Raw genomic sequence first — 72,089 nt, forward strand, 5'->3', positions numbered from 1 at the left:
AATAGCACCAACCAATAGGGTCTCGTTGACATGTATAGAACACTTCACCTAACAATAATAGCAGAATTCACATTATGTTCAAGTGATCATGGGATATATAATAAGTTAGAGCATATCCTGAGTCATAACACAAATTGCAACAAGTATAAAAAAGGTAAAATCTTGTAGAATGTGTTCTCTAACAACAATGGAATCAAATTAGAATTAAATCATAGAAATATAATGGGAAAATCTACAAAAACTTGGAAAGTAAACAACCCCCTTCTAAATGAAACACAGGTCAAAGCTGACTTCTCATAGGCAATCAAAAGGACACTAAATGAATGAAAATCAAAATACAGCACCCCAAATTTGGAGGACACATCTAAAACAGTATTGAGAGGGAAATGTATAGCACTAAACACATACCTTGGAAAGGATCAAGCATCATAAATCAATTTTCTAAATTTCTACCTCAAGAACTGAGAAAAAGAAGAGGAAAACAAACCCCAAACAAAAAGATGAAAATTATTAAGATTAGAACAGAAATTAATGAAACTGAAGATAGAAAAACAATAGAGTACTTGAAATGGTTGCTTCTTTGAAAGCACCCATAAAATGGAGACCTCTAGAAAGACTGCCAAACCATAAATGTAAAAAATATAAATTACAATAACAGGAATGAAATAGAGAATATCCCTACAGTTCATATAAATACAAAAAGGATAATAAGGGAATATTATGGAAAATATAACATAATGTTGATGTAAATTAACAACTTAGAAAAAATTAACCACTTTCTTAAAAATAACAAATAACCACAACATATCAAGGATTAAACAGATAATAATTTAAATGGATTTATATCAATGAATACAAGTTTAATTTTTAATGTAAAAAATTCTAAAAAGGAAATCTTAAGGGCTATATTATTTCAGTGGAGAATTCTACCAAATGTTTAAACAAGAGTTAACACTGGTTCTACACATTCTCTTATATAGAAAAGGGAATTTTTCTCATTCATTTTATAATATTTGAATCACCTTGATACCAAAACCAGACACAGATAGTAAAAGGAAAGAAAACCACAGACCAGTATCCTTCACAAATATAGATGCATAAAATCCATAATAAAATGTTCATACATAGAATTCAGCAATATATAAAAATAATCATACACCATGATCAAGTGGGATTTATTCTATAAATGTAAGCTTGGTTCAGTAATTAAAAATTAATCCATGTAATCCACCATATTAATAGACTGAAGGGGAAAAATCATATTATTATATCAATCAATGCAGAAATATATTTGACAAAATTCAACATCCATTCCTGATAAACACTCTCAGAATAAATAATAATAATAGATAGGAACTTCCTCATTTGATAAAGAACACCTGTAATAACCCTACAACTAACATTATACTTTATGATGGAAGACTTAATGGCTTAATACTAATAGAGGGAACAATACCAGGACGTATTCTCTCAAGACTTATTCAGTATCGTGCTGAAAGGTTTTTATTTTTTATGCTTATTTATTTTCAAAGAGAGAAAGCCCACATAAGTGGGGGAGGGGCAGAGAGAGAATTCTAGGTAGGCTCTGCTCTGTCAACACTGGAGCCCAACTCAGAACTCAAACTCACTAACCTGTGAGATCATGACCTGAGCCGACATCAAGAGTACAATGCTCGGGGCGCCTGGGTGGCGCAGTCCGTTAAGCGTCCAACTTCAGCCAGGTCACGATCTCGCGGTCCGTGAGTTCGAGCCCCGCGTCAGGCTCTGGGCTGATGGCTCGGAGCCTGGAGCCTGTTTCCGATTCTGTGTCTCCCTCTCTCTCTGCCCCTCCCCCGTTCATGCTCTGTCTCTCTCTGTCCCAAAAATAAATAAACGTTGAAAAAAAAAAAAAAAAAAAAAGAGTACAATGCTCAACCAACTGAGCCACCCAGGCACCTCTCAGTATGGTGCTGTGGAAGTTCTAACCAAATCAGTAAGGCACTAAAAGAAAATAGGCATATATAAAAAAAAGAATAAATAAAACATTTCCTATTTTTGTCTTATTAGGAAATCCTAAGAAATACACACCCATAGAACTAATACTTGATTTTGAGTTTATTTAAATATAGAAATTTAAACTTTATTAACATATACTTTGTTCTAATGGTTACTTGTATGTCATGAGATTTATAAATATATGTCTCAATAACTGTCATATAGCTATGTACTTCCATTCTAAGAATAATGTTAGCTTTTGCTTATTTACATCTGGTGGCTATCCATTAAATCTATTTTTTTGGTATGAGCTGAGTAGAGACATTGCTATTTAAATCGTTTACTCAAATTACAATTACAAAACACCAGCAGATCCTTGCTATCTTCTTTTTCTTAAAAAGTATTTAATTTATTTAAATGACAGCAACAACAATACAGTTCAGGTATCTACCTTCACCTTTTACCACCATCAATCTGTTCTCTGTATTTATGAGCTTGTATGGTTGGTTGTTTGTTTTTTGGATTCTACACTTAAGAGTGATCAGATGGTATGTATCTTTCTCTGCCTGACTTATTTCAGTAAGCATAATGTCCTCGAGGTCTCCATTCATTTTTCTCAAATGGTAAGATTTCATTATTTTCTATGGGTGAATAATTTTCCTTTATACTATTGTTGTTTCCATATCTTTGCTGTTATAAATAATGCTGCAGTGAACATGGGGATACATGTATCATTTTAAGTTAGTGTTTTTTTTCTTCTTTTTAATTTTTTTAAGTTTATTTATATAGAGAGAGATAGAGACAGTGTGAGCAGAGGAGGGACAGAGAGAAAGAATCCCAAGCAGGCTCAGCACCATCAGTACAGAGCTCGATGTGTGGCTTGAACTCATGAAACTATGAAATCATGATCTGAGCCGAAACTGAGAGTCAGACACTTAACTGACTGAACCACCCAGATGCCTCAAAATTAGTGTTTTTATCCACTTTCTTTGGATAAATACTCAGAAGTGGAAGTATTGCTGCATCCTATTGTATGAATAGCTAATATAGTTTTGAAAAAAGGAAAAAAGTAGAAGGAATCTGTCTACTAAATTTTAAGACTTATCATATAGCTATAGAAAATAAGACTCTGTAGTACTGGTGGAAGAATAGACATACGGTGCAATGGAACACAATTGAAAATATAAAAATAGACCAACAAAATATGCAATTGATTTTTGACAAATAAGTAAAAGTAAATCAATGCAGCTTCCTTTTCAACAAATGATGCTGAAGCAATTGGATATTGATAGTAACAATCAAAGAAATGAAACAAACAAAAACCTTGACCTAAACTTTAAACTTTCTCACATAATAAGTCAAAATGGATCATAAATTTAGAGCCTGGGTGGCTCAGTCATTTGAGCATCCAACTCTTGACTTTGGTTCAGTTGATAATCCCAAGGTCGTGGAATCGAGCCCCAAGTCAAGCCTTGAGTGAGGCTATGTGCTGGGCTTGGAGTCTGCTTAAGATTCTTTCTGCCCCTCTCCTGCTCAAGCATGTGCTCCTGCTCTCTCTCTCTCTCTCTCTCTCTCTCAAAAAAAAAAAAAAAAACCCAGAATCTAGAGCTTGTTGAAAAGGTCTTAGGTCTTACAACTAAAGTGGAGTAGATAAAAGAAAAATTGATAAATTGCACTTCAAAATTGAATGATTACTCTACAAAAGATTCTGGTAAAAGTTTGAAAAGACAAGATACAGACTGGGAGAAAATAATTGCAAACGATATATTCAATAAAGAACTGATATACTAAATATTTAAAATATTCTTTAATAAAGAATATATCAATATTCTTTATATATTGAATATGACTGAACATTTGAATATATTGAATATATATTCTTGAATTTAAAAGTTATTGAATATATAAAGAACTTTCAATGTTACTGTAAAATATTTTAACTAGAGAATGTAAACAAATAAAAAAGATCCCCAAACTCTAAACAAACAAAAACAAAAACAAAAATACTCCTAATGTTTAACACTAAACAAACAATCCAGTTAGAAAATGGACAAAAAAACATGAGGAGAAAAATTCACTGAAAAGAGCTACAGATGTCAAATAAACACACGAAAAGATGTTTAATTTCATTAATTATTAAAGAAATACAAAATAAAACCTGAATGAGATAATATTACACAGCTACCATAATGCCTACAATACAAAATAGTGACAACACCAAAATAGTAACATAGAATACTTACAAACTAGATCACCTATGAACTGCTGGTAGGATTGTAAAATGGTACATTTTAGAGAGCCATTCTCTCTAAAATGGTACAGTTTGTCAGTTTCTTAAGAAACTGTGCAGTTTGACATACAGCTCAGCATTTATCCAAGAGAAATGAAAATCTTTATATGAATGTTCAGAGCTGCTTCATTCATAATAGACAAAAACTAGAAATAGCTTATATATTCTAACACCAATTAATGGTAAGCAAATCTGTGATATATCTATACTAATAAATACTATTCATCAATAAAAAGACACAAATTATTGATACATGCAAAAACTTTGATAAATTTCCAGAGAATCATGCCAAGTTATGAAGGTGAATTCCAAAGATTACATACTGTATGGTTTCATTTATATAACATTCATAAAATGGAAACTTTATGCAATGAAAAACAGATGAGTGATTGCCCAGGGTTTAGAAGCATATGGAGTATGAAGGATGTGGGAGTGGCTACAAGGGCAACATCAGGGATCTTTGTTTTGATGGAAATATTCTGTATCTTGACTGTACCAATGTATCCTGGTTGTGATATGACATGATAGTTTTGCACAGTTGCCATGAAAAGTAACTGGGTAGAGGGCACATTGGGTTTCTATTAATTTTTATGGTTATATGTAAATTTAATCATCTCAAAATTAAAAAAAGATTATGAATAGTTAATGGATGTGCACATACATACTATGCTAACACTAACCAAAAGTGAAATTCAATATTATATTAACTTCAGAAATTTGATTTTAGGGCAAAGTCTCTTACCAAGAATAAAGAATGTGATTTCATACTCATTAAGAGACCCAGTCATTCTGGGGGCATACACTCTGTACACTTATACTTAATAACAGAGGTTTAATATGTATGAATCAAAAACTGTTAGAATTGAATAGAGAAATAAACACTATAAATTATAGTCAGAGATTTCAGCAATCTTTTCTCAATAATTGATAGAACATGTAGACAGAAAATCTGTACCCATGCAGAGGTTTAATCAACACTATCAAACAACATGCCTAATTGATATCTGTAACACCTCATCCAACAAGAGTATAATACAGTTCCCTTTCACACTCTTTCAAGTGCATCCAGAACATTTTTTAAGACAGAACATCTTTTTATATATAAAACAAGTCTGGATAAATTTTAAAGCATTCAGGTGATATTTAATAATTAGAAATCAATAATGGAAAGATTTCTGGAATCTCCAAATATTTAGAAACTTAATAGCAAATTTTTTAATATCTCATGGGTCAATGACAAAATCAAATATAAAATAATAGTACTTAGTAATTAGTAATAATATGAAAATACAACATGCCAACATATGTGGAATGTTACTGAATTGATACTTATGGGTATATCTATAGTAGTAAATACTAATTGTAAAGAAAAAGAAAGGTCTTATATCAGCATGGTATTGGCATAAAGATAGACAAGTAGATCAATGGAACAGAAAAAAAAGAAGTACTGAAATATATCCAAATGTATATGGACAATGATATATAACACGGATAGAAAAGCAATTCAGTGGATACTGGATTCTGTTTTTGACAAATGATGCCACATCAATCTTATATCTAAAGCCTAAAAATAAGGATACTTGGCACAATTAATCAAAATTAACTCAAAATAGAACATAGAACTAAATTTAAAACCTAAAATTACAAAACATCTAGAAGAAAACATAGGAAAACACCCTCTATGGACTTAAAATAGGAAAGATTTGTTGATACCATGCTATAAATAGGATTCATAATGGAGTTGGTTGATAAATTTTTCTTCATAAAAATTAAAGACTCATTTTCTCTGAAAGAGTTAAGAGAATAGATGGCAAGCCACAGAAATTATATCTAGTGTGTATGTCTAGTAGAGGGATAATATCTAGAATATATATGGAACTCTAAAAAATGATATATAAATGGCTAAAAAATTTGAAGAGACATATTACTAGAGAAAATGTACAAATAGCAAATAAGCACATGAAAAGATTTCCAGCATCACTAATTGTTAGGACAAGGCAAAAGACAACTACCATGATATACCACTGTAGTGACTACACATAGATTAAATAGCTACAATTAAATAGACTTGCTGTATCAACTGTTGACAAGAATGTGGAACATTAAAATACACACTGATTGAAGGACTATAAAATGAAACAATCAGTTTGGAAAGCAGTTTCTTAAAAAATGAAACATACGTCTTCCATATGATCTAGCCATTCCATATATAGATACTTATTCAAGAGAAATATTTTTTACAAAAATGTGTTTGCAAATGTTTACAATGGCTTTATTCATAATTAATTTGGAAATAACTCAAATGTCTATTCACAACTGAAATAGTATGTCCACAAAATGGAACAATACTCAGCAAAAAATGAATGAAATATTGATACAAGCTACAATATGAATGCAGATGAAAATAATTACACTGAATTTAAAAAACCATACAAAAGAGTACATATTGTATGATTTCATTTATGTAATATTCTAGTAAAGACAAACATTTATAAAAAAAAGCAGACCAGTGGTTGCAACAGAATGAAGGTAGGTTCAGGAAAAGATGTGAAGTTGTCATTAAGAAGAGGCAAGAGGACTGGGTGCCTAGGTGGCTCAGTTGGTCAAGCGTCTGACTTTGGCTCAGGTCACGATGTTGCAGTTCATGGGTTTGAGCCCTGCATAGGGCTCTTTGCCTGCAGGTCATAGCCTGGAGCCTGCTTTGGAATCTGTGTCTCTCTCTCTTCTCTGCCCCTTCCCTGATCACTCTCTCTCTCAAAAATAAATAAACATTAAAAAGTTTTTTTTTTTTTAAAAAAAGGAAGAGGCAAGAGGAAAATTGTTCCCCGTCTTTACAGTCTGATTGTTTCATCCATGTTACATATTCCAAAACTTATAAATGGTACACTGTAAACAGTTGCAGTTTGTTCTATATTAATTATATATTAATAAAGCACTTAAAATTACATGCTATTGGTCCAATTTTGTAATTTATTTTTTTAATTTAAATTCAAGTTACTTAACTTACAGTGTATTCTTGGCTTCAGCAGTAGAACCCAGTGATTTATCTCTTACATATGACATCCAATACTCATCCCCAAAAGTGCCCTCCTTAATGCCCATCACCCATTTAACCCATCCCCCCACCAATCTCCCCTCCAGCAACCCTCAGATATCATATGATTTCACTCGTATGTGGAATTTGAGAAACACAACAGGTGAACATAGGGGAAGGGAAGGAAAAATAAGATAAAAACAGATAAGGAGGCAAACCATAAGAGATTCTTAAATACAGAGATCCAATTTTATAAGTTTTCTAAAAATAAAATAAACATCTTGTATTTAGATTTTCTTTTGTCTTCATTGTGCTGTATTGAGAGATATAAAGCATAAACTGTGAAAAGCATGCTTGAAAGCCATCTCAGATATTTTTCCTTCCTTCCAGGAGCTTGAATGTCCAAACTATCCGGAGCAGATGACATGATGTTCTCGAAATGAGATCTCCAGAACAGAGGCTTCTCAATATCTTTCTCCAAAGGTCAGTAATGCTTACTTACATCTTTTTCTTTTTGATCTAAGCTCATTTCTAATGTCTTAGTTCTCATTTTGATACATACTTTACCTATTCTTAAATTTGGGGTGATTATAATTAAGTCAGTATTTACTGTTCTTTACTTCAGGCTTGATTAGCCTCAGTCATGTTCAGTTTTGCACAAGTCGTGAAGTCAATCATGTAACATAAAAGTTTCAATATAGTAATGCATAAAAGTGGAAATGTGGGAAAGTATTAGCTCTTCAACTTGTCAGAAGTCCTGTTTTTCTTTAATTTTGTATCCATTTAATTTTATAGCTTGAATAAAATGTCAGTACTTTAGTTAAAATGAACACATTATTTCCCTGTATCATATATAATTCCTTTAATTAAGTATTTGCCAGTCCTATATTATAGGCATTAAGAACTCTGAAAATTAATTTTTGCAGTAGTTTGCACAGTAGCATATATAAATAATTATTTTTGTACCATAATAAATATAACAAAATATTGATAAAGGTCAGAGAAAATAAGCAGTGAAGATTAATTGTAACCTTACGAATAAGATGATACTTGATCTTCTTTGAAATTGTGTCAATGCAGTTCTAAAGTAATACCAATGGTAATATTCCAATGGAATAGATTTATAAGAAATAACTATATATTGTTAATTGTATGGAACCAAGTATCTAAAATAATATCACAGGGATGCCTATGTGGCTCAATTGAGTGTCCTACTCTTGATTTCAGCTCAGGTCATGATTTCATGGTTTGTGGGTTCAAACCCCATGTTGGGCTCTACACTGATGGAGCAACACTCCATGTTGGACCCTGCTTGGGATTCTCTCTCCCTTTTTCTCTGTCCTTCCCTCTCTTGCGCACTCTCTCTTTCAAAAATAAATGAATAAACATTAAAAAAAAATAATAATGTCACAGGGGTGCCTGGGTGGTTCAGTTAGTTGAGCGTCTGACTCTTGATTTTGGCTTAGGTCATAATCTCACAGTTCTTGAGATCCGGCCCAGTATCAGGCTCTGCACTGATTTCATGGAGCCTACTTGGGATTCTATCTCTCCCTCTCTCTCTGCCCCTCTGCTGCTCACATTCTCTTTCTCTGAAAATAAATAAATATTAATAAAATAAAATAATATCATATTCCTGGAGTTTATGGAATATTGTAGTTTTTACTTTTGGCTTTATTTATAAATGATTCACTTCAGTAATGTTGTTTTCTGTTATCAACTAACTTCTTACTTCTACTTACCTAGATCAATATATATTCATTAGATGGGCAAAAGCATCAATTTCAGTTTTTATCATAAACTTGTAAGTCACCCAAATAAGCTATTTCTCAAGTAAATGAATAAACAAATAAATAGATGGCTAGATAAATGAATGCTAAGATAATATCAGTTAGAATGCAAGAAAACAAGTGTGGATATGAAGCAACTGAAATACTCATAAACTGCTGGTGGGAATTCAAAAATGGTCCAGCCATTTTGGAAAAAGTTTTAGACTTTCTTAGGACATTAAACATTATATCTACCATATAATCCTGTAAATCAGTACTAGGTACTTACTGTAGATAAGTGAAACTTATGCCCACATAAAACTTGAAAAAAAGAAAAAAGATTGTAGTTCTAATCTTAATTGTTAAAAACTGGGAGTAACCCAGATATCTTTCAACAGATGAATGTAAAACAAGTAATGGTACTTCCCGCAGTGGATGGGATGCTAGTCAATAATAAACAGGAGCAAACTGGTAGTAGACAGACTAACAAGAATTAATCTCAGAAACATCATGCTAAATGAAAAAAGTCAGACTCCAAGGCTACATTCCCTATGAAATTCTGGAAAATAGAAAACTATAGAGCTAGATGACAGGTAAGTAATTTCTAGGTCTAGGGTTGGAGAAGGGATTGCTTAAAAAGATATATGAGAGGACTTGGGGGAGTCATGGAAATGGTCTACCTCTTATCTGTAACAGCAGTTACACAAAAAAATGTTTGCCAAAACTCATAGAACTATATACCAAAAAGGATAAATTTCATTATACATAAATTACATTTAAATAAAAGGAATCATTTACTGCATCTGGATTTTGTCTGAAAATTACAGTTTTATTTTTTTCCTTATTTACAAATGATATACTTCAACAATGATCATTTTCAGATTTTGAGTAGCTTCAATCTGTACTTCTCTAAATAAATATAAATTCATTTGAAGAGCAACTAAAAGTCTCATCTCGTATTCCAAGCTAAATAAGTTTCCAAATCACTCTAACATATCATTTCTCAAATAAATGCTAAAATGAATAAATACCGAGAAGATGCTAGTAAAAAAGCTAACACTCAGACCCTGTTAGTGATTTCCTGAAATTCATATTTTGCATGATCACTTGTTTCTCTGTCATAAAAATTTGTGATATTGTTCACTTTATTATCACTGAAATCACCAAATAATCTTGAATAATTATGAGGCAGAGTTTGAAAATCTGGGCAGTCTTTCACTTGTTCAGTTTCAGTGAGTGGAAGGATGCCTTTGATAGCTAAGGGTGTGTAAAGGAGCTGAGGCTTCACAAACAATGCGTTTTTCTCAGTTTACTCATATTCACCCCTAAAGAGGCAAAACAACATTGCTATTTTGTTTGTTTATAGGAGTAATGAAACCAAACAAATAATTTGTGGTGGGGAGCATCATCAGTGTTTAAAATCTTAAAAGTAAATGTCAGATACTATTGCAACTTTAACCAATTATTTATATTCTGTACTTTTGATTAATATCTCTAAATCTTTGGATATCGAAAAAATACTGAGATGATCCATATAATAATTCTGAAACACTTGATAAAAAGGATTAAAAAACTGGGTACAAATGAATAAACAAAAGAACAAATAAAAAGCAGAAACAGACCTATAAAAACAGAAGAAATTGATGGCTACCAGAGAAGAGTGGTGGGGGAATGGATAAAATGAGTGAAAGGGAGTGGGAGATATGGAGATATGGGCTTTCAGCTGTGGAATGAAAAGGCATGGGAATAAAAGATACAACATAGGGAATATAGTCAGTGGTATTTTAATAGCATGGTATGGTGACAGATGGGAGCTATACTTCTGGTGAGCATAGCATAATGTAGAGAGTTGTTGAATCACTATGTTGTATACCTGAAACTAATGTAACATTGTGTGCCAACTATACTGCAATGAAAACGAAACAAAACAAACAAACAAAAAACAAAGAAAGAAGAAAAAAAGAAAAGAAAAAAGACAAAAGATATGACAGTGTACTACTAGATTAGATAAATCAGTCACTCTGGGCTCCAAGTATCTTACCCAACCCTTCTTTGATCTGCTGGTGGTCAGGTTTAGTCCCTAGCCTATCACATAGAGAAAATTGGCCTAGTGGGCTTCCAGGCATACCTTCTTGAAGGTGGGAGGTGAGCCAGAAATTCCCAAGTGAAGGATGTGGTATGAATAGGAAGGGAGCATGTATTAAAAACATCCATTGTGTGGATTAGGGATCTTCAAAGTTAGATTTCTTTCTTTTTTGAATGGTTAATTATGCTTCTCATTATAAAAATCATGATTGAAAGCATTGCTAACATCTATTGAATACCTATTTTGTAAAATGTTTCATTTTAAGAGGCTTTCATGTAATAACTTATTTTATCCTGAAAACAATATTATAATAAGTGGGGCACCTGGGTGGCTCAGTTGGTTAAGCTTCTGACTTCACCTCAGGTCATGATCTCATGGTTCCTGAGTTTGAGCCCCGTGTTGAGCTCTGTGCTGACATCTTAGAGCCTGGAGCCTGCTTTGGATTCTGTGTCTTCCTCTCTCTCCGTTCCTCCCCAATTCATGCTCTTTCTCTCTCTCAAAAATAAATAAACATAAAAAAAAAATTTAAAAATTTAAAGATAAGAAAAAAACTAATAAATGAATTTCAAATTACAAATCAGGAACTTGAACACTTTGGTTTTAAAGCCAGTCATATTTTGCACCATGTACTTTTTTTTTTTTTTTTTTTTTTTTTTTTTTTTTTTTTGAGAGAGAGAGAGGGAGCATAAGCAGGAGAGGGCAGAGGGAAAGAGAACATCTTAAGCAGGCTTCATGCCGAGTGCACAGTGCCCAGTGTGGAGCTTAATCTCACAACTGTGAGATCATGACCCGAGCTGAAATCAAGAATTAGACACCCAACCAACTGAGCCACCTAGGTGCCCCTGGACTATGTACTATTAAGTAGCACCTTTTTCACTGTGAATGTCCTGTGCATTTTGTCATTATTAAGACAAGAATATTACCAAAAATTCTTCTGATATCCAAATAATTTATAGAGATAATTATATTTTATGGCAACTTTTAAATCTGTATACATTTACAATTCCAGATACAGGCATATTAAGATAAATTAAGTTTCTGCATTGTTATAATTTCAGTGAAATACTCTGATGATTTTGTGAGAATATCTATATTGTATATGCTGTAATATTTTGGGGGTTCTTTGAGACAGGATGAATGCTATTTTTTTTCTTATTATTCCAGAAATAAAGGGCTAAGGAGTTTTCCTTTATAGTGTTACCATTAAAAAGGTCTCCTTGGGGTGCCTGGGTGGCGCAGTCAGTTAAGCGTCCGACTTCAGCCAGGTCACGATCTCGCGGTCCGTGAGTTCGAGCCCCGCGTCGGGCTCTGGGCTGATGGCTCAGAGCCTGGAGCCTGTTTCCGGTTCTGTGTCTCCCTCTCTCTCTGCCCCTCCCCCATTCGTGCTCTGTCTCTCTCTGTCCCAAAAATAAATAAACGTTGAAAAAAAAAAATTAAAAAAAAAAAAAAAAAAAAGGTCTCCTAGAGGGCACTTGTCCTGATGAGAACTGGTTGTTATATGTAAATGATGAATCATTAGATTCTATGCCTGTAACTAATATTATACTATATGTTAACTAATTAGAATTTAAATAAAAACTTGAAATATTAAAAAAATTAAAAAATAAACATGTGGGGGGAAAACAGTTACTTAGATGTCAGAATCCTTAAAGCAAAATGTATGTCCCAGGCATATTCATTCATTCATTCAACAAATATTTGCCGATAGTGCCTACTATGTTCTATTGTTGTAGGAACACATTGATGAATAAAGCTATTAAACTACCTTCCTAGAAGAAACTATAACATCTAATAAAAATCTTAAGCGTTACAGTAATCTTTATGTAACCTCTGCTTTTCCTGAGAAAGCTCAAAATTTTTCTCGTAAGAAAAGATGGAGGAAACCAAGAAAATGGCACATTTATGAAACATTCAGATACTATCTATTCTTAATACAGCTATTTCCAAAAACAACTTTTTTTCATCAGTACCAGCTTATAAGTGAAGATTCACTAAAGAAAGATTAAGTAGCTTATCCAAGGTCACACATTTATTCAATGCCCAGGGCAACTAAAAAGACTCGTCTCCCGATTCCAAGATCAGTTCTCTTTTTGCTACACTAGCCTATGGCTTAATGAAACTGAAACTTAAAAAATATGAAATGATTTTTTAAAACACTTAAAAAAATTTTTAACATTTATTTATTATTGAGAGACAGAGAGACACAGAGTGTGAGAAGGGGAGGGGCAGAGAGAGGGGGAGACACAGAATCTGAAGCAGGCTCCAGGCTCTGAACTGTCAGCACAGAGCCTGACGCAGGGCTGGAACTTACAAACCATGACATCATGACCTGAACCAAAGTTGGATGGTTAAACGACTGAACCACCCAGGTGCCCCAAATATTGTTGTTGTTGTTTTTAATTTTTGTCCAATAAGCTTGAAGCATAGTGGCATTCATTTATACTTTATGCTTCCAGGAACAGCTTTTGGAAATGATTCTTGAACGAGTCATCACATTCATCCCAAAGATGGGTGCCCAAAGTTAGAAATTCTCTGAAAATGCAGGAGAAGAAATTATGCTCACTCTTTCTATGATCACAATATCATACCTAGTTTCTTAGTATTAAGGGTCATGAGAGTCACTAGCCTACTTATTTAATACTAATAAATAATACTAACAATTATAAATATTATTATTCTTTTCTAAAGCAATTTCACATTTCCAGGATCCAAAGGAAGCAACCAGAGTATTTAGATTGAAGTATGACCAATTGCCCAAACTATAGAATTGATCAAAGTTAATGGAATAGAAATTTTCCCATCAGTATCTTTTCTTCCTGGCTCTAGAGCACATAATTGTTCCAGGAACCAGAATTAAGATAAACTAGGGAAGTTGGGATGAGATAAGGTCTTGGCGTGTTAAAAGGTACTAGAAAGTGAAATAATGCATTTGGACTGAGTGAGATGGACCCATGCCAGTTCTGAGGCTTCCCTGGACTGTGAGGGGGTGGTCTTCAAGACAAATAGCTTGTCAGTCTCAGACACCCCAATCTCTTTCACCACCCTCTCTTTCCCATGGTGTCCATTTAACCATATGAAGTCATTTCCTATCAAACTGCTTGTCACCAGTTTAGCCCCTTCCCAAAGGCTAGCATCTATATTTTATACTTTAATGCACTGTGAAGATTGGTGAAGGGAAACAAAATTTTAGAAAGCCAAGGTATTAGATGTATGAAAGGGCATTTTACCTATGATTCAAAGAAATTAGATTCTGGAATTTGTGTGCATGTATGTCTGATAATGTCAACCTCTATGGCAAAATTCAGTGTGACTTCAAAATGCATTTAAAGGAAAACAAAAGGTCATAGTCTCTTCATGTTTGCTTTTGTTCTTTTAGTCTATATCATACATGGATAATAAGCACTGGTTAATTTCTGTTCATAGTTAATTTTTAAACACACATTTTAATATTCTTCCACTGGTTATTCACCCAGGATTGTTTTAAGCACTGATACAATTCATGGCTTTCTTTTATCCCAGACTCCCCATTTTTCCAGTTTTAATTAATAGTTCTTCATTTGGAAAACAAGACTTTCTTGCATTTGGATTTTTGCTGTATTTTGAGTCTGGAATTTGTAAGATATGACTTAATTTTTATTAAAAACTTACATTTATTTCTAAAATAAATTAAGAGTTCTCATCATAGTCAACTGACATTTTGGGGGATTGTTTAGTTTGATGACAGAGGGAGAATCCTAAAATTCACTGAAGTTTATTACCTATTTGTTTTTGTCAAATCATGTTAAGTGTCTCTGGATATATGAAAACTATAGAAAAAATTAAAACTAATAGTGCTCTATGGTTAGATTTTCACACTAACATCAAAAACAACAAAATAAATTGGTGAATTTTTACACATATTAAAAGGGAGATTATTTACATTTTTATTATTTCTTATTTATTTTCTAATTTTGAGGGGAGACCGAAGAATGAAAACAGGCAAGGTAGAAAAGAAAAAAGGGAGGAAGAGATACAAAAGGATAAATACAAATGTCAAAAGCAATGGAAACAAAAATTGAGAAGAGGAAACATTATTCATTGCATCAAGATAAGATGAAACAGTTGAGACTCAAAGAAAAGAAAAGACAGGGGCTCCAAAGGCCTAGTTGCCTACCCTTCAAGTCTAATGAAAAAGTTCAAGCATTAGAAACCACTGAATGAATGTGTCTGTAGAAAATAGATAAAATCTACACCTTCTACTTCTGATTTCCAATGTGGCTAACAGTCTCTTCAACACCTCTATCCCACTGGCATCACCTGGTGGCAAAGTGGAAAGTGTTGGTCGCACCTCCACTTCTTGTTTTCAAGAGGAATGAGGAAAAGCAAAGGAGGACCTAGGGCTAGAATATTAAGTCACCACTAAATGAAGTCAGTGTTAAGAGATTTCTCCTGGTTCCAACTCTTACAGACAAGTCAGTCTAGTCTACCCTTCACCCCTACTCCTCTAGAATTCAAGATCTAGAAAATAAATTTACAGAGGAGGTTGAATTGAAAAATAGAATGCCAACAAGTTCACTAAATTTAAAACTTTTGCTTCCTAAGAGACACAGATGGCAAGTCTGTTATAGTTAGCTCATCACAGGAGGTTTTTAAATAGCCCTGGTTAAGAATTAACTTATGAACATGTAGCCATTAAAATTCAATAAATCTAGTCAGCACAAAAATATGCAGTGGGCAAGAACAATAGTATATGCCTTCCCACTCATTTTTTAATAGTAGGCTCAAATAGGTTTGATGATTTAAGAATTTTAGGGAATTGTGTGTTTGTATGTGTATATTCTGATGGAAAAAAAAATAAGCAGAAATCATGAAATAAACAAAGGCTTTCCTCCTTACGATCCTGCTCAATTTATTGTTCAGAATGTTAGAAATATGTTCAATGCAACACCAGTTTTAGATTCCCTTATAAGAAATCAACTTAATGGAAAGATATTTAAGCTAACATATGTATAAGATGAAATAATATCCACTGTATATTTTTTGTATATTTTCTTAGCCAATAAGAGTCATTACCTAGAAAGCCTTTTTATAACAACAATGAAAAAAATGTTTTTTGAGGAGATTACAAATGATCTAATGCTAAGAATTCAGTATCAATGTGTTATTATTCCTCTGTTCTCTGAAGAGAGTGTGGCTTTTTGGGAAGGAACTTTCTTTGAAGGCTTTGGTCAGAAAATGCTGAAATGGCACATCACAGCCTGACACCCCCTGGGTGAGTCATCTGTACCTGGTGCTAGAGCAGCTTTCTGAAAGCCCAACTGGTGCACTTCTCTCCCGTTGGCATAACTATATTTAGAATCCATAGTTAGAGAGCTCAGGGCTTCTCGGGATGGTATTTTTAAATGTGTCATCACTCTAGACATGCTCTCCCTCCCTCTCCAACTGCTTCAGCCTCCCTCATAGTTTCACACATCCACATGGAAAAGAATCAAGAAAAATCACATTCTAAAAGAACCTGTGACACTAGTCTCATCTGGAATGTTAAGCTCTGGGATTAGACGCATGCTAATAGCTCCCTGGGCTCTTGTGCTTAGCAAGGTTTGAGTTGTTCAGGCAGCTCAGCAGTGTGCTGTACAGCACAGTACTGGGCTCATTGTTCAATGTAAGCCTAAGGGAAGAATATAGTAAAATCCAGTGGGTTTCTTTCTCTTTCATTTATTAGAACAAGCTTTACAAAGGTTTGCATGCTGGAATAGGTAATTCTGGCAATTGCTAGCTATGACTATGTTAAGTATGTGATATGTTAAGTAATGATGGAGCATCATGGGGAAACCTAGTGCTTTGTTCTAGCTCTGAAGGGATCTTTAGTGAAGTCACTAGAGACAGGAAATAGAAAGAAATCCACACACTGTACATAGAATATACACATGAGTAAAGCATTATAGCACGTCTTTGGAATGAAGTATCTTCTGTAGATAATTTGATTCATATCCCAGGAATCTGCATCAAAAACCAATCCTGTTTTACATGCTTTTGGATTAATATAGTCCTGGGCCAAAAAATGGATTCAATGTTAAAGGAATTATTCAATTAGTAGTTTTGTTAATTTATTTAATATAAACTTACTTATCATGTGCCTGCTTTGCAAATTTGTGCACAGTATATTACTATATGTACTAGATTAGAAAAAAAAAGATGATATTAGTTTCTTAGTATCTAGCTAGAGAAACTAGGATATCTATGGCAAGTAAACTTCCAAAACAAAATATTATGATTATTAACCTGTCATAACCAAGAATTGCATAATTAATTCCTGGATGATGGGTATGGAACAGCTAGATCAACACAGGCTATCATGATACAAACAATTTTAAGAGTAGATAATCTACGCTGGTGGAAATAGCTCAGCAAACAAAAGGATAATAGAAGGAAAAGGTGCTCACAGCATAGGCAATATAGAGCAACGAAGCAAATTGAAGATCCTTGAAGGAGAGTGGGGCACCCAAAGCTGTTATGAAGCCATGGGAATGATCTTGAAGGATGAGTGTCTAAAAAAGGAAGCTGATGTTTTCCTGAGGGTGGGATACTGCCATTATGCACTGTATTATAGAATACAGTGGTGGTATTTTAGAAATGGATTTTGGGCAGATGAATATGATAGAATAAATAGAAATTTTAAATTTAATTTTTTATTTTTTAAATTTTTTTAACGTTTATTTATTTTTGAGACAGAGACAGAGCATGAATGGGGGAGGGTCAGAGAGAGAGAGGAAGACACAGAATCTGAAACAGGCTCCAGGCTCTGTGCTCTCAGCACAGAGCCTGATGTGGGGCTCGAACTCATGGACCGCGAGATCATGCCCTGAGCCGAAATCGGACGCTTAACCGACTGAGGCACCCAGGCGCCCCTAAATAGAAATTTTTTTTAAAAAACCTAGAAGCAAGGATATTAGCTAGGAAGTGCTTTCTCTAATTCAGGATGAGACCAAGGAGGGCTTCAACTTAATCATGGAAGATCAAATGGGAAGGGACTGTTTTGTGAAATATTTTTGTGAATAAAATGAAGCCAAAAGTAGTGGGGACAGTATCCTTTACGTACTGTGGCATCCTTAAGATATCTGAATGAGCGAAAGGCAGAGAAAAGGCCCAAAGACATGAAGTATGACTATAATTATGATCCAAACAACAGTGATAATATTTATTGAGTTATTAAGAAATGGAACTCAATGTGCTACAAACTTTATATACATGTTCTTATCTAACCTCCAATACTCTAGAAGGAAAGTAATATTTTTTATAATTCAGAAATGAGTCAAAGAAGTGTAAAATGGTTAGGTAAAATTGCCAAGATTTTCCCAGCCAGGTTTTAAAATCATGACTGATTCCCCCACAGAGCTAAGGAATTTTTTTTTTTTTCCTCCATTCAGGAACCAATGCTTTATTTTTTTTTTGTCTCATATTTTATTTATTTATTTATTTATTTATTTTATTTTTTTTATATATGAAATTTATTGACAAATTGGTTTCCATACAACACCCAGTGCTCATCCCAAAAGGTGAGGAATTTCTAATTATATATTCTCTTCTATAGACCCTTATCCATACCACTGGTATAAACACAAGTTGAGAGCATAGACCTGTGACATGTAAGTGGGAGATATTGATCCTTTAATTAACACTTTCTAGCACACATTTTCAAAATAGTTATGATTTTATTTACCTTATATACCATTCTCCATTTGACTCATTGAATACCAAGAGAAGTTTTTGTCAAAACCTGATTCAAATCCATATGATATTATATCTGGAAAAATCAGAATAATATTATATATTATTATTTTTTTTATTTTTTTATTTTTTTTATTTTTAAGGTTGCAGTTTATTTTTTTTTATTTTTTATTTTTTTTTTTATATATGAAATTTATTGACAAATTGGTTTCCATACAACACCCAGTGCTCATCCCAAAAGGTGCCCTCCTCAATACCCATCACCCACCCTCCCCTCCCTCCCACCCCCCATCAACCCTCAGTTTGTTCTCAGTTTTTAACAGTCTCTTATGCTTTGGCTCTCTCCCACTCTAACCTCTTTTTTTTTTTTTTCCCTTCCCCTCCCCCATGGGTTCCTGTTAAGTTTCTCAGGATCCACATAAGAGTGAAACCATATGGTATCTGTCTTTCTCTGTATGGCTTATTTCACTTAGCATTACACTCTCCAGTTCCATCCACGTTGCTACAAAAGGCCATATTTCATTTTTTCTCATTGCCACGTAGTATTCCATTGTGTATATATACCACAATTTCTTTATCCATTCATCAGTTGATGGACATTTAGGCTCTTTCCATAATTTGGCTATTGTTGAGAGTGCTGCTATGAACATTGGGGTACAAGTGCCCCTATGCATCAGTACTCCTGTATCCCTTGGGTAAATTCCTAGCAGTGCTATTGCTGGGTCATAGGGTAGGTCTATTTTTAATTTTCTGAGGAACCTCCACACTGCTTTCCAGAGCGGCTGCACCAATTTGCATTCCCACCAACAGTGCAAGAGGGTTCCCGTTTCTCCACATCCTCTCCAGCATCTATAGTCTCCTGATTTGTTCATTTTGGCCACTCTGACTGGCGTGAGGTGATACCTGAGTGTGGTTTTGATTTGTATTTCCCTGATAAGGAGCGACGCTGAACATCTTTTCATGTGCCTGTTGGCCATCTGGATGTCTTCTTTAGAGAAGTGTCTATTCATGTTTTCTGCCCATTTCTTCACTGGGTTATTTGTTTTTCGGGTGTGGAGTTTGGTGAGCTCTTTATAGATTTTAGATACTAGCCCTTTGTCCGATATGTCATTTGCAAATATCTTTTCCCATTCTGTTGGTTGCCTTTTAGTTTTGTTGGTTGTTTCCTTTGCTGTGCAGAAGCTTTTTATCTTCATAAGGTCCCAGTAATTCACTTTTGCTTTTAATTCCCTTGCCTTTGGGGAGGTGTCGAGTAAGAGATTGCTACGGCTGAGGTCAGAGAGGTCTTTTCCTGCTTTCTCCTCTAAGGTTTTAATGGTTTCCTGTCTCACATTTAGGTCCTTTATCCATTTTGAGTTTATTTTTGTAAATGGTGTGAGAAAGTGGTCTAGTTTCAACCTTCTGCATGTTGCTGTCCAGTTCTCCCAGCACCATTTGTTAAAGAGGCTGTCTTTTTTCCATTGGATGTTCTTTCCTGCTTTGTCAAAGATGAGTTGGCCATACGTTTGTGGGTCCAGTTCTGGGGTTTCTATTCTATTCCATTGGTCTGTGTGTCTGTTTTTGTGCCAATACCATGCTGTCTTGATGATGACAGCTTTGTAGTAGAGGCTAAAGTCTGGGATTGTGATGCCTCCTGCTTTGGTCTTCTTCTTCAAAATTCCTTTGGCTATTCGGGGCCTTTTGTGGTTCCATATGAATTTTAGGATTGCTTGTTCTAGTTTCGAGAAGAATGCTGGTGCAATTTTGATTGGGATTGCATTGAATGTGTAGATAGCTTTGGGTAGTATTGACATTTTGACAATATTTATTTTTCCAATCCATGAGCAGGGAATGTCTTTCCATTTCTTTAAATCTTCTTCAATTACCTTCATAAGCTTTCTATAGTTTTCAGCATACAGATCCTTTACATCTTTGGTTAGATTTATTCCTAGGTATTTTATGCTTCTTGGTGGAATTGTGAATGGGATCATTTTCTTTATTTGTCTTTCTGTGGCTTCATTGTTAGTGTATAAGAATGCAACTGATTTCTGTACATTGATTTTGTATCCTGCAACTTTGCTGAATTTATGTATCAGTTCTAGCAGACTTTTGGTGGAGTCTATCGGATTTTCCATGTATAATATCATGTCATCTGCAAAAAAGCGAAAGGTTGACTTCATCTTTGCCAATTTTGATGCCTTTGATTTCCTTTTGTTGTCTGATTGCTGATGCTAGAACTTCCAGCACTATGTTAAACAACAGCGGTGAGAGTGGGCATCCCTGTCATGTTCCTGATCTCAGGGAAAAAGCTCTCAGTTTTTCCCCGTTGAGGATGATGTTAGCTGTGGGCTTTTCATAAATGGCTTTTATGATCTTTAAGTATGTTCCTTCTATCCCGACTTTCTCAAGGGTTTTTATTAAGAAAGGGTGCTGGATTTTGTCAAAGGCCTTTTCTGCATCGATTGACAGGATCATATGGTTCTTCTCTTTTTTTTTGTTAATGTGATGTATCACGTTGATTGATTTGCGAATGTTGAACCAGCCCTGCATCCCAGGAATGAATCCCACTTGATCATGGTGAATAATTCTTTTTATATGCTGTTGAATTCGATTTGCTAGTATCTTATTGAGAATTTTTGCATCCATATTCATCAGGGATATTGGCCTGGAGTTCTCTTTTTTTACTGGGTCTCTGTCTGGTTTAGGAATCAAAGTAATACTGGCTTCATAGAATGAGTCTGGAAGTTTTCCTTCCCTTTCTATTTCTTGGAATAGCTTGAGAAGGATAGGTATTATCTCTGCTTTAAATGTCTGGTAGAACTCCGCTGGGAAGCCATCTGGTCCTGGACTCTTCTTTGTTGGGAGATTTTTGATAACCGATTCAATTTCTTCGCTGGTTATGGGTCTGTTCAAGCTTTCTATTTCCTCCTGATTGAGTTTTGGAAGAGTGTGGGTGTTCAGGAATGTGTCCATTTCTTCCAGGTTGTCCAATTTGTTGGCATATAATTTTTCATAGTATTCCCTGATAATTGTTTGTATCTCTGAGGGATTGGTTGTAATAAATCCATTTTCATTCATGATTTTATCTATTTGGGTCATCTCCCTTTTCTTTTTGAGAAGCCTGGCTAGAGGTTTGTCAATTTTGTTTATTTTTTCAAAAAACCAACTCTTGGTTTCGTTGATCTGCTCTACAGTTTTTTTAGATTCTATATTGTTTATTTCTGCTCTGATCTTTATTATTTCTCTTCTTCTGCTGGGTTTAGGCTGCCTTTGCTGTTCTGCTTCTATTTCCTTTAGGTGTGCTGTTAGATTTTGTATTTGGGATTTTTCTTGTTTCTTGAGATAGGCCTGGATTGCAATGTATTTTCCTCTCAGGACTGCCTTCGCTGCATCCCAAAGCGTTTGGATTGTTGTATTTTCATTTTCGTTTGTTTCCATATATTTTTTGATTCCTTCTCTAATTGCCTGGTTGACCCACTCATTCGTTAGTAGGGTGTTCTTTAACCTCCATGCTTTTGGAGGTTTTCCAGACTTTTTCCTGTGGTTGATTTCAAGCTTCATAGCATTGTGGTCTGAAAGTATGCATGGTATAATTTCAATTCTGGTAAACTTATGAAGGGCTGTTTTGTGACCCAGTATATGATCTATCTTGGAGAATGTTCCATGTGCACTCGAGAAGAAAGTATATTCTGTTGCTTTGGGATGCAGAGTTCTAAATATATCTGTCAAGTCCATCTGATCCAATGTCTCATTCAGGGCCCTTGTTTCTTTATTGACCGTGTGTCTAGATGATCTATCCATTTCTGTAAGTGGGGTGTTAAAGTCCCCAGCAATTACCACATTCTTATCAATGAGGTTGCTTCTGTTTATGAGTAATTGTTTTATATATTTGGGGGCTCCGGTATTCGGCGCATAGACATTTATAATTGTTAGCTCTTCCTGATGGATAGACCCTGTAACTATTATATAATGTCCTTCTTCATCTCTTGTTACGGCCTTTAATTTAAAGTCTAGTTTGTCTGATATAAGTATGGCTACTCCAGCTTTCTTTTGGCTTCCAGTAGCATGATAAATAGTTCTCCATCCCCTCACTCTGAATCTAAAGGTGTCCTCAGGTCTAAAATGAGTCTCTTGTAGACAGCAAATAGATGGGTCTTGTTTTTTTATCCATTCTGATACCCTATGTCTTTTGGTTGGCGCATTTAATCCATTTACATTCAGTGTTATTATAGAAAGGTACGGGTTTAGAGTCATTGTGATGTCTGTATGTTTTATGCTTGTAGTGATGTCTCTGGTACTTTGTCTCACAGGGTCCCCCTTAGGATCTCTTGTAGGGCTGGTTTAGTGGTGACAAATTCCTTCAGTTTTTGTTTGTTTGGGAAGACCTTTATCTCTCCTTCTATTCTAAATGACAGACTTGCTGGATAAAGGATTCTTGGCTGCATATTTTTGCTGTCTAGCACACTGAAAATCTCGTGCCAATTCTTTCTGGCCTGCCAAGTTTCAAAAGAGACATCAGTCACGAGTCTTATAGGTCTCCCTTTATATGTGAGGGCACGTTTACCCCTTGCTGCTTTCAGAATTTTCTCTTTATCCTTGTATTTTGCCAGTTTCACTATGATATGTTGTGCAGAAGATTGATTCAAGTTACGTCTGAAGGGAGTTCTCTGTGCCTCTTGGATTTCAATGCCTTTTTCCTTCCCCAGTTCAGGGAAGTTCTCAGCTATTATTTCTTCAAGTACCCCTTCAGCACCTTTCCCTCTCTCTTCCTCCTCTGGGATACCAATTATGTGTATATTATTTCTTTTTAGTGTATCACTTAGTTCTCTAATTTTCCCCTCATACTCCTGGATTTTTTTATCTCTCTTTTTCTCAGCTTCCTCTTTTTCCATAACTTTATCTTCTAGTTCACCTATTCTCTCCTCTGCCTCTTCCATCCGAGCCGTGGTGGTTTCCATTTTGTTTTGCATTTCATTTAAAGCGTTTTTCAGCTCCTCGTGACTGTTCCTTAGTCCCTTGATCTCTGTAGCAAGAGATTCTCTGCTGTCCTGTATACTGTTTTCCAGCCCAGCGATTAATTTTATGACTATTATTCTAAATTCACTTTCTGTTATATTATTTAAATCCTTTTTGATCAGCTCATTAGCTGTTGTTATTTCCTGGAGATTCTTCTGAGGGGAATTCTTCCGCTTGGTCATTTTGGATAGTCCCTGGTGTGGTGAGGACCTGCAGGGCACTTCCCCTGTGCTGTGGTGTATAACTGGAGTTGGTGGGCGGGGCCGCAGTCAGTCCTGATGTCTGTCCCCAGCCCACCGCTGGGGCCACAGTCAGACTGGTGTGTGCCTTCTCTTCCCCTCTCCTAGGGGCGGGATTCACTGTGGGGTGGTGTGGCCCGTCTGGGCTACTTGCACACTGCCAGGCTTGTGATGCTGGGGATCTGGCGTATTAGCTGGGGTGGGAAGGCAAGGTGCACGGCGGCAGGGGGGGCAGGCTTAGCTCGCTTCTCCTTAGGTGATCCACTTCAGGAGGGGCCCTGTGGCAGCCGGAGGGAGTCAGATCCGCTGCCGGAGGTTTGGCTCCGCAGAAGCACAGAGTTGGGTGTTTGCGCGGAGTGAGCAATTTCCCTGGCCGGAACCGGTTCCCTTTGGGATTTTGGCTGGGGGATGGGCGGGGGAGATGGCGCTGGCGAGCGCCTTTGTTCCCCGCCAAACTGAGCTCTGTCGTCCGGGGGCTCCGCAGCTCACCCTCCCTTTGTCCTTCAGCCTTCCCGCTTTCCGAGCAGAGCTGTTAACCTATGACCTCCCAGACGCTAAGTCGCGCTTGCTGTCGGAACACAGTCCGTCAGGCCCCTCCGCTTTTGCAAGCCGGACTCGGGGGCTCTGCTTGGCTGGCGAGCCGCCCCTCCGCCCTGGCTCCCTCCCGCCAGTCCGTGGAGCGCGCACCGCCTCGCCGCCCTTCCTACCCTCTTCCGTGGGCCTCTCGTCTGCACTTGGGTCCGGTGACTCCGTTCTGCTAATCCTCTGGCGGTTTTCTGGGTTATTTAGGCAGGTGTAGGTGGAATCTAAGTGATCAGCAGGACGCACGGTGAGCCCAGCGTCCTCCTACGCCGCCATCTTCCTGTACTACCAATATTATATATTATTAATTATAATATTAATTACATTATATATATGTATATATATATATATATGACATTTGCTGGTATCCTTTGCTTTTAATGGATCCCTAACTTTTCTAAATGCTTGATGTATTTTTTCTAAACAGCTTTTATAAAATATTAGCATATAACTCCATAGCCTAAATGTTACAATTCTGTTGTGATTTTTAAAACTTCATTTGAGAAGAATTCACACTTATATTTGCTTCTCTCCAGATTGTGGCAACCTCTCCCTATTTCATCAAAGATTATTAAAGTTGAGCTTCCTCATCTGCAAGTTTCCTGCTTTGGGGGGATATAATTTATCTGGGCTAGGAAAAGTAAATCTAGTTAATTTATGCAGAGAACTTTTAAAAATCCCTAAATAGTATTTCAGTTAAAATACTTTTTTATCATTATTTGTCATACCCTTTACAGTCCCAAATCCTTCTTAATAAAATAGAGGAACCCAAAGAGAACTGAAGAAAATACTGTTTTCTTTTAGCTTTTAACTGCAATAGTCTTGTTATTATTATTCATACTCCAAATAGAACTCAAAATTCCTGCTTGGATTTGTCCACACTGGGAAGAGACAAAGTCATCTAGGGCACATAATGATGGTGTTAACTTGAATTGCTTTTGCCTGCAGCAATAATGGACTGCCCAGCTCCTTTTTCTCCATTGTCAGAGAACCTTCTTTTGACAAATCACATTATAATGAGATTGTTTAAAATGGTTAGATGTGTTGTTTTGCCAGTAAAGCAGAATTTGTGTGTGCGTGCGTGTGTGTGTGTGTGTGTGTGTGTGTGTGTGTGTTTTCTTTGTCTATTTTAATGCAATTTATCCTTACTGAATTAAAACTATGACCCTGGAGTCATTAACACTAGGGTCTAATCACCTGAACTAATTGTGCAAGGATGAGCAGAGCTGGGAGTACCATGTTTACAAACTGTGCACAAGGCTATTTTCAGCCTTTCTGTGAGAGGGTGAAGGACTGCAAATATGAGTGATACTACCTTGAAGACAAAATTATAAATTGCCCCTTCTAATTTACCAGTGAGAATCCTCAGCTCTGTCACCATGTAGAAAAGAAGAGTAACTACTTAGGTTCACGGTGAGCCTGCTCAGTGCCAGATATTTTTCATACACTGTTCATTTGAGTCCTAAAATCGGCCTATGCATGATTATTATCATCCCTGTTTTATGAAACAGAACACCAAGGGTTCAAGGAGTTTATGTTATTTACCAAATAAGGAGAGAACTTTCAAATATGTTTTAATTAACTTCTTGGGTGGATGAAGATAATCACCCTAGGAAATTGTTGTAGGGAGACTTCTTATCTCACACACACACAAAAATGGAGCTGCTGAATGTCTTTTAAAATCTCCAACATTTATTTTTTGTGGATATTTCCACTTCACTGGAGCTTAATATAAATCCTCCATATCCTAGCATCACTACTGAGCTATAATTTTCTAGGATTCTGACTGCACTTTTATCATCCATGCTCCTTTCTCTAGATTTACTCAGGTAGAGCCAATGAATGAAGGTTGCTTCTGAAAGGCAATCTGTTCTACTAGTGTCAAAGAACATCTAGGACATGTATTGTCATGTACTTTCAACATTGTTGTGCAATGTGATGTGGAGACAGTAAGGCCTAGTGTGTGTACGTCTTCCACGCCATGCAGCTTCCCTCAGTCAGCCTTTAGCTGTCATCTGTTCCTTCACCCTGCCCACTCTTGGGCCTGTGTATTCAAAGCACAGCAATGTCTTGATAGTGATAATAATAATAATAATAATAACAAAAACTTTGTGGATATCAGGTGTAAAGAGATTAGTGCAAAGCCAGCACAGGTGTTTCAGATTCTCAGGGATGTTTTTGCAGTAAAATTTCTCTCACAGGGCTATATTCTAAGGAATTGATTGACTCTCAACCAAGATATTTGGCACAACAATGAGATGTAGCAGAATTTATTATAGCTACTAGTGGTATGACTACAATTTAAACTACAGTGACAAGTCCTGCTGCTACTATTTCAATTACCTTGGCTGCCAACAAGCATTTATAGGGCATTTAATATCTTCCATAAACTGTGCCAAGAAATTATATCTTTAGCCTTTGAAAAAACACATTGGAGAAAGTGCTATTATTATCCCTTTTAAGAGGGGGAAAGACTTAGAAATTTTAAGTAAATTTCTCATACGTAACTGGCAGCTGGTAAAGTGGATACACATCCTAACAGTCTTTTTCTCTCTTCTGGCTTCGTCTATGTCTTGCTGCTTCTGGTAGTAGCACAGCAAGCAAAAAGTCACATCTGTCTAATCAAAAAACTCTGATCTGAACCACTACATTATATTGCTGTTCAATAAAGGATACTAATAATTAAATTTTAAGTATTACATATTGTCTTTAACAATGCATGTAATGAAAGAAAGAAAGAGAAAGAAAGAAAGAAAGAAAGAAAGAAAGAAAGAAAGAAAGAAACTTCGCAGCCAACTTACTTCTCATAGAATGAGGTATGACAATGACAATTATTCACTTGTGGAAGAATCTTCAAAGAAAAAAATACAATTGAATACAAAACTGTGTGCTAAATTTTAGAATATAACACAAATGAAGTAAAAATTGCATTATACATATAGAGAGACAGAGAGAGAATTAGGGAGGATTAAGATTCTTCCTATAATGTTTTCAATATCAGTTTTATTGACTGATTTATTGAGAATAGAGAATGACATAGAGTTGCATTCACTGTTCTGAGTATTGTAAGTGAGAACCTGTGACAGGCATGATGTAATGGAAACAAGATTTGAAAATCACACTTCTGGAGAATCAAGGTTACCAGAAACATTGGCTACCATAAGGCTAAACAAATGACATTGTAAACAAATAACAGAAAATGCTTATTCCCTCTGTCCCCTTTCTGCACTCTTGCTTTCATTTTCTCTTTCTTTCTCTCTGTATGTGTATATGCAAGCTCTAATGTGCTGGAAGAGCTATAGAACTTGGGAATTTTCTAAAATCAGATTATAGAATGATAACAATTGATGGCTTTATAATTCTCCTAGATGAAAGAAATCAAAATGTAAATTCAAGTTATTTATATATTTATTTAATTCATTTAGATTATAATTTATATCTGTCCTTATCATTTACAGCTGTATAATTGTATGGTTATGAAAGTTGAAAGTGAATCTTAGTCTTATGGGAAATCCTTTTACTGACAAAGACTTTGTCTATGACCAAATTTGAGTCAGGCTCCTTTGATTCCTCTTTTAGAGTAGGTCTGAAGCTGGACTCTGTCCTTAGCCATATTAGTCCAGTTTTAGCAAAAGTCCTGTTGAGTCAGTTTAACGAATATGCCTAACCCTCAATATCTGGTCAAATTTCTCATCTCCCTGTCATATCACCCTGGCCTGCTTTCAGCAAGAATTCTGTTGCGTTGGTCTACCAAGAATCCCTCCAGCTTTGATGTTTCTTCTTCCCAATTTGCTGCTTGACTGTAAATTTCTGTTTGCCCTTGCTATATCCAGAGTTTAGCCTCATTTCTCTTCTCTACGGTAAAACACCCATTGTAGTAATACCTCTTCAATAAATTCTTCCTTACTGTCTTTACAAATGTCATGGATAATTTGTTCTTCAATACCACATAAGAAAATTTTCATAAGTTTTCTCTACCAAACCTAACACTTGCATGGCTTAAGCCACCCAGCCTGTGATATTTTGTTATAGGAATCTGAACAGACTAGGCATACCCTAATGCCTGTCTTCTCTCATATTAACTCAAAATTACACCTAAATCTCCTCTTGCTGCTTCTGGTATTTTGCACAGCATGCAAAAAGTCAGAGTTTTTTGATTAGTAAATGATACAACAGAATTCAGAAAATCAATAAGATAATATAACATTTGAGCATCACTACAGATCAACTTGGCTTAAATTACATTTATAGACTACATCATCCAACAACAGCAGAATATGTATTCGTTTCAAGCATACATGAAGTATTTACCGAGATAGACCATATGCTAGACCATAAACAAGATTTAATCAATAAAAGTAAATTAAATCATACAAATTATATTCTATGAGTAAAATGTAATAAATTAAAAATGAATAACAAAAAAATCTGGAAAATTCCAAAGTTTTTGGACATTATTTCTAACTAACATATGTGTCAAGAAAATATTACAAAAGAAATAGAAAACATTTTTTATTGAGTGAAAATGAAAATGCACGTGAACATTTGGGAGATGCAGCTAAAATAGTCTTTAGAAAAAAAGTATAACATTAAATACTCATATTTAAAAAACATGAAATATAAAAAATCAATGATGTAAGCTTCAATTTTTTGGAGTTTATGGAAAGCCACTGCTCAAATCTCTTCTGAGAAGCATAGTTGACTGACACTCTTACATTTCTGTCATGTTTCCATGTTTCTTCCTTCTTCTGGGTTTCTCCCAGCTAATGAATGAAAACAGCCTGTGGAGACACAGTCATCAAGTTATCTATTTGGAGAAACAATCCTTCCAGATGGTAATTTTGACCCTATCAATCACTTTCTCTTTTCTCAGAGAGTGATATTTGAGGCCCTTTTCTATGTGTATGTGCCCTTTTACAATTTATATATTTTCAGTAGGGGAAGACCCCATCACAAGATTTTATTTTACAATCCTTTCTTAAATATTCAAAATTATAATTTTCATTTTACTTTGATGCTTTGAATTCTGAGTTTCTTGCTGCCTAGTGCTGCATTGAATATGGTTCTGTTTAGGAATAGTTTCTGTGCTATCTTGTGACATTTTCAGTTATGGGCTGCCATGGCTATCACCATGGCCTGTAGCTAGGGAAACCTGTAAGCCAAAGAAAAATATTCTTTCCCTCCAATATTTTTGTGTGAACTGGATGATTATCCTCAGCAAACTTGCCAAAGTTTTTAATATGTCAGTATATTAATTATTTTTCTTTCTGTGGAATATGTAACTAGTTTTGTTTGTTGGATTTGACTATAATTTCTCTTCATTATTTTCTTTCCTTTCTGACACATTTGTCTTCCTAATATAACTATAAATTTTGTGCCTTGAATTTTTTTATATGGATAATTTGAGATCAACATTCATCCTAAATCCTTGATCACCCTCACAGCTGAGCTGAATAATCCCATACCCAAAGATACCTCCCTTTTTCCTCTTAACCAATCTAAAGCTGGCTAACTATGGTCTTACCCAAGATAAATAAGAGGAAAGAAGCAAACGTCTGTCTGGCCTTTCTTATAAAGACTATTTTTAAATGAATAAAAAAGTTCATGAGAGAAAACTCTCCTTTATATAAGAACTAGATCCAATAAACTCAAGGGGAATGAATGAAATAAGTGGATCAAAGCACTGATGCCCAATGATATTGGCTAATTCATTAAGTCAAAGATAAATTTTAAAATGAACGTGTCAGGTTGACATAATGGTAAACTTTATATTTTACTAAGAGTGTACAATAGAAAATATTCATAACTATATGTATTTATTAAAAGTTTTTATATCTGGGGGTGCCTGGGTGGTTCAGTCAGTTGAGCTCCGACTCTTGATTTGAACTCAGGTCATGATCTCACTGTTTGTGAGATTGAGCTCTAGGTCAGGCTCTGTGCTGACGGCAGGGAGCCTGCTTGGGATTCTCTCTCGGAGTCTCCCCCTCTCTCTGCCCCTCCCCAGCTTGTGCTCACTCTCTCCTTCTCCCCCTCATAGTTAATTAATTAATTAATTAAAAATGATTTTGTACCTGAATCTAAGCTTCTCTATATCTATTCCCCAATTAACTTATGAGATAGGAGAAAGAGGATCGTGACAAATAATATCACACTTTACAGAATGTGGAAAATTACACCAGAGAGGTGACATATGGAGAACGCATATGGAGGAAAATGTTGGGAGAGAGAACCATTCCTGATAAAAAGAGATGTCTGAGAATACCAACTGAATTCAATATGAGACTTTAGGTGGACGCTTATTAAAACAATCAACCAAAAAAACCTATATAGACTTTTTTTAAATTAAGCTAAGTGAATATAGACACTGTATTTGATCCCCTGTGAAATCTTTATTAATAATTAATAATGTTGCAATCAGTAAAAATAAATAATGATTATCATTGGATATGTTTACTGTATTTTTCTTAAATTTATAAAAGTTATTATGTGCTAGAAATATTTACTAATATATTTATAGTTAAAATGATCAGATGTCTAGGAGTTGCTTTATAAAGGATGCTTCAGAAAAAAAAAAGTGAGGTGGGGTGGTGGAGTAAATGGAACAAGAATGTAGAAACTGAATCCCAGAAGATTTATTTTACTGTCATCTCTATTTTTGTGTATGTGAAAACTGCAATTATAGAACATTAATTTATAAAGACTCTGTGGATCTGCTACATGAATCCAAGTGATTATCCTCTACTTACATCTTCCTGTTTGAGTTCTAAATACAATGCAAACAGCATCAAAAGGAGCCGAATTTGGAGGAAACCTACTGATAACTGTATACCTAGACTTCTGCTCAATAATTTAAAGCTTACATCTTAGAGTTTACTATGTAGAGTGATTATATAATTTATCAGGCAGGCAATATATGTTAGTATGAAACAGGAGGACAGCAGCATAAACAGGGGAAATCCAGAAAGCAAAGCACGTAAGAGTATTTTATTTTTATTCATTTTAAGAGCTACTTAAAAATTAAGCTGAACAGAAGGGAAAGATTCTCCCATAATGCATAACAAAATTTAGTCAATCTTAGTTGTACCTGTAGTTCAGGTCATTCCATGCCTGTGTAGTTCAAGGACTCACTTGTGGCTTGTACATGATGACTAATGAGACTATGAAGCTCACTCAACTGTGAGTCATGTGCTCCCTGCCATCCATCTACTGGCTTAGACTTTTCCTGGTATTTGGCTAAGGCTTACTTAACCTCCTGTATAAATATAAACAAACACTTCCCAATGGACAAAACTTCCATGAGCCACAGAAGCACAAGAAAGTCAAAATATCATGTCGCTTCAGGCTTTACATTGTTTCTGCAAGATACTTCAAACTGTCAAGGAAAAAGTAATTGTGCTTGGATACACCAAATGCCATAAACTTTAAGTGAGATTTTGCATCCCGAATTCTACTCATGCTTATTTTCCAAGGTTTGTAGAACACGGGACCATAACCTAATACTTCATTTAATTGAATTTACCTCAAATCTACAGATTCTTCTATGATCCCTATCAGCTGTAAAGATAGAGACTTTTTCCCCATGGCAAAAGACTCATATGTCTGTGTATATAGTCATATTTAAAGAGGGAAAAACACAGACTGATCTAAACATACCTATTGTCTCTTCCTAACTCACCCATCAGATTTGTCACTCCTCTCAGGGGAAGGAAGTTCAGGCTGGTACACTGAACAATGCCCTTCCCCAGGAACATATAAGGAAGAGGAATGAACTATTGACACTATCAAAAACTGGGAAGATGTAGGAGTTCTTTCACATGTTAAGTAACAACTGACTAGTACTTAAGTAGAAACAATTAATGGTAAAATAATTTTAATGTCTTTAATCATATTCTCTAATAAAAATTTACCTGTCAGAGACTTTGATTTATATACTTCTCTTCTGATAAAGTGATCATCTCATTAGAAAAGCTCAGAATTCTCCTGAAAGAGTAATCCATTCTTCTTCTTCTTCTTCTTCTTCTTCTTCTTCTTCTTCTTCTTCTTCTTCTTCTTCTTCTTCATGCTTACAATAATTTTAATTCTCTTGGCTACTCCTTACCTTCTTCCTTAGAAAGAAACTTAACTCACAAGGACATAAATATAGGCTTAACTCTTAAACTAGAACAGCATATTAGACATGCAGTCATAAAACATTTTATGTTATATTCAAAACCTATAATCAATAATAACTTACTCTAGACTGTATAGAAAAGATTGTTTATTGGAAATGAGAAATACTAGAGAATGGAAGACTAAAGTTTTAATTCATCATCCTAACATTTACTAGCTCTGTGGCTGAGGAATTGACATAACTTCAAGAGTCTGAAGTGTCACCTTTAGAAGAAAAAAATTATTTTAACTACCTCAAACAGACCTTTATACAGATTTATTGAGAAAATGTCTATTAAACTTGTTGTAAAATATTGAAGATTAAAAATTAAATTAAAATTGTTAAACAACAGAGCATGTTTTCCACTCCTTACTAAACCATTTTTATTAATTAAAAAACCTCGCCAAGATATTTCTTCTTTTGGGGAAAATCTCATATGAAAGCAGGAAAGTATTAGTAGACAATGAACATGACTCTACTAGTTATCTTGGAAGTACAGAATTTTACAGCCCAAAACATTGAGTATATATTTATCAAAACTGTGTGGTAAATATAAATTCTCCTCATGTTAAAAGAGACTACTAAATATATACTTTCAGGACTCACTGAAGTTTGGCCAAACTAAACTTTCTGGAAAATGCAAGTTGAGTAGTGAGTGAGTTGTTAATGAAGTCACTCTAATGGAGAATGCAATGATATGTCTTCTTTCTTCTAAGGAGGAGGGGTTCCCCCCCTCTTTTATTATTCTCCTTCACAAGTTGATGGATTAGGAGTGTTTGCAAGAAGGAGAGACTAACATTGCATTCCCAATATTTATGGCTTATAAGATGTAGTTGTCCACATACAATCAAGAAGAATGCAATAGAAGAGTTTTTAGGAACATATGATGTGTTATACTGATTTCTATTTGGAACTTGAGAAGTTAGGGTGCCAACTCAAAGAACTAATAGGGGAGAAAGGCCCACAGGAAAGATTAACAGCCTGCATTCCCAATGTTTGGCATGGAAAAGATGTAGGAGTTGCCTCCATAAAAGAAGATTTCAGATAAGGAAAATATGCTGGATAATCTTTATGAGACTATATCCAGGAAAGTGGAGAGAAGATTTAGAGGATCTTAGGAGTAAGAAGTGTGGCATGAACTACCATGGTAAGCCCTGAGCAATAGGCACAATTCCTCCTTTCCTTGACCAGAATAGTCAGAAGAAGAAAAGGTGAAGAAAGTGAAAAAGGAGAATACATTCATTCATCTTCCCCAGTGAAAGGCCCCCAAGACATGTGTGAGGTCTTGAACTAAAAGGAAAAGAGAATCTTTGAACTGGATATGCAACTGAAGTTTTTATTTAAACAAGCCTGAACTTTTAAATATTAAGATTGGATTTTGAGTATCAAAACTTACTCTTCTTGTAACTGAAACTGTTTACAAATCTGTTGCTTCTGCTGAGGGCATGGAACATCTCCGACAAGGCATGCTCGAATGTAATGTAGGATAAATAAGACTCAAAGTCCTGCCTATCTAATAAACTGGCTACTTATTTTCATATGGCAATATTTTATCTTCAAATTCCATCCACTTATCACTTCAGTGAAGTCTTGAGTCATTATGACATTTATCAATCTCCCTTTATAAGAATTCAACAGTAAGACTATTTCATATGGATTTATTATTATATCCCAACTACTCATTCCAAATCATAGACTCCTTTGGCTCTTATTCTTCTGCCCTTTATGCTGACAAACAGACCATTTTTAATTTTTATTACCAGCTCAACCATTCCTTATAATTAAACAGTACAGAAAGTTCTAGTATCTACCCCACATTTCTCCCTCCAATCTTCATTTTCTCTTTACTTCTTACCATCTATTTTTTTAACTTAAATTAGGAGAAGAGTATGTTCAGGAGCAGATCTTAGTCTATGCCTATGTTTTTATTTTCTCTTCTCCCTCACACTTCTCATAAACAGACCAATGGCTAGTGTTAGACTCATGAAAGACAAAAAAAAGATAGGGATTTGTGGGTAATGATAATAAAGTCTAATTAAATGGACAGATGCCATAAAGACAAATACACCATTCTTTTAAAGCAACCAAATAAAGAAAATGGTATTGACCAATGCTGACAAATTCAAGAAGGACCAATTAAGGAAAAAGATTTTCTCATAGTGTGCCTTTAACATCAGTCCATGTCAGAAGTATTATTTATGGGTGAATAGGAATCCTGAAAAGCCTCACACACAACCTAATTTGGAGAGAAGAAGAGGGAGATATTCTATTTATCTTTCCTCTTTTCTTACTGGCAGGAGGATGGTATGTAGAATGGAAAGTAAGAACAGAAAGCTTGGCTGGGGTGAGATAGGTGGAAAGAAGAAAGCCAATAGTAGGAGCTGATTCTTCTTACAAAGGATGTAGAATTTTGCTAAAATGGAGGAACAGTCTGAATTCATGAGACTTTCCTCTATAAAAGCAGGATACCTAGGGAGGATACACCACTGGGAGAAAAGGATTCTTTCTCAGAAAAGAGAGTCCAACATACTCCAACTAAGACTGCATTTAGTCATCAGGCCACAGAGATGATAAATAGATAAAACAAAATTCAACCCTACATTATAAGGATCATATACCATGATCAAATGTAATTTATTCTAGGAATACAAGGTTGGTTTAATATCCTCAAAACACTGAATGTGATACTCAACATTAGCAAAATGAAGGATAGCAATCATATGATCATCTCAAGAGATGCAGAAAAAGCATTTGACAAAACCAAATATCAATTTATGATAAAAACTGTCAACAAGGAGGTGGGAATATGCCTTAACATAATAAAGGCCATATATGACAAGACAAGAGCTAACATGATAATAATTAAAAGCAGGAAATTTTTCCTCTAATCTCATGAAAAAGACAAGGATGTCCAATCTCATCATTTCTGTCCAACATAGTACTAGAAGTCTTAGCCAGAGGAACTGGATAAGAACAAGAAATAAAAGGCATCCAATTTGGAAAGTAAGAAGTAAAACTGTCACCATTTGCAGATAACATGAGACTATATATAGAACACCCTGAACACTACCAAAAAACTGTTAGAACTAATAAATGAATTCAGTAAAGCTGCAGGATACAAAATCAATATGCAAATATATGTTGCATCTCTACACAATAATAATGAACTATCAGAAAGAGAATTTAAGAAAATCCCATTTGCAATTGTTGCATCAAAAGAATAAAATATGTACAGGGCACCTGGGTGGCTCAGTCGGTTAAGCGGCCGACTACGGCTCAGGTCATCATCTCGCAGTCTGTGAGTTCGAGCCCCGCGTCAGGCTCTGTGCTGACAGCTCAGAGCCTGGAGCCTGTTTCAGATTCTGTGTCTCCTCCCCCCCCCGTGACCCTCCCCCGTTCATGCTCTGTCTCTCTCTGTCTCAAAAATAAACGTTAAAAAAATTTAAAAAAAAAGAATAAAATATGTAGTAATAGATTTAATCACAGAGGTGAAAGACCTGTATACTGAAAACTGTAGGACTTTGAGCTAAGAAACTGAAGACACAAATAAATGGAAAAAGTTTTCCATGCTCAAATATTCGTAATACCCAAAGCAATATACAGATTCAGTGCAATCCCTCTTAAAAGTCCAGTGGCATTTTTCACAGAAGTGAACAATCCTAAAATGTATATGGAACCACAAAAGACTTCTACAAGCCAAAGCAATCTTAAGAAAGGAGAACAATGCTGGAGGCATCATTCTCCCTGATTTCAAACTATATTACAAAGTTTTAGTAATTATAACACTATAGTATTGCTATAAGAATAGACACATATCAATGGAGAGCCCTGAAATAAACACATGGATAAAGGTCAATTAATTTAGGACAGATGAGACAAGAATATAAAATGGAGAAAAGATAGTTTCTTCAATAATAGTATTAGGAAAACTGGACAGCCATATGCAAAAGAATAAAATTGGACCTGTATCTTAAACCATATACAAAAATTAACTAAAAACTCATTTAAAACTTGCATATAGGATATGAAACCATAAAAGTCCTAGAATAAAACATAATAGACAATAAGCTTCTTGACCTTATGTCTTCAACAAGACCTAGATTTTTTTGAATCTGACACCAAAAGTAAAAGTAACAAAAGCAAAGATAAATAAGTGAGACTACCTCAAACTAAAAACCTCTGCACAGCAAAAGAAATCATCAACAAAATGAAGAGGCAACAAAGGAGAAAAATTTGTAACTCATATATCTGATAAAGGGTTAATACCCAAAATACATAAAGAGTTCACACAACTCAAAAGATAAACAGTCCAATTAGAAAATGGGCATAAGATCTGAATAGACATTAATTTTTCAAAGAAGACATACAGATGACCAACAGGTAATACAAAGGATGCTCAACATTGTTAATCATCAGAAAAATGAACATTGAAATAACACCTCACAGCTGTTAGAATAACTATTATCAAAAAGACAAGATGAGGTGTCTGGGTGGCTCAGTTGGTTGAGCATCCAGCTCTTGATTTTGGCTCAGGTCATGATCTCAGGGTCCTGGGATTGAGCTCCACATTGGGCTCCATGCTGAGTGTGGAACCTGCTTACGATTCTCTCTCTCTTTCTCTCTCTTTCCCTCCCTCCCTCCCTCCTGCCTCTCTCCTCTGCTCATGTGCTGTCTCTCCCTCTAAAACACAAACAAAGCAAACAACACAAAAAATAACAAGTATCGGTGTGGATATGGAGAAAAGGGAACCCTCATGCACTATTGGTAGCAATGTAAATTGGGGCAACCATTATGAAAAACAGTACAGAGATTGCTCAGAAAGTAAACATAGAACCACTGTATGATCCAGCAATACAACTCCTAGGTATTTATACAAATAAAATGAAAACACTAACTCTAAGATGGTAAATGCAGACCTGTGTTCATTGCAGAACTATTTATAATACCCAGGATATGGTAAAAACCTAAGTGTCCACTGATGAATGAATTGATAAAAGAAGCTGTGGTTTATATATACAATGGAATATTATTCAGCCATCAAAAAGAGTGAAATTTTGCCATTTTCAATGACATGGATTGAGTGTGCTGTGCTAAGTGAAATAAGTCAAATAACATGATTTCACTCATACGTGAATTTAAGAAATTAAACAGAAGAGCACAGGGGGAAAAAGAGAGAGTCAAATGTAAAACCAACTCTAATTTATAAAGAACAGAGGGTTGCTGGAGGGGAGGTGGGTGGAGGGATGGGTTAAATGGGAGATGGATATTAAGGAAGGCACTTGTGATGAGCCCTCGGTGTTATGTTTAAGTGATGAATCACCAAATTCTCCATCTGAAATTAATATTATACTATATGTTAACTGATTAGAATTTAAATTAAAAAATTGAAAAAAAAGAAATATGATATACATGTACAATAGGATATTATTCAGCCATAAAAAATAATAAAATCTTGCCATTTGCACCAACATGGATGAGGGCATTTGAAGGCATTATGCTAAGTAAAATAAGTCAGACAGAAAAAGATACTTATAATTTCTCATATATGTGGAATCTTAAAAACGAAACAAAAAACAAGCTCATAGATACAGAGAAGAGATAGGTGGTTGCCAGATGCATAGGTGGGGAGAAATAAATGAAAGGGATCAAAATGTAAAAAAATAATAATTAATTAAAAATTTTAAAAGAGTAAATCCTTCCTGGAGTGAATGCAGAAATGTAAGCAGACAGACAAACAAATATCTATTGTGCTGCATTATGGTTTATTGTCAATCTAAATGATGTTTCTCAATTTCAGCCTTCCTAAATCTACATTTATAGTTGTGACATGTAATCAAAACACTTATGGATATATCCAGACATTTATAAAATTATAAATCAGAATTTTAAATTAAAAGATTAAGGAAAAAAATTTGAAAAAATAAGAGAAAAGGGTGTGACAAGTCTGCATACATATTACAATAAACAAAATTAAAGAGGAGATATTAAAATATTACAAAAGGACGGGCTCTTGGCTGATGGCTCAGAGCCTGGAGGCTGCTTCAAATTCTGTGTCTCCCTCTCTCTCTGCCCCTCCCCCGTTCATGCTCTGTCTCTCTCTGTCCCAAAAATAAATAAACGTTGAAAAAAAAAATTTTAAATATTACAAAAGGGATATTATAGTAAGGAAAATAAAGTAAACACGAAATAAAAACCTTTATAGAACTGATGAATAATTTAGAAAAATCAAGAACAAAGGTACAGATTAAAATCAAATTATGAGCATAAAGAAAGTTTTGGTGAAATCATAATGAACTGAAAAAGTGAGAAGATTAAAGTAACAAAAACGAATATCAGACAGTGATGACCCAATGAAATTTTAATTTTTGAAGTAGAAACTCAAAAGTGAACAGTATCTGCAATTCATAGATATTATGAGACATACAGGTAACACATTAAATACATTAGGAGACGTTACAGAAAATAAATGGGTATGAAACAATTGGCAATAACATGTGATTAAATTATTAAACTTCAAATACAAAGAAAGCATTCTTTAGGTAATTGGGCACAAAAAAAATCCAAGTCATCTATTGTGGAAGAATACAAATTCAGTCTGGCCTTAGATTTCTCTGCAGCAACATTAAATGTCATAAAGTTCGGAGGGAAAATAAAAACCTGAGCCAAGATTTTACACATAACCAAATTGTCCTTCAAGTACAATAAAACGGGACAAAACAATACAGAATGACAGATATTTTCAGGCATGCAGAAACTCAGAGAATACAGCATTTATGGGCCATTTTTAAAGGAAAAAAAAAAGTAAATTTGATAAATAACTCCAGTCAACTAAGTGATGAAGCAAAACAAAATAAAATCTGAAATGGAAAACCTGTCATAAAGGACTGGCTGAAAACACTGAATCCATTTAAAAATGGAATTAATACCAAATATCTCTGAAAATGAAGGTTGTAAAACAGAATATGAATTTTATAAACTTTGACAATGTATAAATAATAATGTACCTTACAGAAATTGGCAGGTGGGTGAGGACAGAGGAAAACAGAAGAGTACTATTTATCTAATCATTTTGAGCAGATTCAAATATCATTCTCTAAAATTGAAAAATTGACACCATCTCTTAAAAAATGACTCCTTACTGTACTAACTGTAGATTTTTCCCAGTGAAAAAGCTTACTTATTTTAAATTAATTGAGTCAAAATTTTGTTTCATTAAAAGTAACATTTAGCATGAAGTGATTTCTGTAAACATATTTTCCATCTCTCATTAAATTTATTCAGATAGTGAAATAAATACAGAAAGCCATGTTGAGAATGAGGCTGATCTAAAGTTAATAACAATATTAGATGGAGATTGGGGTGATTTCATACTTTCCATTTTGCTTTTGTGCTTTTCTGTATTAATTAAATTTGTTTGGTGGATTTCTTTTGTAATGCAAGTGTGTTATGATGTCAAAAACAATAGTCATTTAACTTTGAAAAAAAGAGGTTAGAATAATTTTATATCTCTGAGAATCAGAATTTTGTACAATGCCCTTTATCCTGTAGGGATGCCGATAAAGTTACTCAAAATAGTTAAGATACTCACTTGATCATCTTTATCAATCAAACTTCATTACTTTTCCAAGCCAACCCTTGTTGGGCACAGATCATAGTAAATGGTGTGTGTGTTTGAATTATATTAACTTACTATTTCCCTTCTTTCTCATACTGATTCAGAAGAATTATTACAGGTGTCACACTTGCTCAGACACTAACACTTAAATTTTTACAAATCAATTATTAATTTTAAAGTGTTTATTCATCAAAAATATGCACATGAACTCACATATAACTTCCCCTGTAGGATAAAAAAAATATTATACAAACAACTGAAAACGATCCAAAAATTAGTTGGGGGGATTTCCTGGCACAAATATCCTAATTTGTAGTGGTCCAGATTTCTCTGGTTCTTTGCATTTTGATTTACTTCAAGTTTAAAGAAAAATTTTCTAACATTTCTTTTGCCTGGAATTGTGGGGAGGGTTAGTGTTAATAAGATGAGATGAGTTCAGACTTTCATTATCAACATGGGTTGTCAAAGTTAGGAAGATAGAAATACATGAACAATCACTTTACTTTTTATTGTGAAGGCGATTTTGTGAGCTTGCTAATAATACTGGATCCATGTGCCCCTAAGTGTTCCATCAGATGTATGATGTTGTTATTTGAGGAGTTTATAGTTTCAGGCTAATACTATCATGAACATCACTAATTATAACATTTTATTTAATCCAATAACAAGAATATTCAGCCACAAACCTGATGGCATCATAGCTATATGCTTCCCCTATAAATCTATATTCCCACCCAAAATCAGTTAGCTTCTTAATTTCCCAAATTTACCTATATAATAAACTGTCAGATAAGCCTATAGTTATTTCCAGTGTTGCTGAATAACTAGATGCTGGGAAAAGAGAGATGTATACAGTGATTCCTTATTTACAATCAAATTAAAACAGGAGTGAAGAGAAGTGTCTTTATAAGGAATGTACATGTTGTATACAGAAAACAAACAACCTCAGATTATTAACCACAAAATAAAAACTATTTTCTCAATTCAGATAAAGTTATGCTATTTCTACAATGCAGGTGGCTCATTTTGGGAGAAGACTTCTAGCACAGAAAAGGTGTAAATTCTACCAAAATAATAAATTCAGAATAAATACAAGGGAAGTTACAGACAAATGCAAGAAAACAAAGAGAGAGAGCCTCAAATCTCATGGTTTCACATAATAAAAGTTTATTTCTTGTTCTTCCAAATCTGTTGTAGGTAGTCCACCCTCCAGGGCAGGTATCTTCCATACAATTACTAAGAATGCCTTGAGATAATGTCTACATCTCAACCATTTGAATACAAGGCATCTTTAGTTGCCTGAATTAGAGGATAGATTGGTAGGAAAAGTGTGCAAGAGGTTGGAAGTGACCCTGCACACATTTCTTTTTTAGTCACAACCGTTCAAATAGTCATACCCAAAATTAAAGTGTATGAGAAATTTAGTTTTCCATATATCCAGGAAAGAGGAATGTGAAGTGAGGTATGGTGAGAACATAGCACTGTTTCCTATGAGTTCATGCTCAACAGTGCTCACATGTCCTAGAGCAAAAAGGAAGATGAACCATTTGTAAATAATTCTGCATTTGTCAGGATCCTTTAATTCCTCTTTAAGTCTAAATTGTTTTTCTGGTACAGAGATTTCGTGTGTGTGTGTGTGTGTGTGTGTGTTTTGTAGGCATGCTATTCTGTTCTTTTCATCCATAAATGGCACATTTTCAACAGACAATGACAAAGCTGAATATTCTTTTTAAATACATGATACACGATTTAGTATTCTACCATAATCTCTCCAAGTAACCTCGCTGTGAGTTCATTCATTCCTTATGTTGCTCATTAGTTTTCATGTACAGTCTGCATGGTATTATGAACGTGGTGTTTAGTTTTTCAGTGCGTAGTTTCTCTTCCTGAATGAGGCTAGAACCATAGAATAATGTATACTATATACAGAATATATAATATAAAATAATTTTTGCTATCTACAGCAATTCATGAAGACCCTTGATATTAGTCACATAATGCATTCATGTTGAATTAATTATTCTATTGAATTTTAATGAAAAATTAAAATATATGATTATATAAAGAGGAAATGAGAGGAAAAAGTTATCAAATGTATTGGCTATATATTTTCACTCTGCATCAATTAATGATTATTGATGTTTCGTTTTTTGCCAGGATAAATATTTCATACATCGAATGGGATACAGTATGCAATTACTTAGGATTTCTCAGCCAATCCCAGGAGATTGTACTTAGAACATTGATATTCATGCAGACCAAGTAGTAGGATAACAGGGTGCAAGGAATTAACTGTTTTTCTGTTTGCTTGTCTGGTTTTGTTGCTTGTTTGTTTGTTTTGCTTTTTGCTCTTTTGCTTTGGAGCAAAAAATAAGTGAAAAAAGTGAAGAAAAATCTAGAGATTGTCATTAACATCTGAGCTTGGGTAGGAGAGGAAAGTAAAGATTGAAATAAACCTTTCTAAAAGTTATGTGTGTTTACTAGGAACTATTTGGAGGCTTTGATAAAATTTAAGAGTATTTACTTTTTTTGGGCGCCTGGGTGGCTCAGTCGGTTAAGCGGCCGACTTCGGCCCAGGTCATGATCTCACGGTCCATGAGTTCAAGCCCCGCGTCGGGCTCTGTGCTGACAGCTCAGAGCCTGGAGCCTGTTTCAGATTCTGTGTCTCCCTCTCTCTCGCCCTCCCCCATTCATGCTTTGTCTCTCTCTGTCTCAAAAATAAATAAACGCTAAAAAAAAAGAAGAATATTTACTTTTTTAATGTTTATTTTTGTGAGAAAGAGAGACAGAGAGTGAGAAAGCGAGAGAGAGATGGGAGCGAAAGGACAGAGGATCTGAAGCAGGCTCTGCGCTGACTGCAGACAGACTAATTGAAGGTTTGAACTCAGGAGCCATGAGGTCATGACCTGAGCCAAAGTTGGATGCTTAACTGACTGAGCCATCCAGGTGCCCCAAGAGTATTTACTTTTCTTATTCACTTAACAGTTATTTATTAAATCTTACTACTAGCTAATGTCATATTATAGCTGCTCTTGATGACACAAAAATGACTAATAACATTTGCCTTCCAGGAAGTGATAATGCATTCAAAAGAAAAAAAAAAAAGCATTTCACATGCAATTGAAGTAATAAGTTGTATTCATCAGGCAATGACATTATTAAAACATTTTTTTTAGGTATTATTTTTGGAGCATCTCAGTGAATGCATAGGGAAATGGAACTCTAGACAGATAAAACACATTTGGGACTACTGCAGTAACCCAGGAAAGAGATAATGGCAGTCTAGATGAGGAAATTGGAGACAGGCAGCAGGTATGGATTAGAGATATACTTAAGAGGTAGGATCCTGAATGTCAGGATATGAGAAAGATAGTGATCTTGTATCTTTCTTAGATTTCTCTTTTGAATGACGAGATAAAGGTATATTCCATTAGCCAAGATAAGAAATCCAGAAGGGAGGGGGTATAATGTGTGTTAATTAAGTGTTGCACAGTAAAGACCATGGGCAGTCTTTGGTCTGTCCCCTGCACACCTTTCCAACATCAGCTCCTCCTTCTCATTCATCACCCTCCAGCCTGAACAAACAACATGCATTTCCAAAATTCACCATACTGTTCTTTCCTATGAAAGATCACCCCACTCATGCGTTTCGAGAAGTTACACCTTTCTGTACAACTCAGTCCAAAAGTTATTTCCTTCATTAAAGCCGTGTTTTAACTCCCAACATTATGAGGCCTCATGGAATGGATACTGTGTTTTATTCATTTTATTAGCTGTAACTTCTTGTATAAATGCTTCCACAGATATTTTTGGGTAAGGATGACTGACTACATGAACGCTTTAAGATAGATTGACTGAAAAAATGAATTAATCAACACAATATGAAAGTTACAATGAGTGCATGGGGGTCTTATTAGGGAGTGTCCATTTCTATTGGGAATAATCGTAGGGTGGTTTCCTTGAAGATAAGATTTTTAGGTTGATATTTATTGCCTGGTAAGGTCTTTATTTCACTTAGGGAAAAGTGACTAAGCAAGTATGAATGTTAAAATCCTCAAACATGATTGAGATGCAGATTCTATTTATAAGTTGTACCTCTGACATCTGATATAAGTGTGTCTCATAATTTTTATATTTATTATATAAAGGAACCAATGGAGATTTGAAACCATTAATAATCTGTAATAAGTACAATAAACTCACTCGGGTCTCTGTACACATTCTGTGTGTGTGTGTGTGTGTGTGTGTGTGTGTGTGTGTATACATAGGGAGGTATATATATATATATATATATATATATATAAATACCTTTCAAAAATCAGTATATTTGCATAGTGTTAGATTTTTTTTTCATTGATAAATTCTAAAGACACATTTTAAGTATGTTCAACTTCTTGTTCTAAAACAAGAACTGTTTTGGGGTGCCTGGATAGCCCAGTTGCTTGACCATCTGACTTCAGCTCAGGCCATGATCTAGCAGTCTGTGAGTTTGAGCCCTGCTTTGGGCTCTGTGCTGACAGCTCAGAGTCTGGAGCCTGTTTCGAATTCTGTCTCCCTCTCTCTCTGCCCCTCCCCCGCTCATTCTCTGTCTCTCTCTCTGTCAAAAATAAATAAAAATTTAAAATAATTAAAGAAAATAAAACAACTGTTTGGGTTGCTCATATCATTATCATGTGTCTGTGTGTCTGTGTGTGTGTGTTTGATTAGCATGTTTCCCTGACTTTCAAGCTCTACAAAAAGCTATTTAATATGCTTTCAAATTTTTTTTTTTTCTCAACGTTTATTTATTTTTGGGACAGAGAGAGACAGAGCATGAACGGGTGAGGGGCAGAGAGAGAGGGAGACACAGAATCGGAAACAGGCTCCAGGCTCTGAGCCATCAGCCCAGAGCCCGACGCGGGGCTCGAACTCACGGACCGCGAGATCGTGACCTGGCTGAAGTCGGACGCTTAACGGACTGCGCCACCCAGGCGCCCCATTAATATGCTTTCAAAACAATCCAGATGAGGCAGAGTGGAGAATAACAAAACTATCAATTTCCCTGATTACTTAGTGAAAAAGGAAATAATATTTCATAACCAACGTTAAATTGACAAAGTTAGCATGAGTCTTTCCAGTCTAAAACTTTTAATGAGGAGGCTGAGTTACAAGAATGATGACATTGGCTAAGATTTTATCTCTGATCTCCTTTGAATTACAGATTAAAACAACAATTAAATGCTTTTGAAAAATGCCTGATTAGTTGGTTTGAAATTGTAAAATATTTCAGTTGTAAACTATTGTAGAAAATTGTGTCACTGAAGATTGCAGATCTGGAATCAATGACACAGAATTCTTTTCTGTGAGTGTCTCAGAGCACAGTTTTTTCCTGTGGTTGGTATGGTAGATCTGTTCTAGATCCCAAAGAGCCAAATAGGACATAAACATGCTGACAAAGATACTTTAAAATATGAGGTATTGTTTCATTATGCTATGTAGACCTTATTGAAAGTACCATGTTTGGGAAACAAAATTTTAAGAATTTTGGAAATCAAAATCTAGTAAGAATTTTAAATGGCTACTTCATTTAGTCATAAAGGCAGTACCTTATTTACTTATTAAAACAAAATATATAGGAGCACCTGGGTGACTCGGTGGGTTAAGCGTCTGACTCTTGATTTGGCTCAGGCCAAGATCTCACGGTTTGTGAGATCCAGCCCCACGTAGAGCTCTGTGCTGACAGAATGGATCCTGCTTGGAATTCTCTCTCTCCCTCTCTCTCGCTGCCCTTACCCCACTTTTGTGCACTGTGTGCATGTGTGCTCTCTCAAAATAATTAAATTTAAAAATGTATAACTAAGCTAAGGTATGATAACTAAGGTAGGATAAAAAATACATATAAACTCCCTTTTTCGTTGTATCAGTAATTACTAGTTGTAAATTGTATGAAAAAATATTATGTTTGAGGTGCTTGGGTGGCTCAGTTGGTTAAGTGCCTGACTTTGGCTCCGGTCATGAACAATATACGATTTCCAACCTGGAAGATAAAAACCTATATACAAAAATAACAAAATTTGATTTGTGCCAGTCTCTCTAACCTCAGAAGATTTTATGTTGTTGTTTTTTTTTTTTTTTTATAGCTCAAGGTATAAATACAGTATTATATTGCTACAGTTATTTCAACTATAACAAGTCACTAAATATTACTTTATTAAATGGTGGAAATATTTTATGTTTTAAGAGCACCATCAAACAAAAATCACTTAGTACAATGGTGGTAACTGTCAAGTGACTACATTAGCCTACCTCTTTAAAACAAGGTGAAATCCATTTCCACCCTGTGTATAACACTGACTGGACATCATACAAGTGATTGCCAGTTTTCTTTGCCTTCTTTTTCACTCCAGCCCCATTGTTTCTCAGTCTCAGAATTATTATGATATTCTATATTCTTTTTTTAAAAAAATTTTAATGTTTATTTTTGAAAGAGACAGGGACAGAGTCTGAGCAGGGGAGGGGCAGAGAGAGAGGGAGACACAAACCCAAGGCAGACTCCAGGCTCTGAGCTGTCAGCATAGAGCCCAACGTGGGGCTCGAACTTACCACGAGATCGTGACCTGAGCCGAAGTCGGACGCTTAACTGACTGAGCCACCCAGGCGCCCCATGATATTCTATATTCTTACAGTTTAGAGTTTTGGTAACGTACCTCCTACCTCAATATCCAGCCATGGCATAGATGAAAGTAGTTAGGGGAAAATAGAAAGTAAATAGAAGAAAGAATCTAAAATATTCCTTTAAGAATCTCAACATTTATGTAGCTGATCGTGATGACTGAGCCTGAGAGAAGAGACAGAAAAATAAAGAATGAATATGTAAGTTACATGCCCAGAAAACAAAGTAGCGTTTTATGATGGGACAAAAAGTCAACAGTGTCAAAATTATTCAATTTAACCCAAGATGAGATATAAATATTATCATTGTATATAGCAGCATGAATTTCAAAAGGAGACGTGATAATTATTTTGATAGAGTTATTGTGCATTAAATTGATTAAATTTGAGGAAATGGAAACAGAAACATAGTTTAAATGTAGTTAAAAAGGACAGAATTAGTTAGGATGGCAGCAGGAGATAAGTAAATTTAAACTAATTTTGTTTAGCTTTTGTTGTTTCTTATTATTGTTAGAAAAGCTTGGATTTTGTAATTAAGAAGCAAAACTTGAAAAGATGAGAATAAGGAAGAAAGAGAAGGTATAGTTACTGATATTTTTACTGTATAAAGCAAAAAAGAAAGAAAGAAATATACCATATTTGAATGTATATATTAGAGGGGAAAAAAGACAGGGAGCAGGTAGAATTCAGAAGTTACATAAGTGGTTATGGTGTAGTTGATGGGATCTTGAATGATACTTTCTACTTTTTCTCTAGGAGAAAATAGGAGTCAAGGTCATCAAATGAGAGAATGTGTGGGAGGGATGGAAACAAATTTCTGTACAGAAGTTTTAAAATTTTCATTGCGGAGGGCATGAGATTATTATGATTTTATTTCACTCCAGATCCACTTCAGAGCAACATTGCCCAGGGATTTTTTTTTCCTTTTTGAGTTAGTATTTACACACTATCAAATGCACAGATCTTAAGTGTACAGTTCAAAGAGATATAAACCACACCCCAGTTAAGATATAGAATGATTTTATTACCCTAATAAATTTTATCAATTCCCTTTCTGGACAGTCTCCTTGTCACCAAGCAACCAATGTTCTCAGGTTTATCATCATAGCTTAGTCTTGCCTGTTTTATTTCTTTTCTGTAAATAGAATCATACATATATTATTTGGTGACTGTTTTCTTTCACTCAAGAAAATATTTTAGAGATTTTTTTTTTTATGTTGGTGCATGTGTCAGCAGTCCATTCTTTTTATTGCCTAGTAATATTCCATGGTCCGACTAAGCCACAATTTAGTCATTCACTCACCTGTTGATAGACATTTGATTTGTTTCCAGTTGGGCTATGATGAATAAAGCTGCTGTAAATATACACAAGTATTTGTCTATCACTTGTAGATGTTTGTTTATTATTATTAATTATTAATTATTAATTATTATTATTATTATTATTTTAAATGTTCTATTTATTTTTGAGAGAGAGAGAGAGAGACAGAGTGCAAACTAGGGAGGGGCAGAGAGAGAGCAATACACAGAGTTTGAAGCAGGCTTCAGGTTCTGAGCTGTCAGCACAGAGCCAGATGCGGGCTTGAACTCACAAACCGTGAGATCATGATCTGAGCTGGCCAGATGCCTAACCGACTGAGCCACCCAGGCGCCCCTGTTTATTTATTATTTTATGTCAGCTAAATTAGTCATTTAAAATATTTTAAGTTGTACTTTTTAAAAATAAGGTAAAATAAAATATTTTATGTTGTTTTTATCCAACATAGTTATGTATTTATACTGAGAGGATTTTCAATTGTGTTAGTGTCCACCTTCTAGACAAAATTACAAGTTTCTTTTCTCTTTCCATAAAATTTAATTATTTTTCCAAGTGAGCTGTACTTTTAAATATTTTCCATAAAGTTTCTAAAAAGTAGAAAGTATACAGCACTTGAAACATGAGAATTTTTATAACTTTCAAAAATTAGTCTACCTTAAATTTCTCTCATGTGAGATAAAGTTTTTTTAAAATGGAGTTCATGTTTATTCTCTCCTACTTCGGACCTTCTCATTACCTTTTATAAAAAAGTTATGGTTTAAATTTATTAGTTATCAAAGCCTCAGGTTCATGATTAAATCATTTTGACATTTTTGCATGCTCTATTTTAAGAATTGTTAATGCAATTTGCATTCTATTTTGCAAAGCTATTTACATCTATTTAGAATTAATTCTATTTACAAGTTTCAGTGGTCAATGCAATCTATCAATCACATTTCTCCAAACCTAAATTTCTGAAGTTCGTTTTTTTGACTTCATGGATTGATCATAACTTCATTTCTTTTCTTCCAGTACTAAAATTCAAAATTTATTCCATCGATTCTTATAAATCTCATCTTTTTTTCTCTCAATGTATAGCCTCATTAACAACTTGACTGAGCAAAGTGTTATTAATCATAATATTTGACAGTCTCTGTCATAAAAGTCCTATATGGATTTTGTGCCAGTGTCTTACAGAATTTAGAACTTCAATGGAGGAAGCTGAAACCAGGCTTATTTCTCTTTCTGTGCTTGCAACTCTTTGATATGATTTTTGTGTGTGTGTGGGGGGGGGTTCCTTTTTTGTTTGTGTTCCCTTTTCTTTATATTTTTAGGAATTTTTTCTTGGTACTTAAACTTTTAAATTTTATCAGGCTATGCTTAAGTAGCTCTTCCCCTTTCGTCAATTTTAATCTGGGGTTCATTACAACCTATATATATCTAAGTTTTCTTCAACCAAGGAGAGATATTCTGTTATTTATAAACTGTCAAACATGAGGCATTATCATTTTCTGTCTTCCATATTTATTCACTTAATGATCACCTGTGGTTCTGCATCTTAACTTCTACCTTCTTAGAGATTCTCAAATATGTCCTTTATCTCAATTATCTATTTGGTTTTCTGTTGTATTGATCATGTTATAGTTTTTAAATTGCTAATTTATGTTTGTGTCTTTATATTCCTTTCTAATTTATTCCAGTTCCCAAATGTGATCACGTGTCATAGAATATATTCGTTCATCTCTTGATTCATAGAGTCTGTGCTTTCTTGAATTTTACTAAATGTACATGTTTAATTCTATCCAAATTGTATTTATCTTTTCTACCTTTATATTTTATTTCAAAAGATAGATTTTATTTTATATGTTATTATCATTTCCTACCCTTTGTATGTATTTTATCATCATCATCATCATTACTGAAGAGAGGAAAAAAGAGAAAGAGAAAGGAAAAGAGATCTAATAATACCTTTACACAGAATTTTGTAGGGATTATGTATGAAATAATCACCATCTACATTGATTATTTTTAGATTTTTTCAGGTGGTGCCTTAGTTCAACCTGCTGTTACAGGATACCATAGTGTGAGTAGCTTAAGCAACAGAATTTTTTTTTTCCCACAGTTCTGAAGCCTGAGAAGTTTAAGATCAAGGGGTCAGCAGTATGTGATGTCTGATAAGGGCACTTTTCCTGGTTTGCAGATGGCCATCTTCTTGTATCTTCACATGGTAGCAGAGCAGAGAGGAAACAAGCCCTCCCATTTCTTCTTACGAGGGCCCTAATCCTATTCATAACCGCTCCAACTTCGTGACCTAATTACCTCCTGAAGACCTTATCACGTAGTACCATCACAATGGGGCTTAGGACTCAATATATGAATTTGGGAGGTGACACACATATTCAGTCCATAACAGATGACCAGATAATAATTGGTTCTTTATAAAGGAGTCAGGAAATACTCTTAGCAGAAATTGACTATGTGGTTTCTTTGTATTTTTAAAGGTGTTTCAAGTATATTTCTGAGTTTAGTTTTCTATTTGTTTCATCTTCCTATTCACATTTAGCTGTACGTTATTTATTATGGTATGTGGTATAGCTCTGTCTACACTTCTTTCTGAACTTATTTTTTGTCTCATCAGAGTAAAGATATACTGATCCAGAAAGAAATGACTGTGTTAGGAAGAAGTCCCATCTGCATGATTCTGCAGTCCTTAGACCTCCTTTCATAGATGCTTTGAACAGCCTTTGTTATCCAGTGTTCATAAAGTTTCCATGGGATTTGTCTCATTTGCCCCATTGTCTTTCTTACTTCAAACTATTGCTTCTTCTAAGCAATTTTTTTTTTATTGGGACTTGCCCAGCAACCCTCTATTTATTTTCTTTGTAATTAGGAAGATAGAAAAAAGAGAAGAAACTGTTTGCACAGTAGAGTTACAAATCCCTGAGTTACAATGTTTTTATTTGTTGGTTTGTCTTCTTAAAATACATGTGAACCAGAGCAAGTTAATTAACTTCTCTAGGCCTCAATTTAATATGATCAATTTCACCCTCAACAAGAATATAAAACAAGTCATATATTAAAATAATGTAGAATACCTAAGTTATAGTGTATGACCTTATTCATATTTTATAGAGCAACCAGGCTTTCCTTTCTCTCTTTATCACTTATGATTGAATCTTACATCCTGCCTGTAGAAAAGATTTCCTTCTAAAACTGTATTATTTTTGTTTCTGGCTCTGATCTCAAGAGTAACCAAAGTGACAGTAGACATGATAAGTAGTATCCACACACAAAAAATTCTAAATTGGCACCAAAATAATAACTAAAGGGCTAAGATTTCACGTATGTAAAGTAGCATTGTTCCAGAGAGAAATGGTAGCCCATAATTCTCTTACCACCCTCTCTTCTGCTCTGGCTCATTGCCCTCTTTTATTTTCTTCCTGGTAATCATTGCTATCTAAAACTTGTGGCTACTTCTTCCTTGGCAGCCATCAGGTATTCTCTGTTTACACAACATAAACCTTCTGAGAATAAAGCCTCATTTCCTTCTTGTTCACTGCGAAATCCCTAGCACTTCAATCTAGCAAGTTGTAGGTGCTCATTAAATATTTATTGAATGAATGAATGGAGTTTAGCACATTATTCTTCACAGGGAATACTTGAGTAAATTTTTCTCAGAATATCATCTTTGTGGTGAATGCACGTTTTAAAACAGTAAAACCATTTGCTTCATTTATTTTGCCACTAACTCTCCATAAAAGTAAAATAAAATAAAAAATCTGAGTGAATGACTAGAAATAGTTAAGTGGTCTAAATGGCAAATGATTATTGAAATTTTGCAGTGCTATTTATATAAGAAAGCAAATCTATTTGGAGTAGTAGAGGAGGCCTACTTAGACTTAAAACATTAGTAGCTGACTCACAATGTTATACAATGTCAAATCATGAGAGTGCCACATATTATATAATAAGTTAAAAAGAATTACACATATAAAGCACAGATCCCTGTCTGGGGAAAGGAATTCCTCTCTATACATTTTGTCATGAAGGTCACGTGCAAAAATGATAGCAAACTGTGAAACATTTAAGAGTGATGAACAGTATCTCTTAACGTGACTACATAACCACCTATATCAGTGAATCTCAAATGTTGATATATATACATTTTCCCAAAAGAGAAATCTTAAAATTCATCTTATAATACAGAAGTTCTTAGAAGTAGGAGTAAAACCTGAGAGTCTACATTTTTAACAACCTCTCAGGTGATGCCCAGTGAATACCACCTTGTATAGCAGGAACCAAGCTTAGAGAATATGTAATGCCTTTAACAGAGATTCTATTTTAGTAGCTCTGCCCCAGAGTTTTCTGTGAGTATATACTAACTGTGCTAAAATATAGCCTGATATTGAAATTTGGAGGTCAGATAATAAATAGAAAATTCAAATCAGGGACTTTTCCCATTGATTCTGAACATACTCAGGTCTCTAATGAATAGTGTGCTAAAACAATGAGTGATTGAAAATAGAAGCCCTCTGTATGAATTAAAATTCTGCTTATTTTGTGCAACCAGCAATAAGACATGAAAATATTATGGGACTTTGAATATAAAAGACTCGTCCTTCTTATGAACATACTCTGGCTATTGATGGTTAAAATTATTTAAATACCTTATTTAAGAGGTGCTAATGCATAGCTGATAGAATTATAAATTGCTTACACCACTTCGGAAAAGAATTTGGCAATATTTATCAGGAGCCACAAATGCCTTCTTATGCTAATTTGGGGGTTCAATACTTATGAAATAATCTTTTTACATATTTAAAAATTTTAGGTATGCAAAAGTTCAATAAATAATTACCAATAATAGGAAAATTTGAAAACTCATACATGTTTAATAATTGAGTGTTTAAGGGAACCTGTGTAGCTTAGTCGCCTAAGCACCCAGCTCTTGATTTCGACTCAGGTCATGATCTCACAGTACCTGGGATTTAGCCCCACAGGCAGGCACTGACAGTGTGGAGCCTGCTTCGGATTCTCTTTCCCTCTTTCTCTGTCCCTCCCCAACCCAGGTGCGTGCGTACGCTGTCTCTCTCTCTCTCACATGCAAAATGAATAAATAAGCTTAAAAAAATTTGGGTGTTTGAACTGTGAAATATACTTTCTATTTAATATTATTTACCCAGAATGAAAATGTCTAACTATCTCATCCAGCTCCTTCCTATAAACATTTGATTCCCTATAAGTTAAAATACTCTCTATTCTGGGTGTTCTTCCAAGCCAACAGAGATTGTGAGATACCATTAGGTACAAGACACACTCCACTTCAGATTCAGAGCCATTTAAATGTCGAAAAAAATGTATCTTATAAATAATGAGGTTGGCTATAACAATGAGATATAGGCAATAGTTACTACAATTCAGAAAAGAAAAATGCAGCTAAGTGGATTGCAGTAAGCAGGTGAGGCTCCACAGGGGAAGTAAGGAGAAGAAAAAATTTTGTAGAACATTCAAAGCAGGTAAAAAAGAATAGTGAAGGAGGGCATTTGGGTAAGCTATGGTCTGACTGGCAAAGAGGATTAGTGGAAGAGTTTTGAAGGAAAGTTGGAGCTGGAATAAAAGTCTTCTAGAAGAAGAAATTGGCAATAAATACCTATTACCAGATAACCTCTGCATTTATGGAAAACTACCTATAAAAGGAGAGAGGTAAGGTAGTCAAACTTCTTTGTGTATCTTACTAATTAATAAAACAAGAAAATCAATAATTATAATTTATTGAAATACTCCTATAAGCTAGGCATTTGAAATGGTCCTTCATTGATGAGTTTTAAATTACTCCTCACAACACTTTGCAAGGCATACATCATGTAACTTGTAGTAGATGCCATTGTGTCTTCTGACAAGGTCTTAGGTCAGAGGACCTCCATGCTTTGCTTCTTTTTTCTTGGTATGTAAAACTACTCCATCAATGGGAAGCTGCAACTTTTATATGATGAAACATCTCTGGTCCCCAAAATTGTTTTAAGCTGGGCCCTTTGCAACATCACTGTGCTTCACTCTCTCAAACTACACTGATTGATGCAGTTGAATAGTATCAAAGACAGGAGGATTCTTTCAGGATTTCTAACTGGAGCTGGGGAGGCAAAAGCCTTTCCTCTGTGGTAAGTGGAAGAAAGTGTAAACAGAAGACTATGAAGAAAACATACAAATTGAGCAAAGATTTGTCATGGAGAGACAATGAAATGCATTTATATCTGTGGTGCCATATCCTTGGATCTTCTCTGGTTTTTATCAAGTAGCTTCGTTGTTTTACAAACTTATGATTATGTGGCTATACCAGGATCACTGAAGTCTCTGTGAAATAGAGGTCTTAGCAATCCACACTCAAAATCCAAGGTCATGTATGACACTTAATAGATAGAATAAAGTAACCTTGTCAAGATCACACAGTCGTAGTAGAGATGAGATTTGAAGTCAGGTCTGTTTGATACCAAAAACCATTCTTTCCATCTACCAGCACTTTCTTTTTTTTTTTTTTTTTTTTTTTTTTTAATTTTTTTTTTTCAACGTTTATTTATTTTTGGGACAGAGAGAGACAGAGCATGAACGGGGGAGGGGCAGAGAGAGAGGGAGACACAGAATCAGAAACAGGCTCCAGGCTCTGAGCCATCAGCCCAGAGCCCGACGCGGGGCTCGAACTCCCGGACCGCGAGATCGTGACCTGGCTGAAGTCGGACGCTTAACCGACTGCGCCACCCAGGCGCCCCTACCAGCACTTTCTAATAGAAGTTTCTGCATCATTCAGTGTGACAACTATAAGCTACATGTAGTTCCTGAACTAATGGTGTGGCCAATATAACAAGGAACTGGTTTTTTAAAATTTTTCTTCCATTGTAATTCATTTACATTTAAAATTAAATAGCCACATATGATTATTAGTTACCATATTGGAGAGAACATCTTTGACATGCACTCTTTAAACTATTATTGAGTTTTGGGGCGCCTGGGTGGCGCAGTCGGTTAAGCGTCCGACTTCAGCCAGGTCACGATCTCGCGGTCCGTGAGTTCGAGCCCCGCGTCGGGCTCTGTGCTGACTGCTCAGAGCCTGGAGCCTGTTTCCGATTCTGTGTCTCCCTCTCTCTCTGCCCCTCCCCCGTTCATGCTCTGTCTCTCTCTGTCCCAAAAATAAATAAACGTTAAAAAAAAAAATTAAACTATTATTGAGTTTCTACTTTCTAATGGACATTGTACTATCCGCTAGCTATTGTATATTCCACAAGCTACTTTTCTCAAGCAAACCTCCATAATAATTCTGATAGTCATATATCATATGAGTGGTATTATATGTATATGTATATAAATGAATTATGGCATCTCATTTACTTGGGTAGAAATAGAAACGTTATTTTACTTGCATAATATATAATATAGATAATTAGCACATATATTGTAGTACTAAAAGTTATAATGGTTGGCAGAACATGGACTGAGAATTAGGATTGCTAGATTCTAAATCTAGCCCTTGCAACTACCAGTATTAGTATATAGGGTTTCTCTATAAAAGTATCAAGAATTAGTTAAATTTATTCTTCTTACTTGAATTCACTTGAGCTTTTATACTACTTGAACTTCATGTACAGCTTCCTGACTAGGTTTGGTAGTGGTTCATCTTAACAAGATAGAATCACTAACTTTTCAGTACTAGAGGAAGTTAACATCTCAAGACCAGAATGTCACATGCTTTCCTCAGCCTTCTTTGAGATTAAATGGGGTTTTATAAAAGGTGAGATATTTCTGTGTGTTGAACAGTGGATAGCATATAGTGCATACAGAATAAATGTTACAAATGATTATAAAACCACAAGATTTGAAATAAAAAGAAACATTACATACCAGAAAAGACTACATCAAAAATTTTATGTTCAGGAAATTACAAATGATATTGTTGACCGGAAAGGAGGATAGTGAGTGGCTGAGAATTGATATCAATAGTCAAAATTAAAACTGAGATTAGGTTAGGAAACAGTAGCTGCAGCCACACCCCAAGACAACTCTAAAAGAATATAGAAGAGCCATTATACTGTTTCATCTGTATTTATATGTAGCAATTCTTTTTATGTTGAACTAAAATCCAGAAATGCATTGGCAGCCTAAACAAGGGAAAGAGTCCAGGTATAATGAGAAGAATTTGAATTTCAGAAACTTGTAGGAAGGAAAGCCAGCTGGAGAAAATCCAGTATATTTGTATATAGATATAACAAACGGAAACTTATCAGGTATGGTATGTTAGAGACTATTTGTGTTTCTAAAAGTCCCCATTATCACTGAAGCACAAGAGTAGGTTGAAAGAGCAAATGGTTTGCTTCACCTAATAAAAACATATTCATTCACCTTGATAGATCCTCATCTCTCCCAGTTGTACCCATTTCAGGGTCATTCCACAAAAGAGAAGCTCAGGCTTGTTACTGTGATGTAAAGTGCATTGCTAGCAAAATGTCATTCCTTATATTCACGGATGAATTCAGCAAAGACCTGGAACCATTTGATACAGTGACTGAAATCAAAAATGTGTGGTTTACAAATACAGAGTGATTCACATAAAATCTGAATCTGAAAGCTTTAGGAAGTCTGTGTGAAAAATAAAACTCAGTAACCTGTCGTTATACTTCCATGTGTGTTGTCAAATCAGTTTTATTTTTTCAGGCTAAAGAAATAGTTTAGAACTGTTGCTAATACAAAACATCTTTTCACATTTGCAGGGTAGGTTTACTGGCTCTAGACAAGAAACCACACACTGGAACAAAGGACTTTTTTAGCAAGTGTGCAGACAGATACATAATATCCAAATGATTTAAACTGTGTAGACACAGGATTTACATCCAAACTATAAGATATTTATTTCTCTTCCTCTTTGAAGTTCTTGTATATATTTTCATATCATTCTAATGCCTTTCTATTCTGATTCTCACCATTGTAAATTTAACTTCTAAGAATTTAAATAGTCATGAGCTGTATTTGTGCCCAAAATATCTATTATTGGAGACATAGAAACTCCCTAGAAGTTGCAGTTCATATAATATCATCACACACACATATACATGATATGTGCTTATACAGTTGACTCTTGAACAACATAGGAATTAGGGGCACTCACCCCCCTGCAGAGTCAAAAATTCACATATAACTTTTGAATTCCTCAAAACTTAACTACTAATAGACTACTGCTTACCAGAAACCTTAATGGGATAACATGATCAGTTAACACATATTCTGTATGTTATATGTATTATACACTGTATTAAGGTAGGGAAAAGAAAATGTTATTTAAAAAACTATAAGGAAGAGAAAATACATTTACAGTCCTGTCCTGTATTTATCTCCCCCAGATATTTATCTTATATTTATCTGGTATTTATCCAGATATTTATCTGGTATTTATCTTACCAGAAACCTTAATGGGATAACATGATCAATTAACACATATTCTGTATGTTATATGTATTATACACTGTAGTAAGGTAGGGAAAAGAAAATGTTATTTTAAAAAACTATAAGGAAGAGGGGCGCCTGGGTGGCGCAGTCGGTTAAGCGTCCGACTTCAGCTCAGGTCACGATCTCGCGGTCCGTGAGTTCGAGCCCCGCGTCAGGCTCTGGGCTGATGGCTCAGAGCCTGGAGCCTGTTTCCGATTCTGTGTCTCCCTCTCTCTCTGCCCCTCCCCCGTTCATGCTCTGTCTCTGTCTCAAAAATAAATAAACGTTAAAAAAAAAAAAATTTAAAAAAAAAAAACTATAAGGAAGAGAAAATACATTTACAGTGCTGTCCTGTATTTATCTCCCCCCCCCCAAAATCTGCATGTAAGTTGGCCTGCACAGTTCATACCCCTGTTTCTCAAAAGACAGCTGGTATGTATATATATATATATATATATATATATATATATATATATTGCCAGCAGTACATGTGAATATGACACATTACAGCATTTCTGGCATATTATCAGTGAACAATAGCTACCAGTATCCAGAGAAAACTATTGCTCCAGTATCTTCTGAAGATTCTTATAAAATTTAAGTCATGGTTAAGTCAAGTTAAATCATGATTTATTATAAAGTTTAAGTCACCTGGATTTCCAAAATATTTGGCTACATTCCCAACGACTTGGTAGGGAAGAAATACTGAGGGGTGCCTGGGTGGCTCAGTCATTTAAGTATCTGACTCTTGATTTTGGCTAAGGTCATGATCTCACGGTTCATGAGATTGAGCCCTGCATTGGGCTCTCAGAGCCTGCTTGGGATTATCTCTCTCTCCCTCTCTCTGCCTCTCTCTCACTCTTGCTCTCTCAAAATAAATAAATGCAATAAAAAAAGAAATAAAGATACTGAAATATTCATCTGAAAGACTGAAAATACTAGGTCTGATATTTGTAAATGATTAGCATCTTCAAATATGAAATATAATTCAAAATTTCTAAGAATAGAGAAAGGATTTTGCTATATGTGTAATCATAGGAGAATAAAAGGCTCACATTTACCAAGCAGGACCTAGGATGTTGAAACAATGATTCTGGAGTAAGCATTGGTGTATGCTTTTCAGTAAGTGTGAGAAGAAATATAACAAATGATGTAAAAGACAGGAAACTGTGGAGAAACAATTTTCTCTGTCCTTAGTAATCTGTAGGTGTGAATGAGATCATGTTAACAGTAACAACACATGTTTACGACATGTATGTCCCAAACACATGAGCAGAACCTCAGAGTCCAAGTGAAACCTTAGTATTTTTGGTGAGCTGTAAAGAAAGTCAGTCCCACATGTGGTGACAAACAACTCCCATTGCCACTCTAAGACTTACTAGGACAGATACCTGTTTTGTTTCCATGTCTAGCTAAGATGCTGGAGCCCTTAAGTTGCCAAATCTACTGAGTGTTCTGTTAAATCTTGTTATTATCTGCACTAGCGAGTAAAAAGGTATCTTCCTATTCTAAATAAATTTAGCTATTTATTTTAAAGAAAATAAAATTAATAAAATAAAATAAATAAATCAATTTGATTATTTTTTACCAAAATAAACATCTATAAGCAGTCTGAAGAGCTGATGGAGATGAAGGTCATTAACTTAAAACTCTTTAGGAGATTCAAAAAGATAAGATGTGGCCTTGGTTAGTAAATAATTTAAAGGTATGCATATTATTTTTCTAGATTCAAACACATTAGTGTCCCTAAACTAACTCTCTTTACATCCAACTCAAGGACATAGTTTAATGGTAGAAACCAAGTCTAAGGGGGCTAAAACAATTTGTCACTTTAAAGTAGTTACAAATGACTGTTTTTGGTTTTTTACAAAGAAAGCAAGTCAGTGAAACTAAGTCATTCATTCAGCAAATAGTTACTGTAATTTTACCAGGAAAAAGATAACACACTGTGTATTTTGGGATAACAATAAAGAATCAGACTCGGATGCTACCGTCAAAAATCATGTAGTCGGATAGAAAACATATGGTATAATCATATGTGATCATTCTGTCATAAGACTATAAGATCACTTCAGAGTTTGTGGTATTAACCACTACCTCATGGTATGTATAGTAAGAAGGGGGAAAGATACAGATTAAGGAATTAAAATCAATACAGAAATGTTTTCAGGAATATATGTGGCATACAAAGGAAAGTAAGTTACTCAGTTTTGATCCTGGACAAAAATAAGGATGTGTGTAGAAATTATTCTGGGGGATTAGAATATGGAATGTCCACCCTTTATATGTGAAACTCCTTTATAACTTAATAAGATAATTATAGATTTGTTTTTGTTGTTGAGGAGGAAAATGGTGAGATCTGACGTATGCATTCATGAGACAAAACTTGAGGGGTGGGAGAAGGCTTGGAAGAAGTGAGACCATTTAGAAGGCCAATGTAGTCTAGGCAAACAACAAGATCTAAACAATTAGACTTAAAGAAGCATCTTAATGTGACAAGAATCTCAGGACTAGAACTGACAGACACCATCAGTTGACTGCCTATAGAATGTAGGAGGAACAAGATCAAAGATAATCTATGGTTTTTAGTTTAAGTAATAAGCATGATATTGATGTCATTGGAAGATCCTAAAAGCTCAGAGGGAGAGTAAACTGGGAGGTAATGTGATGTGTTCTACTTTAAAAGTATTAAGCGTGATGGGGTGCCTGGGTGGCTCAGTCAGTTGAGCATCCGACTTCGGCTCAGGTCATGATCTCACAGTCTGCGAGTTCGAGCCCCGTGTCAGGCTCTGTGCTGACAGCTCAGAGCCTGGAGACTGCTTCAGATTCTGTGTCTTCCTCTCTCTCTGCCCCTCCCCTGCTCATGCTTTATTTCTCTCTACCTCTGTGTCAAAAATAAATAAACATTAAAAAAATAAAAAAAGACATAAAAGTATTAAGCATGAGGTGGTCCCCCGTGTTCTAATGGGAGAAGGCAGAAAAAAGAAATATGGGCTTGGGATTCAAGCTTGAAGCTACTAGAATTTAAGTCACTGAGAGCTTCATAGTGATACTGAAAGTACACTGATTGTGAACGATGTTGTTATGAATGATACTGGTAAATGATGGTAGAAAATGTATAGACCAATCCCCCAATGATTTTAGCAATCAAAAAAAGAGATAAGGTGCTGTTTTAAAACCCTGGAGCAAATAAAGGTATGTATCAGTTATTGGCTACAATTTGAAGCATTACTTTACTCTGGGCATTAGTAGAGACTCAACCATCTTTATAAGGGCAGAAAAACCCTGGTACCAAAACTTTACTTGACATGATAAGAAATAATTCACAAATACCCCTCACGAATATGGATATTAAAGTCCTTAACAAAATATCAGGAAATGTAATCCATCAGTATATAAGTACAGCATGACTATATGGGATTTGTTTCAAAAATGCAAGCTTGGATTCACATCAAAAATCAACCAATGCACATTGTCATATTAACAGAATAAAGGAGGAAAAGCATATGATCATCTTAACATGCAGGAAAAACATGTAAGAAAAAATAATGTGCATGTGTAACAAAACTTTCAATGAATTAGGAATACAAGGGCACATTGTAAACCTGATAAAGGACATAAAAGTAAATCTACCACTGTTATAACTAATGATGAAGTATTTCCCTCTGATTTCTCCTTAGATCAAGAATGTCAAACATGTGTATTCATATCACTTATATTTAATATTGTACTGAAGTCCCAATCAATGAAATGAGACTATCAAGACAAATAAAAAGACAAAAGATAGGGAAGGAAAAAATAAAACTTATTTATTTGCAGAACACATAATTTTTTGCACAGAAAATCCCAAGGAATCTACAAAACTAGAAATAATGGTTGAATATAGCAATTTATTAAGATCCATTTCCTGCTGGTTTATTGATAGGCAGTTGATTGTTTTATTTTGTAACAATCAACTGTCCATCTCTATACAAGATCAAATAATTACAAGGTGAAAAAACCCACTTAGAACGAATAATATGTCCATCAACACAAGAGATAAACAAATTGTGGTATAATCATAAAATGTAATTATACTCAGTAATATAAAGAATGAACTACTGATATATACAACAATTTGAATGAATCTTAAAAATATGTCGAGTGAAAGAAGTAAAAGCATATACCTGTAAGATTCTATCTGCATAATATAAGCAAACACTAATTTGTGGTGATAGCAATCAAGAATCAGGTGCCTATAGGAGATGGTCATTAACTGGAATGGGACACACATGAATGGTCTATAGTCATATAAATACTGTATGTCCTTATTAGTGTGATTTCACATAGGTGTATATATTTATGAAAACTTCAGTTCCACACTTCTGACCTGTGCAGTTTACTGTATATAAATTTTACTTCAATAAGAAAAAAAAATTATCCTTGATCCTCCTGTAAAAAATGCCTTAGAAAAGTCAATGACAAAGCCAAAGAAAATTACATAACCAGAAGAAAAATATTGATTAAAGTAAAAGAATCTTGCCTTATAAAGAGTAAATCAACATAGAGGAAATATATTTTTCCTACTAAAATAACATGCATATGCAGTGATATAAATAAATCATAGAGAAATAAATCCTTGTTTTGAGTAGAGGAATTAAAGAAATATTAGACCAATAAGATTTGGCTATAAGAAAGGGAAATAATTTTAAATTCTTATCCCAGTAATGATATTCACCCAGGTCCTATCTGACTTGCAATACTCAAGGGTAGAAGCTGTCGTAATTCCCCATTGACTTAATTGGTGTCACAGGTCACCAATTAAACAGTGCATATTTGGTGCACCACTGGGGGAAAACAAAGACAATGAAAAATCTCTGAGATGGTAGGTAAATAGAATATGGGAAAACCAGTAGCACATGCACAAGCCATTTTTTGTTTCCTCTACTTATCTGTATATTCAATAGGCAAAGAAACTGTGTCATAGACGGATCCTTGACCCTTGGGAATTATAGGAGAGCAAACATGTCTCAGTTCAGAGAGAAAGACTCAGAAAATGAAGTTACCAGGACATTTGGGTCATTGGAAGGGGAAAAAAGTCCTCCTCAAGAATGGATGCAGGTCAAAGAACATGAATCACAACGCAGAATCACAAGAAGAAGTCAATTGTAAAATCTCTTTGACTAATTCATATGCGGAGAACTGCATCAAGAAATCCACTATGTCCTCTAACATGAAGGAAAAGTGCAGCTTAGACATGGCCTCAGACATCAGGTCAGACTAAAACTGAAGAAAAGTACATTCTATAACCTCCAATGCAGCAAAGAGCACTGGGCCTATGGAAATTACTACATTTTCATAAGCCCTTTCACCTGCATCTACAATGAACTCTGTTTAAAATCACAGGTCAAACAAAGAGAAAAGGTGAGGAATTATAAATTCTTGGAACGTATTCAGTCTCCCAGAACTGAGGCCATTGCGCTTATCAATCTGGGGTATAGTAAAAGCGCAGGAGTAGCTATCAAGAGATCTGTGACCAGCATGCATGCCAAGAATCATTTTTCACAGCTGTGTATCTAACGTGAAATCAATTTTATTTTCATAATTTAACTTTATTTTTTTTTATTTTTTAAGATTTACATCCAAATTAGTTAGTATATAGTGATGCAATGATTTCAGGAGTAAATTCCTTAATGCCCCTTACGCATTTAGCTGATCCCCCCTCTCACAACCCCTCCAGCAACCCTCAGTTTGTTCTCCATATTTATGAGTCTCTTCTGTTTTGTCCCCCTCCCTGTTTTTATATTATTTTTGTTTCCCTTCCCTTATGTTCATCTGTTTTGTCTCTTAAAGTCCTCATATGACTGAAGACATGATTTTTGTCTCTCTCTGACTAATTTCACTTAGCATAATACCCTCCAGTTCCATATAGTTGCAAATGGCAAGATTTCATTCTTTCTGATTGCCAAGGAATACTCCATTGTATATATATACCACATCTTCTTTATCCATTCATCAGTCGATGAACATTTGGGCTCTTTCCATACTTTGGCTATTGTTGATAGTGCTGCTATAAACATGGGGGTGTGTGTGTCCCTTCAAAACAGCACACCTGTATCCCATGGATAAATGCCTAGTAGTGCAATTGCTGGTCGTAGGGTAGTTCTATTTTTAGTTTCTTGAGAAACCTCCATACCATTTTCTAGAGTGGCTGCACCAGCTTGCATTCCCACCAACAATGCAAAAGAGATCCTCTTTCCCCGCATCTTCGCCAACATCTGTTGTTGCCTGAGTTGTTAATGTTACAGGTGTAAGGTGGTATCTCATTGTGGTTTTGATTTATATTTCCCTGATGATGAGGGATGTTGAGCATTTTTTCATGTGTCGGTTGGCCATCTGGATGTCTTCCAGATGGAAGTGTCTTGGAGAAGTGTCTATTCATGTCTTTTGCCCATTTCTTCACTGGATTATTTGTTTTTTGGGTGTTGAGTTCGATAAGTTCTTTGTAGATTTTGGATACTAACCCTTTATCTGATATGTCATTTGTAAATATCTTCTCCCATTCTGCCTGTTGCCTTTTAGTTTTGCTGATTGTTTCCTTTGCTGTGCAGAAACTTTTTATTTTGATGAGGTCCCAGTAGTTCATTTTTGCTTTTGTTTCCCTTGCCTCGTGAGACGTGTTGAGTAAGAAATTGCTGTGGCCAAGATCAAAGAGGTTTTTGCCTGCTTTCTCCTCGAGGATTTTGATGGCTTCCTGTCTTACACTGAGGTCTTTATCCACTTTGACTTTATTTTTGTGTATGGTGTAAGAAGTTGGTCCAGGTTCATTCTTCTGCATGTGGCTGTCCAGTTTTCCCAGCACTGCTTGCTGAAGGGACTGTCTTTATTCCATTGGATGTTCTTTCCTGCTTTGTCAAAGATTAGTTGGCCATACGTTTGTGGGTCCATTTCTGGGTTCTCTATTCTATTCCATTGATCTGAGTGTTCTTGTGCCAGTACCATACTGACTTGATGATTACAGCTTTGTAGTATAGCTTGAAGTCTGAGGTTGTGATGCCTCCTGCTTTGGTTTTCTTTTTCAAGTTTGCTTTGACTATTCAGGGTCTTTTCTGGTTCCCTAAAATTTTAGGATTATTTTTTCTAGCTCTGTGAAGAATGCTGGCATTACTTTGAGAGGGATTGTGTTGAATATGTAGATTGCTTTGGGTAGTATCGTTATTTTAACACTATTTGTTCTTCCTATCCAGGAGCATGGAATCTTTTTATATTTCTTTGTGTCTTCTTCAATTTCTTTCATAAGCTTTCTATAGTTTTCAGTGTATAGATTTTTTACCTCTTTGGTTAGATTTATTCCTAGGTATTTTATGGTTTTTGGTGCAACTGTAAATGGGATCGATTCCTTGATTTCTCTTTCTGTCGCTTCATTGTTGGTGTATAGGAATGCAACCAATGTCTGTGCATTGATTTTATATTTTGCAACTTTGCTGAATTCATGAATCAGTTCTAGCGGTTTTTTGGTGGAATCTTTTGGCTTTTCCATATAGAGTATCATGTCATCTACAAAGAGTGAAAATTTGACCTCCTCTTGGCCGATTTAGTTGCCTTTTATTTCTTTGCGTTGTCTGATTGCAGAGGCTAAGACTTCCAATACTATGTTGAAGAACAGTGGCAAGAGTGGACATCCCTGTCTTGTTCCTGACCTTAGGGGGAAAGCTCTCAGTTTTTCCCCATTGAGGATGATATTAGCATTGGGTCGCTCGTATATGGCTTTTATCATCTCGAGGTATGCTCCTTCTATCCCTACCTTCTTGAGGGTTTTTATCAAGAAAGGATGCTGTATTTTGTCAAATGCTTTCTCTGCATCTCTTGAGAGGATCATATGGTTCTTGTCCTTTCTTTTATTGATGTGATGAATCATGTTAATTGTTTTCTGGATATTGAACCAGCACTGCATCCCAAGTATAAATCCCACCTGGTCGTGGTAAATAATTATTTTTTAATGTATTGTTGGATCCAGTTGGCTAATATCTTGTTGAGGATTTTTGCATCCATGTTCATCAGGGAAATTGGTCTGTAGTTCTCCTTTTTAGTGGGGTCTCTGTCTGGTTTTGGAGTCAAGGTAATGCTGGCTTCATAGAAAGAGTTTGGAAGTTTACCTTCCATTTCTATTTTTTGGAACAGTTTCAGGAGAATAGGTATTAACTCTTCCTTAAATGTTTGGTAGAATTCCCCTGGAAAGCCATCTGGCCCTGGAATCTTGTTTTTTGGCAGATTTTTGATTACTGATTCGATTTCCTTGCTGGTTATGGGTCTGATCAAATTTTCTATTTCTTCCTGTTTCAATTTTGGTATATGTTTCTAGGTATTTGTCCATTTTTTCCAGATTGCCCATTTTATTGGCATATAATTGCTCATAATATTCTCTTATTATTGTTTTTATTTCTGCTGTATTGGTTGTGATCTCTCCTCTTTCATTCTTGATTTTACTTATTTGGGCCCTTTCCTTTTTTCTTCTTGATCAAACTGGCTAGTGGTTTATCAATTTTGTTAATTCTTTCAAAGAACCAGCTTATGGTTTCATTGATATGTTCTACTGTGTTTGGGATTTTGATAGCATTAATTTCTGCTCTAATCTTTATTATTTTCTGTCTTCTGCTGGTTTTTGGGTTTTATTTCCTGTTCTTTTTCCAGCTCCTTAAGGTATAAGGTTAGGTTGTGTACCTGAGATCTTTCTTCCTTCTTTAGGAAGGCCTGGATTGCTATATACTTTCCTCTTATGACTGCCTTTGCTGAATCCCAGAGGTTTTGGGTTGTGGTTCTATCATTTTCACTGACTTTCATATACTTTTTAATTTCCTCTTTAACTTCTTGGTTAGCCCATTCATTCTTTAGTAGGATGTTCTTCAGTCTCCAAATATTTGTTACCTTTCCAAATTTTTTCTTGTGGTTGATTTCGAGTTTCATAGCATTGTGGTCTGAAAATATGCACGGTATAATCTCGATGTTTTTGTACTTACTTAGGGTTGATTTGTGTCCTAGTATATGGTCTATTCTGGAGAACATTCTGTGTGCACTGGAGAAGAATGTATATTCAGCTGCTTTAGGATGAAATGTTCTGAATATATCTGTTAAGTCCATCTGGCCCAGTGTGTTATTCAAAGCCGTTGTTTCCTTGTTGATTTTTTGATTAGATGATCTGTCCATTGCTGTGAGTGGGGTGCTAAAGTCTCCTACTATTATGGTATTACTATCGATGAGTTTCTTTATGTTTGTGATTAATTGATTTATATATTTGGGTGTTTCCACATTTGGCGCATAAATGTTTACAATTGTTGAGTCTTCTTGCTGGATAGCCCCCTTGATTATGATATAATGCCCTTCTGCATCTCTTGATAAAGTTTTTATTTTAAAGTCTAGATTGTCTGATATAAGTGTGGCTGGCTTTCTTTTGTTGACCATTAGCATGATAGATGGTTCTCCATCCTCTTATTTTCAATCTGTAGGTGCCTTTAGGTCTAAAGTGGGTGTCTTGTAAACAGCATATAGATGTATCTTGTTTTCTTATCCATTCTGTTACCCTATGTCTTTTGATTGGCGCATTGAATCCATTGACATTTAGAGTGAGTACTGAAAGATATGAATTTATTGCCATTATGATGCTTGTAGAGTTGGAGTTTCTGGTGGTGTTCTCTGGCCCTTTCTAATCTTTTGTTGCTTTTGGTATTTATTTATATATATACATTTTTTTTCATTTTTTCTCCCCTCAGAGAGTCCCCCTTAATACTTCTTGCAGGGCTGGTTTAGTGGTCACAAACTCCTTTAATTTTTGTTTGTCTGGGAAACTTTTTATCTCTCCTTCTATTTTGAATGACAGCCTTGCTGGATAAAGAATTCTTGGCTGCATATTTTTCTGATTCAGCACACTGAATATATCCTGCCACTCCTTTCTGGCCGGCCAAGTCTGTGGATAGGTCTGCTGCAAACCTGATCTGTCTTCCCTTGTAGATTAGGGACTTTTTTTCCCTTGCTGCTTTCAGGATTCTCTCCTTGCCTGAGTATTTTGTGAATTTGACTATGATATGCCTTGTTGATGGTCGGTTTTTGTTGACTCTAATGGGGGTCCTCAGTGCTTCCTGGATTTTGATGTCTGTGTCTTTCCCCAGGTTAAGAAAGTTTTCCACTATGATTTGCTCACATAACCCTTCTACCACTATTTCTCTGTCTTCCTCCTCTGGGACCCCTATGATTCTGATGTTGTTCCTTTTTAATGAGTCACTGATTTCTCTAATTCTTAAATCATGCTCTTTTGGCTTAATCTCCCTCTTTTTTCTGCTTCGTTATTCTCTATAAGTTTGTCCTCTATATCGCTGATTCTTCTGTTCTGCCTTGTCCATCCTTGCCGCCGCTACATCCATCCATGATTGCAGTTCAGTTATAGAATTTGTCATTTCATTCTGGCTTTTTTTTACTTCTTTTATCTCTGCAGAAAGGGATTCTAATCTATTTTCGACTCTAGCTGGTATTCTTATTATTGTGATTCTAAATTCTGGTTCAGACATCTTGCTTGTGTCTGTGTTGGTTAAATCCCTGGCTTTTGTTCCTTCATGCTCTTTCTTTTGGGGTGAATTCCTTCGTTTTGTCATTTTGAAGGGAGAAAAGGAATTACTGAGGTAGAAAAATTGAAATTAAAAAATTAAAATTAAAAAAATATTAAAATTAAAAATTAAAAACACACCCACACAAAAATTGAATAGATGTTGCCAGACCCTAGGTGTGTTGGTCTGGGTGCAGAAAGTGGTTTGACAGATTAGAGAAACAAACAAACAAAAAAATGGGCAGGGAGATAAAAAAAAAGGAAATCGTTTAAAAATTTGAAAAAATGAATACACTAAAGTAGACTAAAATACACAAAAGTAGAGAATATAGTAGAAAAAATTATAGAAAGATATTTCTAATAATAATTAAGAAGAGGGGTGCCTGGGTGGCTCAGTCGGTTAAGCGTCCGACTTCGGCTCAAGTCATGATCTCGAGGTTCATGAGTTCAAGCCCCGCATCGGGCTCTGTGCTGACAGCTCAGAGCCTGGAGCCTGTTTCCGATTCTGTGTCTCCCTCTCTCTCTCTGACCCTCCCCCGTTCATGGTCTGTCTCTCTCTGTCTCAAAAATAAATAAACGTTAAAAAAAATTAAACAGAAATGTGAATTTTTTTGCTTTCTGTATTTAAGAAAAAAGAAAAGAAATGAAAAAGATTAAAAAAAAGAAAAAAGAAAAGACAAAAAAAAGAAATCATTTGAAAATTTGTAAAAGTGAATACCCTGTAGTAGACTGAAATTAAATGATGGGAGTAAGATAGAATTTTTTTTATTTATTTTTTTAATTTTTAATGTCTATTTATATTTGAAAGAGAGAGAGTGGGGGAGGGGCAGAGAGGGAGACACAGAATCGGAAACAGGCTCCAGGCTCTATGCTGTCAGCACAGAGCCCGACGCAGGGCTCGACTCACGAACCGCGAGGTCATGACCTGAGCCGAAGTCGGACATTCAGCCAACCGAGCCACCCAGGTGCCCCGTAGAATTTAAAAAATTTACATAAAAGCAAAAAATATAGTAATAAAAATTAAATTAAAATATTTTAAAAGAAAATGAAAGTAAAATTGAAGTTTTTCTCTTTCTGCATTCAAGAAAGACAAAATAAATGAAAAAGAAAAAAAGAAAAAGAAAGAAAGAAAAGGAAATTGTTTAAAAATTTGAAAAGATGAGTACACTGAAGTAGACTAATATAAAATGATGGAAGTAAAGTAGAATTTTAAAAAATTTACACAAAGGTAAAGAATATAGTAATAAAAATTAAAGACAGATATTTTTAATAAAATTTGAAAATAAAAATGAGTTTTTTCTCTTTCTGTATTCAAGAAAAAGAAAAGAATTGTAAAAGAGAAAAAGGAAAAAGGGAGAGAAAAAAATTGAATAGATGAACCTGCTAACAGATTGAAGTAGTACTGAAATTGCTTCCTTTTCTCCTAGATGTCAGTCCATATAACTCTTTATAGTCCATAAATTAAGCCGGTGGCGAGGTTTGTGTTCTTGAAAAGCGAAGTTGGCCCAGTTGGGCAGGGCTCGGTGTAACAGCTCCGCTCTCCCCTAGATGGCGCTGCTAGCCTACTGGGGTGGATTGTTGCGGTGCTCCTTGGTGTGCATGCGCATGCAGGGGAGCAGTGAAAGATGGCACCACCCAGCCACCCAGTCTGTTCTCCCAGATCAGCAATTGCACACTGGTCCTCCGTCTTCAGCTCTTGACCACTCCCTACTTTTCCACTCTCCGTGACCAGGCCCCAAGCAGTACCTCTCTCCCAAATTTTATCTCAGATGCAGCTGTTTTCCCCGGCCCCTCACTTCCGAAGGACTGCGGCTTTGACCTGCTCTGCCCCTCTGCAGGAGGGTCTCACCGAGCAGTGGCTGAATGAGCAATGGCCGAATGTCAGCTGCACCCAGGAATGCCTGTTGGACCCTGCTGTTGCAGGTGCCCCAAGACTGCAGGTGGCAGCCCGCCCCCTAGAAAAGATCGCGAGACAGCATAGCCTCAGCATTTCAGGGACCATGGAAAATCGCACACACACATCTGGCAACAGGCTTCACCCTCAACAACCTTGCCCTAGCACCAGCAAATGTGGCTGCCTTCCGGGGTCTGCTGGGACCAGGTGTCTTCAACAGTCTCTACCAAATGTCCTTCCAGCAGTGGAACTGCTTTTCCCCGTGTGGCCCAAGAATCTCCTGGACCCCACTCTGTTCCTGGGGATTCACCTTTCCCACCAGAGCACCACCAGGTATTGAGCTGTGGAGTTGCAGCCTTTGCGCTCCCCTTGTTTACAGTCTTAATGGAATTTTAACCCTCTCCTTTCTCCCTTTTTAGTTTAGTCCCTGCAGTTGTTTCCAATTTTGCACTTTCTCTGTAGCTGCTTTTGCGAGGGGCACTTTTCCCCCTCCCTCCTCAGTCTCTGCCCTCTCCGCCCGCTAAAGGGGTTCCCTACCTTTCAGGGCTTCTTGCTCCCCAAGTTCAGCTCTTCATGTCATGTACCTGCTGAATTCTGTGGTTCAGGTTGTGCAGATTGTTGTGTTAATCTTCCAATCAGTTTTCTAGGTGTGTAGGATGGTTTAGTGTTGGTCTGGCTGTATTTCATGGATGCGAGACACACAAAAAGCTTCCATGCTGTTCTGCCATCTTGGCTCCTCCTCCAGGTGAAATCAACTTTTAAAACTCCCAGTGTTAACTTAACAAAATTATAAATTAATAAGAAATAAACTTTGGTGAAATGTATGATATAAATACTGTACTTTAGCAAAAGTAAACTAAAAAATATAAAATTAGAGTGGAAAAAAGACCCATGAAGACATTAAAATTAAAAACAGCCATCATTAGCTGTTTTTTGTGAAGGATAAAATGATTCTAATATATAAATGGTTCTAGAGCATAAGATGGAAAACTAAAAAATGAAAGGATATAGCTTGTTTCATACAAGCTTAGGTTTTGACATTCAAGCATAGATTTTAATCCTAATTCTGCCACTTTTTCATCAAAAATTTTGGCAATTCGGTCCATTAAATTTTCCTGAACTATATAATAGTTCTAAGTAGTGCTAGTAATACCTAATTCTGTGTGCATTTTTTAAAACAAACCAAATCATTTTATCATGCAGTTTCCTTCTACTGGAAAATTCTAAAAACATTATAGAAATTCTACAAGATACTCAGAATACATCTGTAATCATTTTCCTCCCCCAAAGGGTGGGCAACCTTTTTGTTCTTTGAAAGTCGAAGGATTGGGTCACCTGAGTGGTTCAGTTGGTCAAGCATCCAACTCTTGATTTAGACTCAAGTCATGGACTCACAATTGGTGAGATCCAGCTCCAAGCTGTCAGTGTGGAGCCTGCTTTGGATTCTCACTTCCCCTCTCTCTCTGCCCCTCCCCTCCTTGCACTCTCTAACTCTCTTTATCACTTAAATAAATAAACTTTAAAATATTAAAAATAAAAATAGATGAATTACATGCATGTCTGCCTTCATATCATCTACCTGTGTATGTGTATGTATGTATGTTTGTGTGTGCATCAGAGAGAGAGACACAGAAATGGAAAATGAATACATAATAAAAGGTTTAATTTGGGGCTTATGAATATAATTAGTAAATATATAGTAAAGTCATGTGATAGAAGTTAAGGTGTAGGATTGAAACTAATGATAAAAACCTGGCAAAGAATCTGCA

This window comes from Lynx canadensis, chromosome A3 (assembly GCF_007474595.2).
Source record: "Lynx canadensis isolate LIC74 chromosome A3, mLynCan4.pri.v2, whole genome shotgun sequence".
Classification (NCBI taxonomy): domain Eukaryota; kingdom Metazoa; phylum Chordata; class Mammalia; order Carnivora; family Felidae; genus Lynx; species Lynx canadensis.